At 35.1% G+C, this 72,089-nt stretch overlaps 4 protein-coding genes across 5 annotated transcripts in view; all 4 read right to left on the bottom strand.

Moving 5' to 3' along the window:
• LOC117317070 (sialin-like) overlaps positions 1 to 3,950 on the bottom strand; it is an 8,638-nt gene extending 4,688 nt beyond the window's left edge. Inside the window, exons 1-5 of the mRNA XM_033871857.1 lie at positions 3,862 to 3,950; positions 3,175 to 3,270; positions 2,889 to 3,016; positions 2,218 to 2,367; positions 1,462 to 1,594 (exon numbers count right to left, since the gene is read on the bottom strand). Of these exons, the coding sequence (XP_033727748.1) occupies positions 1,462 to 1,594; positions 2,218 to 2,367; positions 2,889 to 3,016; positions 3,175 to 3,244 (481 nt within the window). The 5' untranslated portion in view covers positions 3,245 to 3,270; positions 3,862 to 3,950. The remainder of the gene's footprint in view (positions 1 to 1,461; positions 1,595 to 2,217; positions 2,368 to 2,888; positions 3,017 to 3,174; positions 3,271 to 3,861) is intronic.
• A 209-nt stretch (positions 3,951 to 4,159) lies between these two features.
• Positions 4,160 to 6,941, bottom strand: LOC117316297 (sialin-like). The gene is made up of 3 exons (XM_033870836.1): positions 6,678 to 6,941; positions 4,958 to 5,191; positions 4,160 to 4,258 (listed from the first exon to the last, which is right to left on the bottom strand). The coding sequence occupies exons 1-3, from the start codon at positions 6,771 to 6,773 to the stop codon at positions 4,160 to 4,162; spliced, it is 429 nt and encodes a 142-aa protein (XP_033726727.1). The 5' UTR covers positions 6,774 to 6,941.
• Positions 6,942 to 13,877: 6,936 nt separating this feature from the next.
• Positions 13,878 to 30,093, bottom strand: LOC117317134 (sialin-like). Its single transcript, XM_033871931.1, has 11 exons — positions 29,819 to 30,093; positions 27,561 to 27,742; positions 26,771 to 27,004; positions 25,565 to 25,652; positions 24,942 to 25,037; positions 24,548 to 24,690; positions 23,660 to 23,809; positions 22,568 to 22,700; positions 17,362 to 17,517; positions 14,778 to 14,863; positions 13,878 to 14,222 (listed from the first exon to the last, which is right to left on the bottom strand). Exons 1-11 carry the CDS (start codon positions 29,946 to 29,948, stop codon positions 14,064 to 14,066), a joined length of 1,557 nt encoding a protein of 518 aa, XP_033727822.1. The 5' UTR covers positions 29,949 to 30,093; the 3' UTR covers positions 13,878 to 14,063.
• Positions 30,094 to 36,197: 6,104 nt separating this feature from the next.
• LOC117316807 (calmodulin-like) lies at positions 36,198 to 65,891 on the bottom strand. 2 transcript variants are annotated; one of them, XM_033871582.1, is made up of 5 exons: positions 65,347 to 65,891; positions 52,888 to 52,942; positions 39,358 to 39,501; positions 38,338 to 38,592; positions 36,198 to 37,718 (listed from the first exon to the last, which is right to left on the bottom strand). In XM_033871582.1, the coding sequence occupies exons 1-5, from the start codon at positions 65,437 to 65,439 to the stop codon at positions 37,687 to 37,689; spliced, it is 579 nt and encodes a 192-aa protein (XP_033727473.1). In that variant the 5' UTR covers positions 65,440 to 65,891; the 3' UTR covers positions 36,198 to 37,686. The 2 variants fall into 2 exon arrangements, with proteins under 2 accessions (XP_033727473.1, XP_033727474.1); XM_033871583.1 differs by lacking the exon at positions 65,347 to 65,891 and adding an exon at positions 53,311 to 53,447.
• Between the last annotated feature and the right edge of the window lie 6,198 nt (positions 65,892 to 72,089).

The raw sequence follows: 72,089 nt of genomic DNA, 5'->3' as shown, positions 1-72,089 counted from the left end.
TAACAACACGTCACAATAAACCAAACCTATTAATACATAACAACACGTCACAATAAACCAAACATATTAACACATCAACACGTCACAATAAACCAAACCTATTAATACATAACAACACGTCACAATAAACCAAACCCATCAACACATAACAACACGTCACAATAAACCAAACCTATTAATACATAACAACACGTCACAATAAACCAAATATATTAACACATAACAACACGTGACAATAAACCAAACCTATTAACACATAACAACACGTCACAATAAACCAAACCTATTAACACATAACAACACGTCACAATAAACCAAACCTATTAACACATAACAACACGTCACAATAAACCAAACCTATTAACACACCAACACGTCACAATAAACCAAACCTATTAACACACCAACACGTCACAATAAACCAAACCTATTAACACATAACACGTCACAATAAACCAAACCTATTAACACATCAACACGTCACAATAAACCAGACCTATTAACACATAACAACACGTCACAATAAACCAAACCTATTAACTAATAACAACACGTCACAATAAACCAAATATATTAACACATAACAACACGTCACAATAAACCAAACCCATCAACACATAACAACACGTCACAATAAACCAAACCTATTAACACATAACAACACGTCACAATAAACCAAACCTATTAACACATAACAACACGTCACAATAAACCAGTCATATTAACACATAACAACACGTCACAATAAACCAAACCTATTAACACATAACAACACGTCACAATAAACCAAACCTATTAACACATAACAACACGTCACAATAAACCAAACCTATTAACACATAACAACACGTCACAATAAACCAAACCTATTAATACATAACAACACGTCACAATAAACCAAACCTATTAACACATCAACACGTCACAATAAACCAAACTTATTAATACATAACAACACGTCACAATAAACCAAACTTATCAACTCATAACGACACGCCACAATAAACCAAATCTATTAACTTATCACAACACGCCACAATAAACCAAATCTATTAACTAATAACAACACGTCACAATAAAATAGACCTATTAACTCGCATCAACAAATCACAATAAACTAGACCTATTAACTCATAACACTTCATCACAATTAAAAATCAAATAGGGAATATGTGGAAAGGGAAACATCTAAATCAGGCAAGCACGATCTGATAACATAACACCTGAACTCGCCATAAATTCCATAGCTAGTGAAAAGTTAATAAACGGAAATAACTAGTAATATGTTTATAAACGAATTAGCGAGTACATGTATGATGTTTATGAACGACATAGCTATTAAGATTTTTAAGCGACATAGATTGTAAGATGTTATAAAAATTACGTATGCATCAAATGTATCTGTTGATCCGATATATATGAAGTGTTTTGAATGCCGCAATGCTGGCTAGTTTTGCCTACCTAATGCAGTGAAAAGTTTACGCACGGTAGCAGTCGACAGATATCGTCTACTTCTGAGCATGTCCGCTATAATTCCTCCAAACAGTCTGGTTAGCAACGACACTAGCGTGGGTAAAGCCATATAAAACCCATCCTAGAAAAAGAACATCGCAAACAGAAAATACAAGGCGTATGGAAAAGATAGATATATACTATATTAGAGGCAAAATGTGGCAGACAGAAACAATGATACCTATATACATGATAACATAACATTGTTGGGGGTTTAAGTAACACCAAGGTCCAACGTGCATATTGTTTGTCGGACATTTGTTAAATTCAAACAAAACTTCGAACTAAATCCAAGAAATCATAACGTTTCCCAAGCGATGTAAGCTAGGAAAGAAAGATGATATTATCCTGAAATAGAGAATGCGCAACAGCATCATTAAAATAATTGCGTTGATAATAAATAAAATGTCACGGTGAGCTCTCCGTCTGCGGCTGATGTTATAAAGTAAAGTCCTGTATTAAGTTCACTAGGCTATATGCGACATTTATTGTGATTCAGTTTCGTATCATTTGCAATACATGTATAAAAACATGTGAAAATGAAGAAAATCGTAAAATGGTACCAATTGTTTAGCCTGCGTTTTATATTAAAACCAAGTCGAGGGACACAAGATACTTTTAGATCAATTATTATTTATGAGGTCTTGTTGTTCTTATATGCATTGTTTGTTTTTTATCGTCATATATATATACATACGTACGTACTTGTGTTATATCAAACTTCTGTATTTTATTCATGTAGGTAGGTAGTGTAGTGTATGTAATGTAACCTCCCCAGGCCTCTAAGAAGTTGGTAAGATTTATCGCCCACATTGCTGATGATGTCAGAACTGCCCTCCAAGGAGTAGGATAATTCTACAAATGGAGTTAACAAAAATTTCAGTAAAAATTCAAAATATAAATCTCCCACGAAAGAGAGAACGATTAGTTTACATAATGTATTCAGATTTAATAAGGATGATATGGATTCTGCTAACATTTGAGAGTTTTGTTGTCATTGCAATATCATTAATATTGTGATAATTCACAATAAGAATATATGAATATATAGACTTAGTCTATGATATGCCGTGAACGGCAAGGTGAGTCTACGGTCAAACTGACACAGAGTGAAACCCGTCCGTATTGTAACAGCTTGAAATTGGCATTGTAGACTGGCGAGTGCCGTGACGCACCGCTGCACATCGCTTTCGGGGCGAGTTGACATGAGCCAACTGTGTCCTGCCAACTCGTTACATATATTCACAACAGTATTATTCAATATTTGACTTGTGATGTGACTTTGATTCAACTTAAAGGTTCTCCCCACGTGTGCATTTTGTATGTACATTATAGCTTCATTAATGGAGGAATATTTATAACGATACTGACGTTACCTTTGCTTTCTTCAATGACGCAGTACTCTCAATGTACAGTCTCTCGGCTGCCGAGATCCTTGTGTGATCAGAAGGTGTTTCAAATATAAGAAATTGCCAAAATACGAACCATACCACTGCCGCTCCGCCTAATGAAAATGACAATTTACGTTATTTCAGCATATGCAGTGATGAATAAGTCTAGAAATGTCCATAACAACGTTTTTATATAATGATGTAATCGAACATAAAAATATAAAATACAAAATGAGTTTTCAATTGTTTTGCACATACGAAAGCATATTACCAAATATATAGAAAACGGAAGGCCAGCCGCCTAGGAAATCCGAATCGCACAAGTACCCGGCAACAGGCATTATAACAACATTGCCAAGAACAGCACCTAAAACACCAGAACATTGAAAATGATCAAAACAAAACAAAAAAACACATAACCAGTTGATATAAACAAAAAAAATCGTAACACAAATTCTTAAGATGAGCAAAATAAAAACCTCGCACGTTCCAGAATGGTAAGCATATCAAAACCTAATAACGTTTATCATATAACCACCGTGGTATAGACAACAGATTATAATGTATACTACCTAGCATCCACGACGTTTTTTAAGGAAGTAAAAATGGAATATCAATAACAGTCATCAACCTGGCTCTCCCAAAGCAATCGTACGTATAATGGACATATAAATACCGCATGTCCGCCATATAAATACCGCACGCCTGGAAAGAGAGATGATACTATCCAGAAATGGATAATTCGCACGGCGTCATTGAAATAATCCAATAAATTACAATAAAATACCATGGTTTTGCTGTCTTTTATATTGTTAATATATAGGGGTAAGCGGCTGATGCCATAAATACTGTAATGTATTTAAATACATTAGGCTGTATAAGATGACAATTGTCATTAGGTTTCGTGTTATTCAAAACACAAGTCTGAACCATTTCAAAAATGGAGGCGATTGCATACCTTTGGTACCAACTTGTATAGGCTCTGTTTGATATTAAAACCAGATCGACCATGACGGACAAAGGCTGTGCCCCTTGGTAATGATAAACTGTCAATCTTCTCAAGAAAAAAAAACCAGAAGTACGTTACCCTTCCTCCAGAATTACATGGAATGTTTTGTATTGGGTATTAAGATAGGAGATATAATGTATACGGTAAACTGATGGAAACTGGTTTAATAAATCAATGACACATCTTCCTGATTTTCTTTTATTTTCATTTTATTTTGAGTGTGGTATATTTATATACATGTATATATTTACTGTATACCTGAGCTTGAAATTATCGGTAGAATGGTTCGTTCCATCTCTGGTGTCCATTTCCCTTGCATTTCAGCAATAGCTGGGAATGTCATTCCCTTTAAATGTAAAATAATTCTTTATAAGAATAAGAAGATACTTTCTAAGGTAGTTTATTCTTATATTTCAAGGATTCAATAACTTGTACTGAATCGCATAATGGTATATTTAACAAAAGGTACCTCCAAATATCCTCATAGCGGTACCTTCGGATGTGGGGACTACATGATTCGATTCAGATTAACATATCACTGAAATAATCTAAAAAAAATAGATATATTCATTTCCCCCCACATATGCTATGCATAAAGAAAAACTTGGTTTCATTAATATGCCTTTTATATTTCCTGACAGTTTTTTTTCTTTTAAGAATGTTTGTTATACATTAATTATAATTGATATGTAGTCAAACAAATAATAGTGTCATTGTGGAAGAAAATATAATGAAAAAGTAAAAACCGACGCTGACACAAATTAGCGCATTCACTCCATCATGTGAGCTCTTTAGACTGTTTATGTTTTGAAAAATGTTGTTTTACAATTCGTGTTTCATTTATGTGCCTTTTACATATCCTAACATTTTTTTATTTTTTTTAAGAATTTTTATTATTTATATTATCAGTCAAAACACAAACAGTCTGTAAAACTCCCATGATGGAACCAAAGCGCTAATAGTGTCGGTTCTTATGTCGGTTTTTACTATTTTCAATATATGTATTTACTTTATTTTATCATGTTTCCACAAATGCTATACGAACCCCAGCTAATCCTTCAGCAGCCCTGACGATAATCAGTGCCCATGTTCCGACCCTAGCAACCACAGGGGTTACCAAGGACAGAATGGCTGTTATCAACACTCCGTATCCAAAAACACGTTTCCCTCCGAATGTTCTGGCCAAGAACCCTCCTGGAATTTGGGTTACAATGTATCCGTAGAAAAAGGAGCTGAGAAGAATCCCTTGTGTACTCTCGTCCCAGTCAAATTCTGCAGCCTGGGCACATTAACATTGAACAACTTAACAAAGTAATGAGATATTGCGAGTTGACTTTGGATGAGCTTCTATTCTATTACTGACACAGTCATTTAAACAGTCAGTAGTGAAATTTAAATAACCAGATCGTAAAGTTACATATGAAATATTATCAGATATTTTAACTATCAATTCTTATACGTTAATGTCTCAAAAATCGTGACAATATGATGGCATGCAGGATTAATCAACCAATCCCCCTCTACATCGTATACGAAACATTGATGTCATTGAGAGAGATTTTTCGTAAATTAACTGCCTTGGCGTATGTTTATGCCCTCCAGTGTCGCTTACATGTATTATGTGCATAGTTTGGTTTGGTTTGTGTTTGTTTGACGTCCTATTAACAGCCAGGGTCATTTAAGGACGTGCCAGGTTTGGAGGTGGAGGAAAACCGGAGTACCCAGAGAAAACCACCAGCGTACGTTCAGTACCTGGCAACTGCCCAACCTAGGTTTCGAACTCGCAACCCAGAGGTGGAGGGCTAGTGTTAAAGTGTCGGGACACCTTAACCACCGCGGCCCATTCATTGCGAAGCCACACGGGTGCGATTTTAGAATATCTTGATGGTTAGGCATGGCTATAAAAGCAGCACTGCTATACATGTACCAGTTTGTTTTAGTCTTTTGCACCGGACTTCAGCTGATTGAAGGGTGCTAATTGTACAAAAGAAGCACTGACCCAAGACGGAACCTAATAATAAGGTTGCTGAGAAAAAGGTCAAGAATAAGAAGGGAGTGCTCACCATCCATTTGAATTACAGAGTATCTAAAAATGTATGGCTATTACAACGTACCAGTCATTCATTTCCCAATTTAAATCCCAAAATCTAACTTCATCACTTGGAAGAGTTATTCCTGAAGAGTTTGCCGTACTGTAAATATGATGTCCACATGATCTTTATGACGTTAAATGTACAGACATGATACTAACAACAATTCATAGTTGTTTACCTGCAAAGCTTCATATTAAGTATCAATGTTAACTCAACACATAACAAATGTGAAATGCAGGCCTTTATCCAAAGTATCATTCTTATTTAAAGTCATAGGATCTACGATATTCACATGAAAAATATATGCCCAGTTTTCAGAAAAACGCCTCTAAAGTGGAGCAAATAAATTACAAGCCTTAATTTGTTTTCGCTCTCATAAAAGTAATTAAAAATATAATGATAACGGTTTTAAGTCAACTTATTATCATGGTTCATAACTACCTACCGACAGATTGTCAACAAACAAAAAAATTATCCGAATGATATTATAGGTACTAGTAAATGAAACTGTTTTTCGCTTAAAGAAAATTAATCAATCAGAATTAATGCAAAATCTATTGTTATTGTTAACTTGTCATTTTCAATGATATTGGGGTATTTTACCTAGATTCGTTTGTCCTGTAATCCACTTCTATAAACATAGTTTGTAATGAATTGTAGAAAAGGAGGTACCTGATTGGTTGTTGTCTTTGTATTGTTTATACTCGTCCCAGGACACACATCGTTATAGGTGTTATTAACGGATTTAGAATCTGTGTAGTTTGTCATGGCAACTATGGCAACGCTAAGGTTAAAGCGAAGGGTATACAGGTGGAATTTTCCGATAAATGTTAAAATTGTGAAGGTATGCCTTGCACCATAACCTGAAAGAAAAGTCAAATTTATTATATATTACACTCTTTTTGATAAGTTTGGCACAGACACACATAACGGTCGAACTTGACTTAATACCGAACAAAAACGATATAAGATTACAAATAATGATATATTTATATATAGCTTCCTCTACGATTAAAAAGAGTTTTTTTTAAACATCTAAAATAATCAAATATAGAAACTTGTTTAAACCCACATACTCCCAAAGAAATTTACATACATGTTTCCATTTTGACCTCTTCACATATTTCAGACTTGATATATACCTCACAAATTATCGCGAATCAAAAACTGAAGGAAAATGTCTTGACACCTGCCATTCTTTAATTTAACGATACATGCCATTCTTTAATTTGACGACACACGCCATTCTTTAATTTGACGACACCTGCCGTTCTTACCTTTGACGACACATGCCATTCTTTAATTTGACGATATTTCTCGTTCTTACATTTGACGATACCTGCCGTTCTTACATTTGACGACACCTGCCTTTCTTGAATTTGACGACACCTTTCGTTCTTATCTTTGACGACACATGTCGTACTTAAACTTGACGACACCTGCCATTCGTACATTTGACGACACATGCCTAGTTGTGAAAGTAAAACTATTTCTGTATGAACAATCAAAGGGGAACATGATCTGGGTTAGAAACATGTTGTTGATAATTCCTTTTTTCTCATTTTATCACAAACAGAGAAATTACAACTAATTTGATATTTTGTGACTTGATATTTTACCTGTGTACTAGAGTAATCGATGTCTCTTTAATATCAAGGTGACGTATCTATAAATAGAATTAATCTTTATAACATTGGTCTCTAGGGTATGTCTGATTCTAGATTAAACTAGCGAAGATAAACTAGTGTGAGTTGGGGAATTCTTTACAAAAGTAGGAAGTGGTAGTCAGTCTACCTATGTGTACACTGTGCCTGTAAGTATGCGCTCTGATATATTGATATTATCTAGGAAATATTAAAACTTTACAAGCCATGCAAGATGATGTGAACGATAACCCTATATACACACACACATACTTATATATATATATATATAGTGACAGGGGCGATTGTATCATAGAGATTTCATATCAATATATATATTTGTATGTCAACATAATATTGAAAGAGGCTCACAGAAGGAAATTAGTTTATATTATACAAACGTTATTCTAATCATAATAAAGTGAATAATTAAGTTAGCAATATGTTAGTATATGTATATCAATATGGACATTATAATTGTATTGACTCGTGCCGCCAGGAAAACTGCATTACGTAAAGAAGTGACCTGTGTATAAACAAGTATAGAAACACAAAAACATAATCCTTTTATGGTAAATCGATACATACCTTTGTGCACCTGGACATTTTCCTTCCTGTTTGTTGTCCCGCTACCTAATAAACGACTTTTCTCATCCTCTTTATTAATAGAGTGCATTGCTGTTTAGTCTTGGTCCGTTTCAACGACAAAACACGCATATCTAATATGAGTAAGTAATCGAATCAAATACACGCTATTATCTAACTAGTATCGTTTACTTAAAGACACATGGTCGATTAAAGATATTGTAAATAGCAAGGTTATGTATAATAGACTACTAGGTGAAATGGTAAAATGGAAGACTGACTTAACGCATATCAAATATACTTAGCAATATCAGACAATAAAAACGATGTATATAACGAAGCGGAGAGTGGATTTGATACGGTGTTACCCGTACCCAAAGTAAACATAAGTATGTTTCTGTGGGCACATTTGTCAAAGTGGCGAGGTTTCTTATATCATGTTCATCGACGCATTGTAATGGGATGAATAATACTTAATCTCAATATTGATAAAAGGCAAACTAAAGTCGACCACAATCTAAGAGAAAAATGAACACCTGAATACTGACATGAAACCGCAAATCTAACTCAAATACAGTAGTTCAGAACGAAAAAGCTTCGTAATTTAACTACAGTTTTGCATTACAAGATGTAAATATGAACATAATTTAATTTATTCCTTTAAACATTGTACTATTAACTAGAATATTAATGTTAAATCATTAAAAAATCGATTCAGTTTTCCCAATAACAGTCGTCAATTAGTTTTTTTTATAATTTTTATGAACTGATTGCAATATGCCAATTTTTGTTTAAAGATTTTCAGTAATTTATTAAGAAAATATTAATGCATTAATTTGCGTTTGAAAAGCTATGATAGCTACCGTTTCCTTCACTAAAGGTGCTGTTGCATGAATGCTCTAAAACCGCCCACAAAGGAAATCGATCCTTTACCTAATGCCCGGATAGACATATCCATGGGGCATCTGATAGTACATATGAAAACCTTGTTCCGTTCCGGACATGCCAGAACGAGGCTATTTTGTACCAAAGTCGTAAATACCTACAAGCACACTTTATCAAGTATTTATAAGGTCAAAATGTTATTTGTTTGTAAGGAAAATTGTACTAAAATTACATTTATATATCGGGCAACGTAATCGGATATCGATTGTATGAATCTTTTCGTTAGTTTCTTTGAAATTTGACATCAAACATAAAAAAATGTCAATTTTTTCATCAAGTTGAATGCACGTTTAAACGGCATTTTGTCTAATTCAAAGCCCGAGTACTATCGAATTTTGTCGATAGAAAATATCTCCATTCATTTGTGTAATCCATGAAAAAAAATTGCGCTTCAGAATAACTGGATATGCCTCGTCTTTTGCAACTTCTATTAGTCAACCCCCTCCATAAATCTTCATATAGATCAAAGTGCTGAAAGCAATGCATGCTAGTGAAGACATCTCGTCCGGACAAGAAATACGTTGAAATATTATGGGAAACACGATTGGACGAATTCGCCTTCAAGGAAACTATTTGTTTCAAGATTTTTGTCAGGATAATGTTAGTCCCTTTACCAATTTTCCTATCTCCATGACTTTGTTGTACAACTAATGTGCTTTGTTCTTGATCATTCAGCTCATCATGTATTATTTATGTATTTAGAACTTAATATCATATATATGAGTATTATATTCCTTCACAGTTACATTCTAGACACTGTCGATCATTTTTGAAGAGTGACAATGACGCTATGTTGTGTATATCAGAAACATTCAATGTAGTATCTTCCCTACATTCTGGATTATATGTATTAGCGGGCTATTTACTTCGTCAGTGGCATAAACTTGGTTGGTCGAAGTGGTTTTCGAGACTGACTATGGACATAGACCCCAAGGTGGAAGAGAACACAGGCGATATGAGCACACATTCCAACAGTCCTCTGAACGGTTGGACGCATACAGTAGTAATTCTGTATTGGTGGTTGTTCGGTCACTGAGTACTGGATCCATATGTTGTATTTCGTTTGCGATTAATGACGAGATCGGATTTGACATCAAATCAGGTCAGAAGAGTGTTGGTATGCCATGACTTCATAATCTCCATCTGCTGTCAAATGTTCCGATATGTATCCGGGGGCCAACTTCACCTGGTACGTCCCACATGCCAGAGTTTCTAGATATTCTTGGTCAAGACGTGGGAACTCGAGCTGGGCTGCCTCTAGCTTCTGCCATTGGGATTTGGCTCTCCGTGATAGGTCTGACTCTTTCTCAATACGCTCTGCTAGGATGTTGGACTTGTTTGGAAGTGACTTCATCTCCAGAGCAACTTTTTCATTTTCGGCTGCTTTTGTTGATGAAGGCTGATATATGGGTCCACGTAGCCAATTCAGACATGCCGTGACACTTTTCAGAAGACTTTCGAGATTTTTGATGAAGTAGTTTGATGTGAGTTCAGTTTAAAAAAATCTGAATTGCTTGAAACGAGAGTGATAACTTTCGACCACCCATCTTGTTTTAGTGATACACCTGTCTGTGTTTGCCTCTATACCAGCATGTTGACTCTGTCCAGGTTTGAGAAATGTCGGCATGTGAGCATGTGAGCGTTTTATTTGACCGCAGTAATTTTCCGCTGAAACCCATGTTCTTCACTTTTGCCGATATATATATATGTAGCATCCAATATTACAGTGACTTTGTTGCCGAAGAATGTTTTTGTGAAAACTGTATTGTGATCCAACGCTTGCGCCCTAGACACGTGATCCGGACCAAGAAGTGTGGGAACTACGGCTTGATTTAGAGCATCTGTAACGATCTGGAAAATTCTGCTGACGCTCGATTTGTGAATGCGGAAAAGAGAAGCCAACTGAGTGAAAGATATGTCTGTTTTGAGTTTAACCCAAAACAGCAGAAGGGCATTCTTAGATGACAATGCTTTTGTACCAGTCATATGTTCGGAACATGCATCGTGTATTTGATTGAAATGATTACAATCCCAGCCTGTTCAAGCTTGGCAATCTTCATCATCCATGTTGTCGAAGTTTAATACAAGCGGTGACAAGTTATTGGACATGTTCTGTATGATTTTGAGTAAATCGTTGATAACAGCTGGTGACTTGGTGGCTAAGTGATTAACAAGTTTATCCCTCCCTGTCAAAACCGGCTCAATGTCAGGACTGATATCCTTACCAAGAAGATGACTTGAACACACCCTAGAATTCTCAGGCATGTACAGTTTATGTCTGATAAGCAGCTGGTGTATTGCTTTCTTACTGATGCAGCTAGAACTCTTCATGTTGTAAGTTCGACAAATGCTACATTTTCTGTTCGAAGAAGGGGCATAGTATAAATCATCTACAGAACGATACCCGTCCAGAGTGTCAGATTCGTCAACAGAATCATCATTGTCTACGGAAGCTTTTTCCGTTCCGGTTCATTGGCATTCTCGGATGCAAGACGTTTCTTGAGGTATCTGAGAAAGCATTTTGGACACATCTTTGCTTCTGTTGATTCAGAAAGTATGACACCTTCAGAAAGGTGAACATCTTTCATCCAGTCCTGTTTTTTACCATCGCCAACCTGGTTGTACTTGAACTTAACTTTACATCCCAACCCAACGCAGGAGTTCGCCATTTTCCTATTTGAGACAAAGACAACTTTACTACAGAATAACTGAACTAAATAGAATTGTAAAACGTAACAGCAATTATAACAACACGCCGAGCACCATTCGCGGTGAGTAGTCAAAAGACCAAGTGGCAAAGGGAACTTTTGTGTGGCACACCCCAACGGAGGAGAAGATTTGAAGAAGTACTGAAGACGAAGATGGTCAAGTGAGAAAAATGATGAATCATACGTAATACGGAACTACTATAAATATGTTAAACATAGTAGAATATAATACATTGTCATGGACATTGTATCAAATCATTTTCATAATAAATCAATACTTTGTTATTGTGTACGACAAGGACCACTTGTATTGTCCGTGCATTTTTTCCACATACATTTTTCAACATTGAATTACTGCCCTTATCCAGTGACTCGGCACGACTTTCTTTTGCTGGTATACAAAGGGATAGTCAAATATGTTTTTAAAATACTAACATCGATAGTACTCGCATATTATCGTGCCGAATTTGCCGCTTGATTTTAAAAATGGTATTTTGAATTTGATGAAAATTTTCGAATTTTGGTTTTCTACGTCATTTTGTACTAAACTCGTTTGTTTTTTCATGGTCAACTGTTTATCATTTTAAACTACAATGTATGTACAATACCTAGTCGTGAGAAAACCTCTCAGTGACAAACAGAAATACCACTTATGGGTCTGTGAAAAACACAGGTATGCTTGTAAACGAAAAAGTTAAGTAGATGGCGCTATGGGCGCGCTTATGAGTCAAGTGGAAAATAACATCTTGTTCCATATGTATTTTTCATAGCTTTACTGGAAAATATAGTCGATTTCAAGAAATCGCTGTGGGCGGTTCTGCAACAGCACCTTTTATCTTGATCGTCCTTGTATTATCGAAAAAAATCTATGAAACATTGTCGACATTGTCGAGCATAGTCTTTGCCAAATCATAAACTTCCTATTTACTGGATACTGTATGTATACATTTAAATTTCTCCTTTCTGCAGCTTAGTAAACTCTAATTGCGAATAAATTAGCATACACGCAGCGAAAAAAAGGCTCAGCGAATTAATAAACGAAGGAATCAGTAACTAAATTATGACATCGTCTATTTTTGACGTTATCGGAATGTCAACTAGACGGCGCCACTATGAAAGGAACTGATCAAGGCAACTTTAGCGTTTTCTCCTGTTTCCCGATGATCTATGCACAAAAAAGCTAACGTCAAGTGAGTATTTTGTCAATAACTAAACTAAATATTGCGAAATTGTGTGCATATTTAACTTCTCCAGAAAGTGAGCTAACAACAAATGGCTGAAGGGTACAGTTCTTAGAGAAGATTTGACCACGTCACTACTAATTCTGTGTCAATACACGCTGTGCTTGACAACCATAATTAATATGAGACGGACATTGTGGACTGTGAATATATCAATCATTTAAAACCGTAAACGGTATAAACAACAGTGCTGAGTTGTTTCTTTTATCTCTGTTAACAATACTGGTGTCTTTACGTAGATAACTTGGAAATATACTATCTTAGCAACCACAGCTGCCGTAGTTACCGACTTCGCAACACACCCTGCATTTTATTTTCTGATTACTGTATTTGATGTCAATATAAGGATTGTACCTTATTATGACTGCGTATACGGTAGTATGCTTGCAGTTGGCAACGAACATATCCTATGGAGCGCTAACCATAGACAATATTCGGTGCCAACTGCGAGCATACTACCGTATACGCAGTCAAAATGATGTACAATCCTTAAGTATATACTGTATTACATGATATTTATGTGTGCTTCCTAAATAAGCGTCTTACCAAACTCTAATAAATGCACCTAGCTTATACACATAAAATAATGTAATGTATGAATGGATGTTAAGGTAATACGTTAGTGTAAGTACAATAATATAATGTTTGATGATTGATATTATTTCTTATAAATCGTGTTTGAATGTTCATTACGAATTTACATAATTCTAGTAAGTGATAAATAAATAAATAAAAACAACAACAAAAAAATAAAATCCTTATTAAGGTTTAATAACAAATCATTATAACAACAATAATTTAATGAGAAGTTACATCAGTTCCACTGTAATAGATGCAAGCTGTTTAGCACTCCCGATAATTATAGTAACAGCTACATGTACCTATGTACCCGTTTGCATACTTATCCAGTGCGTCAGGATTTCGAGATTTCATTGTCTAAGAGTTACTTTTCCGTTCCTGTATGGTGGTCATTTCACTGGAAGCCTTGTTCCAAGACTGTTCTGTTCCTTTGCCAAATATGAGAAAGGTGATTAGCCCAAACAGATACATGGCCATGGAAATGTAGAACACTATCTCCCATCGTGCCATTGTCTCCTATCAACAAATAGTTAGGCAAACATTTTGATATACATTATAGCACTACAATGTTGTATGCTTACCACAGTTATATCGATACATTCAGCGGTGCTCTTTATTTGCACGGTTCTTTTAAGCCAAATGATACTTGAAAAGTAGTAAAGAGTTCTTAATGTTTCTTCTAAAGGTTTTTTTCTGAACCATCTAAAATGAGAAGTGACATCAGCGAACTGTGACACGATTTCCTTTTACCTGATAAGTATTCCTTTCTTATTTTTATTGTTTCTTAAAATTATCGATATAATTTCAGCTGATAAAATGAAAATATATAACGATACAGGACAGGACTTATTCCTATGACACAGGAATCGTGCCTTGGTATTAGTTCATTTATTACATAATTCCAGTGAAATATGTCCTCAATTATCGCTATTTGAAGAATAGCATATACACAAATGTATTTACCTAAGAAGTCACTAATCAACTATTTTTGCAATGATAATTTCATTTACTATGACTTTATTCACACACTGAAACATTAACTATTTAACGTAATAAATCGAGAAAGCAAACCTGATTATTTGTAATGAGGCCAATTGCGAAAGGCGCAATTATCCCTGGCATATTTCCGATAAAATTAGAGATTCCAGAAAGTGTGCCTGTGAATAAAAAGAATACAAAGATGAATTTGATTACGTCCATTGGAAAACTGTCCCTATATACGTTCAATGTATTAAAAGGGATTCCAGACTGTTATGTTACACAATGTACATTTTGATTATTTTTCTTTATTACATTGTAATATTATTTAATATTTTTAGATGTAATATTTTAAGCAGTATTCTTATCTGTAATGTATATCATAATCAATTTGAAAATATGTTGACTGTATATCTGTGTTTCTGTACGTAGTTCTCTTTTGAGAATGTTAGTTAACCGCATCTGACCTTAATTCGTATTGAGTTGTGTCGTCAATGAAGCAAATGACGCTTACACATCTGGAACAAATGGTCTAATTTTCCTTTTACGATTTCAAACGTCACCATTCAAATCTATATCTTTTGTTGTATTCGATTCATAAGTTTTCATTTGGAATTATGGTATCGTTTAAATGTCGGTATTCACTGTTGTTTTAATAACCTATCATAGGCAGAGTTAGATGAAACCTCTTTGATAGTCGTATCATACTTCATTATAAAACAGTATAATAATTTTCTTGCAGGATATGGAATTCAATTATCATCAATATGTCTGGCCGATTCATTGACTTCTAGCCAGGCTCTTATCGTATTTCAAGAAATGCTATTTAGATGTGCAAGGTTGATATCGTTTTGGAAACAGCAGATGTTGACGCTACCGCCTAGAAGACCAGTTTATTCGTCATATACTTTATCGGGGACTTTGTACAGTCTAAACCTTTCTTTTTTATACTTTAATCTCGTGTTACTCAATTCTATTGATAGAATATATATTGATATTTGCTATATAAGACACCCGATTGTATCCGCTCAAAGAATCCGCTGACTTGATTTAAGCATATTTTATTTGCAAATTTACAAATGGGATTAGACATAAGTTCAAAACTTTTAATCCGTCTTCTCCCGTAACACAACAATGATTAAATATAGATATGACTTCATACAAAGCAGTTCATTAAATGTATGTCCAACATATTTTTCGATTTTGTACAAATGTCCTCCTGATTTCAAGGAGAAACAAAGAAAGAAACCTGTAAATATGAAACCCGTCCCTGTAAATACGAAACCCGTCGATGTTAATTAGAAACCCGTCCCTGTAAATACGAAACATGTCGCTGTAATTACAAAATCCGTCCCTGTAAATAAGAAACCCGTCCTTGTAAATACGAAACCGGTCGATGTAAATACGAAACCCGTTCCTGTAAATATGAAATCCGTCATTGTAAATACAAAACAGCCCATCTAAATACGAAGCCCGTAAATGTAAAAACGAAACCTGTCCCTGTAAATATGAAACCCGTCCCTGAAAATAAGAAACCTGTCCCTGTTAATAAGAAACTCGTCCATGTAAATACGAAACCCGTCCATGTACATTGTATATACGAAAAGCGTCCCTATAAATATGAAACCCGTCCCTATAAATAGGAAACCCGTCCCTATAAATAGGAAACCCGTCCATTTTAATACGAAACTGACCCTGTAAATAAGTAACCCGTCCCTGTAAATAGGAAGCCCGTCCATGTAAATTACGAAACGCGTCAATGTAAATACGAAAATCGTCCCTATAAATATGAAACCTGTTCCTGTAAATATGAAACCCGTTCTTGTTAATAAGAAACCCGTCGATGTAAATATAAAACCGTCCCTGTAAATACTAAACCCGCCCATGTTAATACGAAACCTTCACTGCAAATATGAATCCGTCCCTATAAATATGAAACCCGTCTTTGTAAATACGAAACCTGTCCTTGTAAATACGAAACCCGTCCATGCAAATATGAAACCCGTCCCTGTGAGTATGAAACCCGTCCATGTAAATACTAAACCCGTCCTTGTAAATACGAAACCTGTCCTTGTAGATACGAAACCCGTCCATGCAAATATGAAACCCGTCCTTGTAAATACGAAACTTGTCCATGCAAATATGAAATCCGCCATGTAAATACTAAACCCGTCCTTGTAAATACGAAACCTGTCCATGTAAATACGAAACCCGTCCATGCAAATATGAAACCCGTCCATGAAAATATGAAACCCGTCCATGTAGATACGAAACCGTCCATGCAAATATGAAACCCGTCCTTGTAAATTCGAAACGCGTCCATGCAAATATGAAACCCGTCCTTGTAAATACGAAACGCGTCCATGCAAATATGAAACCCGCCATGTAAATACTTAACCCGTCCTTGTAAATGCGAAACCTGTCCATGTAAATACGAAACCCGTCCATGCAAATATGAAACCCGCCCATGCAAATATGAAACCCGTCCATGTAAATACGAAACGCATCCATGCAAATATGAAACCCGCCATGTAAATACTAAACCCGTCCTTGTAAATACGAAACCCGTCCATGCAAATATGAAACCCGTCCATGTAAATACGAAACCCGTCCATGTAAATACGAAACCCGTCCCTGTAAATACGAAACCCGTCCCAGTAAAAACGTTATGGACGACCTGCATAGTTATGTCCGATGTCGTAAATGTTTGCTGCCAGAGCTGTCCAGGAAACTCCCAGCATTCCGTTACCCACCACGATAAGAGACACGACCACTACATGGTTACATCCGGCCAGGGTTATAAACGGTAGAAGTGCTGCGGCTGACGCCAGTCCTGTAATACGAATAAAAAAAATATTTCGCACCGAATTAATCCCTTCCTCCTGATTCGCTAAACATTGAAATCAAATGACTATTGCACGGCTATATTTTAACGGGAGGTAAATCATATTAAGGTGCAAGATTATTTGTGCCGTTTTTTAGAACTGTAAACGTAAAATTAGGTACGAACGAGTCGCTAGAATGTATCTGTAGCGTTTACGGGGTGTCGTACCCGGTTGATTCCGGGATAAGGCGTGTTAACAAATAACCAAATAGAGCACGAGCTACTTTCCTAGTAGCTGACAACACTCTCTCAATTTACAATACTTGGTAATATATACAGTGATTATAGGATTCGTTTATTTACAACGCATGCGTCTAGCCTGACGCATGAGCCCTAACGACATATATACGGTTTATTTATTGCCGATGCGTTATTTCCCGCACAGTAATGTGTACCCTAACAGTAACGCTACCAGAGTTCTGAGTAAGAGCTGAAAGACCCAAGGATCGCTTCCTACCAACGCGCTGCGTTCTGTCTACGCTTGGACTGTTAAACCAGCCAGGACCGCGTGCGCTCATACGCCCTTCGCCAAACCCTGCACAGGTTGAAAAGAGCGCCGCACGAGCCCACAGGCGCTTGCATAGAAAATGAGAATTAAAAAAATGATATCAGTGGTATGTGTACTGTGTAATACGGAAGGCCGGAAACTCCGCCACAAGCGAAACGGCACCCCATCTCACTTCAATTGACTAAAAAACACATTTTTTTCAAACTGACACGGCGCATACTATATACTACATGTACCTTCATCTAGAAACATTCATCTTTAACCCTACCGTGTCACTCAATACGAATTGTTACATCCAAAACACGATAATCCGTGAAAACATCGCCGAATTCCTCCAACAAAACACCATTTTTAAAACTGCTCCCTCAGCCTGTCCAGATTCTTCATTTACATACGGGGTTGAAAGGTCATGCGATTATAAAATCGACTGTCACCAGGTGCACTTTTTGGGGTCATCTCGGCATACTTTATTTTACAGGTGCATGTACAGGACGTCGTTTGGGAGATCACGGACTAATAAGATAGCATGTTTTAATGCCAGTGATGAGATCGTCCTTTCCTTTCCTTCAGCTGCATCATTTCAGTAGTTGTTGAACTTCGTTTTGAAATCGAAAGATTGCATGTAACGGTGTTCAATAACTTGTTCAAGACAGGGCCGGGGCATTATACGTATACCATGAACTAGCAGTATCAGTTGATTTTTTTTACTACTACCCCTCAAGTATTCTCTTTTCTTTCTCATTTCAATTCAGTTTCTTTATTCTGTAAGCCCTTCAGCCAGCTTGATTATAATTAGAGTAGCGTTGGATGCTCTCTGACATTTGACACGGGCAGATTTACCCCCCCCCCCCCCCCCCTAGTTTCAGAGAAGATCTTGTTTAGACCAATTGACCCCTTTTGACCCTGCCCTCTGCCCCCTGGGGGGTCAGCTCCTTCCTTTATACAATTTTGAATCCCTACCCCAATAGGATGCTAATAGTCAAATATGAGCTGTTTCAGAGAAGTTGTTCATATCAATTTAGCCAAATTGACCCGTTTTGGCCCAGCCCCTCAGCCTCCAAGGGGTCGGCCCCATCATTTGTACAATTTTGAATCCTTAACCCAAGTGAATGCTACCAGTCACATATTAAAGATATCCATTGCTTAGTTTCAGAGAAAAAGTTGTTTATATCAATTCTGCCAAAATAACCCCTTTTGGCCCCGCCTCTTAGGTCCCCTGGGGTCAGCCCTGTCATTTGTACAATTTTGAATCCCTACCCTAGGGGGTTGCTACCAGGCAAATATGATTGATATCCATTGCTTAGTTTCAGAGAAGAAGTTGTTTATATCAATTTAGCCGAATTGACCCCTTTCGGTCCCGCCCCTCAGCCCCCAGGGAGGTAGACCCACCGTTTGTACAATTTTGAATCCCTACCCCAAAGCGATTCTCACAGTCAAAATTGAGCAATATATATTGCTTAGTTTCAGAGGAGAAGTTGTTCATATCAATTTAGCCAAATTGACCCCTCTTGGCCCCGCCCCTCAGGCCCCCCAGGGGTCAGCCACACCATTTGTACAATTTTGAATCCCCACCCCATATTATTGCTACCAGGCAAATATGAGCAATATCCTTTGCTCAGTTTCAGAGAAGAAGTTGTTTATATCAATATAGCCTAATTGAACACATTTGGCCCCGTCCCTCAGGCCCCTAGGGGGTCAGTCCCATCATTTGTACAATTTTGAATCCCCACCCCATATTGTTGCTATCAGGCAAATAGGAGCAATATCCTTTGCTCGGTTTCAGAGAAGAAGTTGTTTATATCAATATAGCCAAATTGAACACATTTGACCCCGCCCTTCAGGCCCCTGGGGGTCAGCCCCATCATTTGTACAATTTTGAATCCCAACCCTAAAGTAATGCTACCATGCAAATATGAGTGATATCCATTGCTCGGTTCCAGAGAAGAAGTTGTTTATATCAATATAGCCTAATTGAACACATTTGGCCCCGCCCTTCAGGCCCCTGGGGGTCAGCCCCATCATTTGTACAATTTTGAATCCCAATCCCAAAGTGATGCTACCAGGCAAATATGAGTGATATCCATTGCTCGGTTCCAGAGAAGAAGTTGTTTATATCAATATAGCCTAATTGAACACATTTGGCCCCGCCCCTCAGGCCCCTAGGGGGTCAGTCGCACCATTTGTACAATTTTGAATCCCAACCCCAAAGTGATGCTACCAGGCAAATATGAGTGATATCCATTGCTCGGTTCCAGAGAAGAAGTCGTTAATATCAATATAGCTATATTGACCGATTTAAGCCCCGCCCCTCAGGCCCCTAGGGGGTCAGCACCATCATTTGTACAATTTTGAATCCCCACCTCATAGTGATGCTTCCAGGCAAATAGGAGCAATATCCTTTGCTCGGTTTTAAAGAAGAAGTTGTTTATATCAATATAGCTATATTGACCCATTTATGCCCCGCCCCTCAGGCCCCTGGGGGGTCAGCTCCATCATTTGTACAATTTTTAGTCCCCTACCCATAGGGATGCTTCTGACCAAATTTGGTCAAATTCTGATCAGTGGTTATGAAGAAGAAGTCAATTGTTGACGGACGGACGGACGACAGACGACAGACGACGGACGACGGACGACGGACGCCACGGTATGGCATAAGCTCACCTTGGTCCTTCGGACCCGTATCAATCAGCGAAATAATAGTATAAAATCATTAAAAAATATCTCTCGTATAATTGTTTTTATAAAACACACAAAATACACTAGAATGCAGGATTTTGCATTTACCTGCTAAAAAATGTTCAGGGGGAGTACCCCCGGACCCCCCCCCCCCCCCCTCTATAATTTTGCACGCCCCCTAATTGAAAATCCTGTGTCCGCCCCTGATTGTTGACACTAAGCGGCAAAATGATATCAAGTTTATTAAAATCGAAATCAAGTAAGCAAGTAATACTGTTTCGAAAATTTAAATTAAAAGGGGTTTAAGGTAAAATGAAACTCCTCCTCAATATTTCGATAACCATACAGTGATAGTCTGATAGATCTATAGGCAAGTTCCGAGTCTTGTATATACTCATACAATTTTGATTGAACTCGAAGAATTTCTGGCAAACATTAAATCTCACATTGTGGGAAATGAAAATAAATTGATGATGGATCATCGATCATAACGTACAAATCGTTTGGCAGGTCTGAAGTATGATCTTCGTATTTGACGACATGATATTTGTAAAATGTGTAGAAATAAAGGTCTGAAGTAAGTAAATGTTGGTACACATGTATACGTTCCAGTAACCTGATGACAGTCTTATTCGTGATTCACTTTTCTTTTTGTTCGTCCAGATTTCAGTAAACTAATTAAAGTTAATCAATAAATAAGCATTTTGTTTTATCTTTGTGACAAACGTATGCAAATCCATTTCCCTTTGATCTTTTCTTTTTAATTTTCAAGTATAAAATACCTAGGCCTACGTGTCATATACGGTGCATTGTACTCTCACGTTCAAAATAATAAATAATTTATGATTATAAATCATCGTTCACCGACAAAACTCTTCAACTAATCGTAAATGAGACGAAACTCTTCAACGAGCCGAAGCGTTTTCCGGACAAAATGCATGCGGAGATGACCCTGAAGTGCACCTGACTACAGACGATTATATAATCGCATGACCTTTCAATCCCGTATGTTAATGAAGAATCTGGACAGTCCGAGGGAGCAGTTTGAAAAATGGCGTTCTGAGCGAGGAGTTCGGCGATGTTTTCACGGATTATTGTGTTTTGGATGTAACAATTCGTATTGAGTGGCACGGTAGGTTAAAGATGAATGTTTCCTGATGACGGTCGCATATAGTATGCACCGTGTCAGTTTGAATAAATGTGTTTTTTAGTCAATTGTAGTGAGATGGGGTGCCGTTTCGCTCATGACAGAGTTTCCGGCCTTGTACTTTACAGAGTACACATACCACTGTCATATAAACAAAAATGAAAATCACATTTTCTATGCAAGCGCTTGTGCACGAGCCAAGACAACAATACCAATGGGTATTACCCGTACTTTGTTGTATCAGTCTTCTCCAATCGCTCGAACTCGCTAATACTTCTTTCAGAACTGGGGTTGAACACTGACGTTCTCGGCTTTATATACCCGGCCAGAACAGGAAGTATCGCTCTGAACGAGAAGCCTCGTTATAATTAAACATAATCCTGGCAGAGTAAGCGTTTATAACAGTAGGACATATAAATCACAGTTCTTCGAGCTCCAAATTGACATTGACAAACACGGAAGTATTCGCACTAAAGGTAAGGCTATCGTAGCCTTCTACTTTGTACTTCTTTGAATCGCTACACGTTGGCGGTCGTTAGAACGAAATGTTATTTTTGAACACATTACCTGCTTTATTAGACCATCACCACATGATGACGTCAATATATCGTTTTAATGATAGTTCAATATCTGTTTCACTTAGTAGGACATGATTTATGTGTACATACCAATTATACTACACAGTTTCCGGACAGCAACCGTTGACATATATCCTCTTTGACGCATTAAGTCTGACACCCAGCTTGTGATGAGTCCTAGTGTCAGATTAATGAGATCTGGGAGTGCCACTAATAGTCCATCCTGTACAATATAATCGTTAAACCAACAGAATTAATGTTTCATTTCAAAAATATTTTATCAAATTAAATCAATAGGCATTAGGTAACAGACAAAAACATGTATAAGCTCTTTACCTTTGGTGGTATAATGGACTGCATCCATAAATAACATAGTATTATCAATAATATTGTAATAATAATGATAGTAATGATGCTAAACAAGAAAACACTTAACTACATGTAACAATGCAGCATGGACCAAGAGGATAGTAAATATTGTTTGGTTATCTCCCTTACATCATGTTTACGAAAAAACAGAAGTTAGCAGAACTAATTTCATTAATGAGACTAAAGTAAACCTTTAAATTATTGGTTATCGCTATACTTTTAGAAATAACCAAGTCACAGGACACACACGTTAATACAAAAGATGTACCACTTGTAAACGTGGGTTATACAAATGAATTATCACAATAGTTAAAAGGCGCACAAAGAAATACCACATGTACATAATTGTATAGGCAATATGAATAATTGTTACAATATGCCAAAAGCTGTACAGAAAATACCATTGTAGATATAGATTATACGAATACTTATCAAAACTGTATATATATATATATCAAATATTACTTTTAGAGATGAGATTAGTATAAGATAAGCTTGTGAAATATTGAAAACAATACCCTTATATGACTTGTCAGTTACGCTAGAGACGCTAAACTGCGGGAGTTCAGAAGGGATATCATGAAAACAAGTATTGGTCTTATCAAGTATACAACGGGAGGGACATTAACCCACAATCTATTTATATGTACTTCAATGACAGCTCGAAATGTTTGTCTAAGGGATATATAATAAAGTGATTCATGTACAATAGTATATCTACGGGTAACCCGACATCGCTCCCTAAAGAACAATGAAACTGACATAAAAAAACAAATCAATGTTCTGATTGTGACTCAGAGTTAAAGAGCGCACCTGTGCAATATCATAATTCTGTATTTTGTTCATATAGGTAGGAACAGACGTCAGCGTCACGAAATATCCCCATGACGTCGTGAAATTGAGGACCACTATTGACCATACAGCTGATGAGGTCAGTATGGCTTTCCACGGGACGATATAAGTCTGCAGGATTATAAAACACATATTGTATCTACATATCTATAGAAAATCTGTTTACTCATATATTACTGTGTAAAACGCTAAAGATCAATGATCTCGATATTCTCTATAGAACATTATTCGGGTTTTAGTTGGACGCCAATGTGAAAGAAAAGGGAAAATACAGTCCTGCTTGGTGCCGGACAGGAATCGAGTTCGACTCTCTGGCGTGATGACCTCACTCCTGACCCAAAGAAACATGCTTCGTCAGCAAAGTGACAGAGCACTATTTAGCACTATGCACAGGCAACGCCGATCCGTTCCTTTCACAACTATATTGTTTAAGTACATATATTTTGAGCTACATGAAGCAAAATAAATGAAGTAGTAAATTATACAATTGTAAATTTATGTATCAAACTATATCTGATTTTATAGTTGTAAGTACATGTACATATTATTGTCAATGAGCTGTAATAAGCATGTGATAGCATTAGGTATAAACGTTAATGAAATCAATATAAAATAAACTGCAGATGTTTTATTGGCAAAAACTACTCTGATTCAAGTTTCTAGAAGACGTTATAAATGTTGCGTTCAGCTAGTTATACATACAATAAACTGTGAATCATATGGTAAGTGACCATTTAGAAATTTACATATATGCTTGCATACTGAATCTGCATGTTAGTACACTTGTATGGAAATTATCTTATTTTAATTTCGTCACCTCCGGTACTTTTTGAATAGATGTGTTCATACTTTGTCAGATTTTGTTCCAGCTTCCATTACCCCTGTTGTACTTTGTATGTAATCTCGCTCCACTTTGGATATGGTAGGATGCTTCGCCGGGGTATCATACACCAAAAACTGCCAGAATAGATACCACACGCATCCAAGTCCACCTTCCGACATGGAAAAACACATGTATTCAAATTTACCAATGGTGAAACGCACAAATCTATTTATTTAAACTGTACTTTCTCTTATTCATTTAAGTACTTTTATACCCTGACTTACACGCATGCAGTAGATACAGTATATATATATATATGCATGGATATAGGAACGGAAATATGAGTAAAATATATACCAGCAATAAAAGATATCAATAAACTTAAATTGTCGAACATATCATTAATGGAAACTAGCTCACCAAATATATAGAAGCTGGAAGGCCATCCACCCAATGCTTTGGAGGTAGACAGATACCCGACTAGCGGTAGGCATACGACATTCCCTAGGCTGCACCCTGTGTAGTAACGGTACGAAAAAGGTTTAAGAAAACGTTGCTTTATAAAATTAACTTGGACGAATTACAGCCTATTATCCTGCCATCTTAATGATATATAATGTTTTGTTTCCTTATCCCTTCCATACGAAAACTTATCGATTTGCACCTGAGTGTTCAGTATGCTGTTAACGTACCCGACATACACCAGCGTAATTGCCAGATTGTCCATACATCGGGAAATGCCAGCTTCATCGTCAAAGTGACAGCGAACTATTGTTCGGCCAAACCAGCGAATTTATCTTATCTCATTAAAACACTAGTACGCCTACGATTAATCTGCTTTGAGTTCCACAATGTTAAATTCAAGCATTTTCATAAAATAATTGAGACTAATCTAAATTCTATGAGTACACGGCTCATGCCTCGCATGTAGATTTATCACTGTTGTACGCCGAAATTCTTTTATAAAATACCCTTGCGAAGTTAATCGTGTGAATGGTTTATTAATTAAATGATGTGTCATTCTCTCTCTTCCTATTTATTACCTGAAAATATAAACGTTGGAATGATTGTCCTCTCCATTTCCGGTACCCAGATTCCCAGCATGGAGGCGAGTGATGGGAATGTCAAGCCCTAATATAGAGATGGGACAACCTATTTAACTTTTAATACCAAGACAAAGATAATTGGCATGTATAGATGATTAAGCAAACAGCAGTCATTACTACATCAAAACGTACATAAATTTAATAAAAATGATATATCTTATATATATATTTACTTATGTGGAAATATCATAATATGCCGAATATTTATAAAATACCTGCGGGGCTTGTAAATAAAAAGTGCAAAAAGGATTACGTAAAACACGGGATTGGAATTGTTACAGACAGCAAATCCTTCAAGGATTTTACAAAAGAAACACAACTTATTAATGCATTACAAATAAACGAGTTATCTTCAGTAAAACCAAGGTGAATTAAACTGCGTAATGCAACATCTACTGAAGGCAAACAACGACGGGTTCATTTTGGAAATTCGTAAGTTTCTTGTCATTTTATGTTGACTAGTCTTTTTTTCAGTCCAGAATGGACGGAATTATGCAATAGGCGTAGCCTACACAAGCCGTTCCCCTGATACTAATCGTCTAGATTGAACCAAGCTTCATTTTCATAAACGAGGCACATGTAGTTTGAGGTAGCACATATCACTGATGTGTGTTTGTCTAACGTTTTCAAAATTCCTAACTTTTAAATTATGTAATTTTCTAAACCTGTAATCAGTTATCAGTGATTTACCATTAATTACAAATGGATGTATCTTTAGTGATTCTATTGAAATAATTGACAATTCTCATATTGATACCGGTTATGACAGTAATAAAGCAGCACCAAAGCCATTCACAAATAGTTATACGTGTTTTGGCGTATAAAGCAGCCGGGCTTTCATTCTGATCTAACGCCTTTAAGATAATATTTCTGGGGAAAAAACCCCATTATTTTCAGAGCTTTTTCCAGCACTTTTCTTTTTTTCTAATTTGTATCATATTCAAATTCATCCATACAAATATGTTACGTTTTTATTTATTTCTTGGATACCTTGATATATCTCTGTACAAAATAATCGATATATGTCGTATAAACCATGCTGAGCACTATCAGCATTTACCAAGTTTATAATTATTTATCATTTGACTACTATTAAGTCTCATTTTTTTCTTTATTCAAGAATTATTGATTCCATCTACTTACCTCGGCCAGTCCCTCTATAACCCGTGTTACAATTAGTGCACCAGCTCCTAGTTTGGTAACTAGCGGTGTTAGAATGGTCAGAATCCCAGGAATAAGGACACTAACACCAAAAAGTTGTTTCCCGCCAACTTTTCCAGCTAACCACCCCCCGGGCATCTGGGTAGCGACATATCCGTAGAAAAACGCGCTTAAAATGAACCCCTGTGTAGCCTCATCCCAATCGAACTCTACAGCCTGTGTGTGAATAAAAATAATACAATATTAGGTTGCATTTATGAATATGGATTGATTTGACATCAAAACATACATCTATAATACGCAAACAGTTTATTCGAGATTTTCGTCTCATTGTTAATACAAATGTATTGCGTTATTAACATAGCAACACAGTTATTCCAATAATTCATTCCCTGCTCGACTATCAGCACCTCGAGTCAAATCTTAAGATAAATTTAATAACTTTAAGATACTGCACAGTTCTGATTTCTCGAACTTTGATTGACTAGTACATTGTACGTGGTAATATTTTTAAAGCATGGACATCTTACTGTCAAAATGGTTGACGGCTATTGACAATTGATATGGCAGGCGAACATATAATATATTGCGCTCTCAAGCCATATGATGTTTGTCGCCTTCAAACTTATGAAAAGAGTAGCATGAAAGTTCAATGTATTAAAAACTTAATCAACCAAATGCAAGTCAATAAATCTGTTCTCAGGTATGGAAGTAAAACACTTCTTCTTTATTCTCTCATAAACACCATCACGCTTGGTAGGTAAAATCTCACCTGATCAATTGGTTTTGTTTGATTCATGATAGGACATCCCATGTCAGTTGTCATATTTTTTGATCGAATGTCTGTATGGTTTGCCATAGCAACCATTGCAACACTAAGATTGAATCGCATGGCGTAGGTGTTGAAACATCCTAAGAATGCAAGGATCGCCAGGGTGTGTCGAGCACCGTATCCTAGTAACAAATAATTGCATTTAAATATATATGGCGATGCTACCTGTGACATCAACATAAAGCAGCCAAGACGATTGCTATATTAGTAGGTATTGTGTCTTGTTTCCAGGTTCAATATCACCAGGGATGTTATTCTAATAACGCGTATTAAATCAATGATTTTGACTGTATAATATTTCAATTCCCCATGTATGATAGTGTCATCGGAATTGACTAATCACACCCTATCTATATTTTTGACAAAATATTAACAGTTAAGGTGATGGGGTCTATTTATTTATCTATATATCTATTTATCAATTTATTTTTCTAAACTATCCTTTACATGTGTATATTATACGTGTGTATATTTTTTTAACAGCAGCATTACATGGATGTATTAACAAGTTAAAGACATCAATTAGGAACATTAGCGATTTGGAAAATGAACTGCATTGAAATCACATAATGTTATTTGAATGTCTTTTTCCATTTAAGAAATATCTTAACTAATTTCAATTGAGAGGTCACGTTTTAGATAATCATACAAGTAAGTAATGATTATATTGTTTTAGAAACTGTTTTCTTTTCTATTTCACTTCGTGTGTCGCACGGAATGGAAATCTTACAATTTCAGGAAAATACTGTCAGAGACTAACAAATCTAATAGGAATCTTACGAAACTGTTATGGTCTATATACTGAACAGCTACCATTGCCGGATAGGAAGGTGTTCTCTGAAAAAAAAAATCCTGAAAAGATCTCATATCGTATAACGTACGCTAAACTGAACGATAAATAACGTCATTGTTGTAATAATAGTAAAAAAGCTATTCAACAAAATTATACAACTTGATAATAGCTAATACTAGTATTATATTTTACACTCATTTATTGATAAACTTTATCTAAAATCTCATTTCTTTTATAGATATGACCAATGTACGTGGAACATTCGAATAAATGATGCAGTTCAAATTAAAATATCAATACTTTGGTAGAGTTACATAATAAATACCCCGTCGATGTTCTATGTTGTACAGTACATTGATTATCATATACCAAAGGGGGATTAACAAAGTACTTTATGACTAAATAAAAATATGCTCGTATTTCACAAGCCGACAATGTTTACAGGTAAGTCAAAAGGGCATACATATGATAGCCATTATCATATTTCCTGTAGTCATATGAACACTGAAGTGTCATGTTTGCTCGTTATCGTTATCTCCAATATATCAACGTAGCCTCCGCTGATAATACCGTTAAGATTATTACATTCAACATACTGCTTTATTTCGGTACATATAACTTAATCAGGATCAGTTGGATATATGATAACTTTTCAGATAAAACTGACGTTGAAGGCATGCAATTTCCCGCTAAATTTCATGTACAAGTTTTCAATGTAAACGCGAGCAAATTGATAACTTACGGTGAGACCAAAATACATAGATAGGAATAATTATGTCGAGGCTCTATCTTAAAAGTATAGTCATCTTCATCGTTTTAAAGAAGTAGATATTTTGGAACAAATCGATTGTTACCGTACAGAAAAAAACAATCATACGATCTGATTTAAATAACAGTTGTTTAAAAAGGTGTACTAAAAGGCAGTTTCTCCTAACAGCTACATAACTGCATTCAATATACTGTGTCATTTTGTTACATATAACTTTATCAAAACTAGTTCAATAGCTTTAACTTTCCAAATTAAAATGAAGGCATCTAATTTTTCTCTCAATTACATGTACAAGTTACCAAAGTATACGCAAGGAAGTTTACACCTTGCGGACAAATACTTGAACCCGGTAACCTCTAATCTAAGTCAGATAGCAATAAATCGCTCGAGGCTCTATCTTTAAAGTGTTGTCATCTTCAACATTGTCTAGTTTCCAAACATACAAAGTATAGGTTTTAGGAAATTTTAACATGTACATATTTTTTTCAGAAAGGTACATTAGACATATTTGTATGAACGTAACCTTCATTTTGATAAGAAATATTTTCATCAATCCAAAACTTGTTCATGCAGTAAAGAGTGAGATATGCCATTTGACCCACACCTACAAATGTTATATGTAAATATATAATGTACCTTTGTGAGGAGGGACGTTTCTAGTACTCCAGCTTTCCTCATTTTCAGAAGCTCCATATTGAAGGAGTTTCCTCGTTTCGTCGTCCACATTTATCGACATTTTTCTTTTGCATATGCCATCATCTGACATGTATCTGCTGACCGATCGCACGTGACGGAATACAATCTAATTATGGAATGTGAGGCGGATGAAAAACATCTGATCACTGAGTTAAGCCAACAAAATTTGTTGTCCGGAAACTAGGACTGATGCAATATCCCCCTACCTTGAAGGTTTGATAGAAAACTTTCCACCCGGTGTGTCATATTCTGGGATGTCGAACTCGATGTTCCGCCGAAGATTAGAAAATCAAGAATATCGCCCCTATGGATGAAGATTTCCCTGTCATGTCCTCTACGTAGGGAATTGATATTTTTTCTGCTATCGTATTATCTTACTTACGCAGCGGCAAGTGCTCTTAAATTATTTTTTAAAGAGGCAAAGCCATTGTTTTTTTGACATCAAATATAATTATTGCTAGAAAGTGCTGCCTTTCATACCGAAGTCATAGATACATAGTCGACAGAAAAATCACAGCCAGAGGGGGGAGGGAGGGGGGGGGGGGGGGGGGGGGTGGCCTATAGAGTAACAGAGAAACAAGGAAATCACATCCTAAGGGATAAATGACACCCTATAGGGTAACAGAGAAATCACAAAGTTCAGATTATGAATAACAAGGTTCATGCTATTACGAAAGATGTATATACATGTAGCTTTTATTAAAATAAACAGGAGAAACGAGTCCAATATATCTCTCAAGGTAGACAAGCATTACTTTGTTATCTCCCTTTAGCAACTTCCATGTCACATATTACGATAAGTCATATTGGATCCGTCCTGGTAAAATGTCTTCCATTCATTCATTTTCTTTATTTTTTTAGTTTATCTATTTGGGTTATTTGATATTCTCAAATAAATAGTCCGTTTTCAGCAAACTGAAACTTTATACACAGATTTTAGTCCTTTAATCGTACAGCACTGAAAAAATATATATGATTTTAACTTCTAATTAATTAAACTTTGCGTAATCAGATATACATTGCATGTACAACATATGTGAAGAAAAGGGAGGAAAAACCGGTGACTTTGTTTTTGCGATTTCACATATTTCAAAATGCGATTTCACATATTTTAATTTGCGATTTCCCATTTGAAGCTATTCCAAGAAACTCGTTGATGGAATGATATTGTTACGTCACTGTATGACGTCACGACTGTCATTGGAATTTCATGAATAGTTCGAGATGTTCGCTCTCACTGTTTCGCTCTTTTGGAAGAGTGCACGTGACAGTTTACATTGTTACAGTCATATCAAAACGCTAAAAAATATATACGTAATGTGTTATAATTGAAAGATTTTTTTTCGTCAGATACCGGTTTTGCTTGCGTGGACGACATGTTAGAAATGATTATGTCACTCGATGTACTATAATAGTGTATATTATATATTATATATTATATTTTTTATATCTTTTACCGGGTAAGCCAGTCGGTCTATTGCTGGAAACATGTAGCATTTTTCAGTAAAGTTCATTTTTTTCTAAACTGGGAATAATGGTTGTTTATTGACACGATGATGATAGAGCTCTGACAAGCAAGCCACGTTATAAGGGTTGCACCCATTCCTGATCGCAAGTTTCAGATTTCAGCGCTCGTGCAATACTACGTGAAATACTATGTTTGAGAGTTTTCTTTCCCAAAGGAGCTTAAACAGCATATTCTTTCCGTAATAAAGATCTCATTGTTATTTAATGTATCAAATGTTAAGACACCAGGAATCCCTGTCACATTAAAACAGGACGACACGGCCTTATTTTCCGACATGATCAAAACATTTTGGAGTAAAACTATGGTTCAATTCGATATCAAATTGTTCAACATATACCCCTTGCACATTATGTTAATTTTGGTATGTTTTGCGAATGAAAGGGATTGTGTAATTATCCAGTCTACCGCCAGATTCCTATAAAATGTTGATTTAATGAAATATTTTGAAATGAAAATAGATATATAAATAAATGAAATTGAAAGGATATAAGGCACTGAATTTTGTTTTATTTTTTGTCTATTGAACTAGGTCATTTGATTTATTTATTTATTTATATTACACTATCGGTTAAATCTACTGTCGGCGCCACATCTCAAACAGAACAGGTTTTTCCAGGTAAAGTTTCATTTAAAAAATCGTTATGATAGCTGACAAAAAAAGTAAAAAGATGAAATATAATTTGACATCTGAAGTTGTACATAAAGAAGAAAAAATCGATATCAAAACAATAGTTACGTCAACGAAACCAGGCAGAAGGCAATTTACATGATTTATCAAAGTCGTCAAAGTCGGGGCATTGATTAAAACATTGTTTTAGCTATTTCTTCTTATTTGAGACCAAAAGCTGAAACTGTTACTATGATGAACACGACCAGATTGTAGACACCTGGCGATTAAAAACCTCTTTGTCGCCTAAACAATTTATACTCGCCCGTAACCTTATGTAAATCTACTTAACTCGGATTGTATAAATCTTATATATATATATATATATATCTTTGTCGTGATGAATGTGTAAGCTGGGGATAGTTTCTGTGTTCTCATTTGATTAGGCTTGGAATGGGTCCTGTATTCTCGTTTGATACGCTGGGGATAATCTTTGCATTCTCGTTAGATAAGCTTTTCTTTTGCAGATATGATTCATTGATTTGCATTATATATCTGATTTGGCAGAATGATAAATCGAAACGACATTGTTATCTTACAGTTACACACTACTGCTGTAATTAGAAGATTATATTTGTCACGGAAAAATATATATTGCAAAATATTGATTTTGGTATTTACCAAATATCTGCTTAAGTCTGATAGTATCGGTGTCAATATCAGAATGTAACAGATCCAAGGCTACCTACAAGTTTAATTGGTTATCCCAAACAATAGTGTGACAAGTATATCACTGTCATTTACCATATCGATCAGATTCCAGAAAGACATATACATCCAGACACTGCAGACATCAGCCGCTTACCACGATATTTATTTACAACGTAACCTAGCTAAACACTTCACAATATGATATGCTTTATAATCGTCATTTTCTTTTTCTTGATAGTAACATACCTGCTTCTATTACCTCATGTTACTGCGTGTCCTAGTTGATTCGATCTTTAGGGATATTTCCCATGAACACAATTTCCATGAAAGATGTTCAGGTTGATTGAGACCAATGGAAAGTTTCATTGTCGATATCGTGATTTTATTGGGAAATATTTTAGTTCCTTGTGCAATATGAAGGTAGACGTGCTAGATGTTCGTTGAAATACTTCATGGGACCGCTATCATCACTCTGGTTCCCGTTTTAGGATGTGACCTAGATTGGCATGGCCAGTATCGCCGATGCAATAGAAGGTACTTAACTTTTCGTGTTCTTATTACACAGGCAAAACGTCTTGAGGTAAATTAGGCGATGAAAAGATTCACCTGCAATTGACCTGAAATTGATCTGAAAATGATCTGAAATCGGTCAGAATTATATACAAAGAAGGTTCGAAGGAAATTGGCCTGCATTTAATCTGAAAACATTTTGTCTGTTTATCCTCGTACCTTTTTGTGTGCCTAAATACAAATACATATTTTGTTCCTATTTCCCCATTGTTTTATCATTTGATGAGTTGGGATCACAGCATCTGTTTCTTACTAGTAGCAATTTCCTTTAATTTTGTTCGTAAATACTGATACATGATGATTATTCCATATATTAGATACATACGTCATGCAAATCAAAATGAAAAAAAGATAATATCAAAAGAAATTTATTGTGTCAAATGTGTATAAAAATCAATTATATTCACTTAAAAGTGCAAGTTAGTGATCTACTACCATACGTATATACAACATCAGTGATTCAAACTATCTATTTCATATCATTGACTACTTCAGTAACATATTCTAGAAACGCAACGCAAATTGGCTATTTCTAAGTATTTCCAAAGTTTGTTCTTGACATCTATATGAAATCGTAACTGTTGTTCGATTTGCTTTGGGTTAGTCAAATATGATATATACTGACATACATATTTTCAGTAAATGTCCTGCCTTGCATTGAGTTGTTTACATAATTATGCTCATGCCGTTGATACGAGGAACAATGAATGTGTTTTCATATAAACAAATATAACAATTAAAATAAAACTTAACTGAACAGTTTTTAAAGTCTAACTTGGAATTACAAATTATACTATAATTCATATGATATGAACAGAAGACGTGAAAGTCTTTGCGAATGATAATTATAAATAATGCCTTCCAAGTCATGTTTGGCTGAATATCACATATCACATTTTCTATTTATAAATTTGTTAAATATTATAATAGGGTAAATGAGAATTTGTTAAGTAATACTCTATTAAATTCTAGCTACTGGATAGAATGGGTGAAGCAGACCACGCTAGAAAGGCTCTCCTGAATCCTGAATCCTGAATACTTTGTACCGAAACTTAAATTTGTGTATATTTATACATAAGTTTATTAAGTGTATCTTATTATGTTTTAATTTCTTCGTATAATACTATTGTTATTATCTTTAAAAGAGAATATTTTAATGCAATAATTGTAAAATAAGAGAGTTAATTGGGTATGGGTGGTCCCAAACACCTGCTCTATGGATTTGAATGTGTGATTCTGTTATTGTTTTTTTTTTTTTTTTATAAATAACTTATTGTTGTTTTTAGGGTGTCATTAGTTCATACTTCATCATAGTTAAGATTACTGATCCCTCTATTCAATAATGTTTTAAACTTTTTATCATCAATTTTATTATTATACTTGTTTAATGTAATTGTGCTATTTGACACCTTATTAAACAAATTGATTGATTGATTGGTTTATTGATTGATTGATTGATTGATTGATTGATTGATTGATTGATTGATTGATTGATTGATTGATGGTATTGTCATGTTGTTTGCTTTATACAAACACATTCACCATTAAACAAGTAAGTATGTTTCAGTGAAATGCAACTATGCAATATCATCTTGCGAAGCAGGTTTATGGTTATTCCATATATAAATTTAAAAAAGTATATATACAACGTATATATTCTTTACCAATAATGATTTCTAGCAAGATTTACAGAACAAATGATACAGGAAAATATCATACATAAAATAATTGCAGTGGATCTCTATTTCACTTCTGATGAAATAACCTTAGTGAAAACTTACAGGGAATCTTGAATATATAGGGAAACGTAGTGTAGTGTAGCGAATGGTCAAATCAAATGTAGTGATAAAAGAGGTCCATTTTAATTAGCAGCAGTTCAGGATTGGTAAAGCAATCCTCTTCATTCAAGTTCAGTTGATTCCAGTTCTGTAGAATACAGTACACAATACTTAATAGCAGTAGGGAAAGAAAAAAGATGTTTGGAAAACAATGTATTAGTTAACCAACGATTCGAACCAGCAATAAAATGTTTATAATAATAAAGTTATGAAGTATAGTGTTCCAATAATTGGAAGAACCAGCCAGTGTTTTGAAAGATGTATTACTTGAACATGATGAAGGTTCCCTAAAAGTTCAAGAAGTCTACTCCCAATGACTCCCTACATACAGGGTCGGTTTTTGGAAGGACATACCCTGTACTTCATACATATCATTATGTATTGATGACATCGTTAAAACTTAATTTGCATTTATCTATGTTTATCTTTGATAAAGTAGCAAAAAGGCATCAAAGTGGCCTCAATTATGAAGAATCAAGAATGAAAAATGATGATAAAATGTTACTATCCATTTTTTGTTACAAAGAGTATATACACAGAGAATACTAAGAATGCATGAAAATGCTGAATAAATTTCCACAACAGATTGCACTCTTTACTAAATCGATAAACATACATATGTACCGATTTGAATCTGTTCGCGTCATCGACGTTTTGGGTTGTAAGGGAGGTAACTGTGATAACAAAACGACAATGTGCCATTTATTATAACATATTTACTTATTAGATGGCAATGAAGTATGCTTCTTTGGCGTTGATTTCAATACAAAATATCTTCGTTCATGAATTAAATATACCTATTATCTTTCTTATTTGAAATCTGTAATGTGTATCACTGGTTTATTTATTTGTTTGTGTGTATTTAAGCATTTGTTTCATACCCCGATGAAACTAAAAAATAATTGACATCAACGCTTATAATTAATTTTTGAAAATGATTTTCTAATTTAAAACATGTTTTATGTACAATTTTACAGGTTTTAAATGGGATTCTTTTTCTCAAATCAATACGCAACGTCAATTGTCGTATTGTGACGTCACATTTTTCGCGCCATTCTCGGAATTTCTTTCATAGAAGAATGAAAAGAATTTTTCGACCAATCACATTTGAGTATTTACCATGAAAACAAAGAAAAATTAATTATATATGTTTCAAAACATGCCGAACTTTTGTTTACCTATATAAATATATTGGAAATTTCATTCGGTATGAAAGAATCTCGGTAAAAAGGGCAAATGATCATTTCCGTATTGTACCAAAAATATATGGGTGTATTTTACAATATAGCCAATAATGTTATACATGTATTTATGATTGTACCGATATGTTATATAATGATATGTATATATATACATATATAACGCGATGATATATTATATCATTACACTTCTATTTTTACAATACACAGTACAATTCGTTGATCGCTACTTATAAATTCATTAATTGACTTCGGAAAAACGATTTTGAATGACATTTTACAACATTGTCTAGGAAGAATTCTCAATAGTAATACACTTTAAACTATTTTTGTTTTCTTTAGTAACGTATTTATTGATTGCAATTGATATTTTTTTACTGTAGAAAAAGTGAGCGATATTGTTCCCCTTTACAAAATCTCGGGGTTCACAGAGGTAAAATGCCCTGTGACAGACTAACAAAAAGAACGGTTGAAAAAGGTTAGTTCTTTTAATCATGTTCTTATAAACATCGCTTCCGTTCGACATTTTAAAAGTTCTCTTTAAAAATTAAATGGTTACATTTACACCGACAAAAACGTTGTATTACTTTGCAAGTGTTTTATATGTTAATTATCAAGGTTAAACAAAGACTAAAAGAGTAAAAATACTTAACATTTGATAAACAATCCTGAAACTGGAAATATAAATATTTAAATAGTATTATATAATATTATATATTGTATAGACATTATTTAACATTTTTTGTATAAACAGTTATGCTCAGTGTCTTAATAAAATACTCAGTCATCACAGAAAAAACTTTGACAGATTAAGGAAACATTACCAAATACACATATGTTCATTATTTAATTAGGCAATTAAGGTAATTTAACTAGCTCATTTTCTTTTTTTCATATTCTTCATATTTACTATTTACAACATATGTACATCTAAACATCATGTTTCGGCAGTTAACATCAGTGAAGTTTCAATCGTAACCAGATTCATTTCAGCATATATTATTGATATGCAATTGGATTGAATTGGATTGGATCTCGTATAGTTGTCAAAAGTGATATTCGCCATCCATATACTGTAGAAAATAATTTGTATTAATATATTAATTCATAATATATGTTAGACATTTCACAGATACAGAGTTTGCGTTACAAATACAGGTTTCTCGGCAATAGACAACCTCACAACTGCAGGCATACTGCTTTCACCGCAGTGTCGTCTTTTCACATGCGAGTCCACTTTCGACGACTTTCATAGACTACTAAATGGAAGTGCTTTAGGGCATGCGCAGGAACCGACATCATATACCGGAAAAGTATCGGAAATGAATGGGGGTCACATCTAGACATCATCAACATCAGGGATCGGAATGGAGATCTTTAATGAGATCTGAAATGTATAAACAAATTAATCTATTGCAATATTTTTATGTATAACCGATAAACACACTCAATTAAACACACAATTAGCAATCAGATATGAATAGTTGTAAACATTATCTTTTCTTTTCTTAGAGCCTTAGTCACAAAACATAGCTGTTAAAATGACGGTGACTGTTGCCTCACTCAAGATATAACATAACGTTTTATAAAAGCTGATTTCCATTATTAGGCCGTTATACTGCAAACACGTTTAATGAACCGCTAACCATGTTGGAAATATTGTAATCTATCTTAAATTTCTTAACAAAGCGTGCCTTTTGCTGAACTATTTCCAAATATCATAAGCTAATTTCAGTATTTCATGGATAATGTAATTGCTAATGACGTCATGGCCATTGCTTATGTCGGCAAGTAAATATCACGGACAGTTTGTTGTCAAGTATTGAACTGAAATATAAGTGGAGGGGGGAGAGGGGGAGACTTGGCCATGCTATGTCACTGATATCCGTTGATACATTTTATCTTTTTAGTTGTTCCATATTTTCAGAATCATATTTTGTATTGATCGATTGTCGATATGACCTATGTGACTTTGATTCATTTTAAGGCACGATTTCATCACATACCTCGATATTCGATATATCCTCTGCTGTCCTTCTTTGCAAATCGAATTATTTCTTCAACTTCGTCCGGCGCCATCTTGTCTCCCATAGTCGTGAGATACCTCCGGAAGTCCTTGACTGGGATTTTACCAGTTCCGAGTTTATCAAGGACCTTAAATGCCCCTAATACATCCTCCTCTTCTTCCTCTGTCCGATGACAAATTCCCCCATGACGAGAGACATATTTCTCTACATCAGCATATGTAATTCGCCCGCTAGCTGCGATGAAAATTGGTATATTTTTCATTATTATTATTTGTATTCATTTGTTATTTTTATAAGAACAAAATATCTCGCCCTTTGATTAGTTTTTATATATAACTAACAATTGCAGCAAACTGTAGTCAATGTATGATCAAAGCTCTCTATCTTAAACTTTGTACAATAGGATTGGGGTTTAAACTAATTGTAGCTTTAAAACTACGTTTGTAGTAGATTAATAGATAACTGATTACATGGACAATAAGCATCAATTAACACTATTGAACGTTTTGCAAAAACAAATTGCCAAGCTAAATTATCGCATCCAGAGAGCCCAAATTATATATCTATATTGTGTTGATCACTCAAATATTCTAGAGACAGGGGTCGGTCTACTGAAACTCTAACGCCTGAGATAGTGCTCAGGTCTATATTATATTTGTTAGAGATGCAATGCAATTAGGCGAATGCATACTATAGTTCCAATGGCACCAACACTTGTTGTGGTTTCTTCACACTACAGTGCGACTATCACAAGTAAAGTGTTAACTACTACGCTGTATAAACGGTCCGTGCTTTTGTATATATGACTTATGGTTGTTATATATGGTATTTGTTTCACTCTCGTTAATCATTTTTCCAAAGTTACAAAAACGCTTAAGCTCGTGTTTTTATAACTTTTGAAAAATAGCTAGTTCTAATTCGAGTGAAAGAAATACCATATACAACAACCACGAGTCATATATACAAAAGCATGGACCGAGTTGCTCTTGTGTATCTTACCACTGACATCAAGTTCTTGTCTTGCCTCCTCAAGATCTCGTTCTGATGGATTCCATCCCAAACAACGTAACATGGGACCCAAGTCTCGTGCAGATATTTTACCCTTTCGTGACGTCTTAAACATTCCAAAGGCTTGTTGTAAGTCTGCAACACATAATGGTACATGGTTTAGTTTACCCTTCTTCTACCGTAACAAATACTCGATGACGCCAGGCTAGATTCCATGGTGTCTCCAATCCCGCTTAAATAAATGACTTCATTGATGAAATATATAAAGAAAACATGGATGGCAGGAAGATTTCAACTTCTCTTTATGCGTGTTTGCCTATTTACATATACAACGTGGTCCACATTATCTACACCATTGCGTTTTGTTTTCAAAATTAGATATTCTATGGAAAGTTATAAAATTTCTTTTGCGCGTCTCCATCCAGATTTAGACATTTCTTACGACCTTATGACCTTATGATCTTATGACTTTCGCAATTCCGATCGCCCCATGTCATATTTCGGTTCTTAGCATCACTGAGAGGTCCTAGAAGGACAAAACAGCTGCATGGTGTAGTTTAAAATCTGTTTGGCTCTATTGTATCTGACTCTCAACTTGTTTGAATGGTGCTAATATCTCGTGTGCCTTTTGTTCAGTCCTTAAAGGGGCCGCGATGGCCGAGTGGTTAAGGTGTCCCGACACATTAACACTAGCCCTCCATCACTGGGTTGCGAGTTCGAAACCTACGTGGGGCAGTTGCCAGGTACTGACCGTAGGCCGGTGGTTTTCCGGCTTTCCTCCACCTCCAAAACCTGGCACGTCCTTTAATGACCCTGGCTGTTAATAGGACGTTAAACAAAAACAAACCAAACAAAATTCAACCCTTAAAACTGGTGTGATGTTCGACATAATCTATTCACTGTTTCATGTATATATATACATATAGACCAGCGGCGACCAATGTGCTCTCTGTGCGTTGATGACAAAAAGAATAACAACATATTTGGAAACAGTATAAGTTCTCGACAGAAAGTAAGGAAAGAAAATATTGTCTGAATTTACATAGATGGGGGTTAAAACAGAAGGGGATTGTGTGTGTATTAGGATCCGGTGTCACTGTTATGTAAAAACATTGAAGATACCAATAGGGTATTGTCCACTTTTAAATCTAGCTTAACGAAACCATGAACATTTTATAGTTCTGAAGATTGCATCCTTTTGGAAATGACTCTGGTAAAATATTCACTTTTCTAATAGAACATATCATGGCGACTAGGCAATTATCGCCATCAACTTTCCATCCCAATACACCAATTTCTAATAAATATATCCATCATTGCTGTTGTACTGTGCCGAACTCGTATTAACTAAAATCAAATAAGAATAAAGCCTTGTAGTATGTTTGCAATTTGCTTGTTCGATCACGTGTGTGATTATGGATGTGACAAAGCTAAGATAGTACGTCTGTGCATTAACGACAGACGTAATTATCATCTATATACATCCAACAGTATGCCTTTTATACAGTGTAACCCTTCTAAATTCACAATTACTTGGTCGGTGACATCATCGTGATCATTTCCTTCATAGCCTGTCGACACAATGCCAATGCTATAGGATTACTTTGCTACCACTGTCCAGACCCTTATTGACATTATATCCAAACTAGGATACTTTTCAAAACATATTCCTTTAAAGGTTATGTTTTCAGATGAGACAATTCGAAACAGGTGTAAAGTTGTGCTCCTACGCATATTTCCAAGTTACATTCTGCTATGATAACCCTTATAAAAAACTTTGAGTTTTATCTACAGCTACGATGTCTTTCGTACCTCCTTAGCTGACATACAACCGGAGCTGCCATTTCAGCGCTCACAGCTTACACATTTTTGCACTGCCCTGCCAGCTGAGTCGACTGGATCACAACGGGGTAATATAACCCAGAGCCCTCGGTCACTTAGCCCTTCGTCCTACCAGTACTCATATCAGTTATATGACATTAAACCTGGAAGTTATTCAACAAAATAAACATAGTTTACGGGTGTCGACGTCGTAGATAAACAGAAGACGCTGAACCTTTCGGAATACCTAATTTACTAGTTATACTATTTATTTACAGTGATATTGTGTTCGTATTTGCAATCGTTTTATTGATTTAAGAAGTAAATTATGGTTTTATTTGGATGTTGGTATACTTTTGTTTGTATGTCATACCATACAAGATATTGGTAGATATTGCATTAATACTACTGCTTAAATGTGCCGTTACGTTTCAAGACCAACATTATATCATACATCGGGTTTCAAAATTCTTACAAAGTGGGAATTATGTATAATATATATATTTATTGGTAGTAATAACTACAGACGACAAAAAGATATCGGATAGAAAATGCGATATTGCTAAGCTGACATTGTGAATACAGATAAGAAAAATATGAACACAACTTTGAGGAGCTAACATTTTAACTTGAAGTCCCCTGTTTGTTTTATAGGGGTTTAAAGTCCTCGCAAGAGCCATGGTGATATGATGCATTTCCATCTAGTTAGTTAGCGACATTGCAGACAGATTTTGTAAAACAGCACACTATTATTGACACATGGAAATCATATAACAGTACAGAGATACTCATATAAATTGTTAGATTTATATCACAGTAAATAGACATTCCGCTATATCATATAAAATATTAAAATATATCACAGTATAGAGGTATTCTGCTGTATGATACAAAATATTAAAAGTATATCACAGAACAGAAACATTCCGTTATATCATATAAAATATTAAAATATATCACAGTATAGAGGTATTCCGTTGTATCATATAAACTATTAAAAGTATATCACAGTACAGAAACATGCCGTTATATCATATAAAATATTAACATTATATCACAGTATAGAGGTATTCCGTTGCATGATATAAACTATTAAAAGTATATCACAGTACAGAAACATGCCGTTATATCATATAAAATATTAACATTATATCACAGTATAGAGGTATTCCGTTGTATGATATAAAATATTAAAATTATATCACAGTACAGAAGGATGAATGTTAGGCATTTAAATATCAAAATCTGTCAAACAGAAAAATGATTCATACTGCAAATGTATCACTGTAAATCAAGAAACTTGAGAATTGAATGTTAAGTTTCTAAAAGAGTGTATAAGATACATGATACTAATCCCTTAGAAAGTAATTTGAGAGTGATGTATATACAGTAGAGCAAAAATGAATTTAACTGCGCCATACAGCGTATCGTCGTTCTAGGACTTGACAGTGATGCTAAGGGAGAAAAGTACCATAATCCAACATTTTTTTTAATGTTTGCATTATTTTTCAAGATTGAAAATAGGAATCAAAATAGCGTTAAGAGCATGTGTTCAAATAAATCAAAACGTGACCAGCAGGTAACGATAAGCCTTTGTGGGTGGGTAGACGTTATTAACATCTGAAGTTCATTTCAAATTTAAATTATCTAATGAATGATAACAGCACAAGCTATTTACACAGGACATGATCAACTTAGTTTAGCTATAAATAACCCAATGACGGATAACTGCACAAGCTTTAAACGCAAGAAATTATCACATGAACTTCATTTCATATTTAAATAAACCAAAAACTGATCATAGCACAAGCTATTAACACAAGATATTTGAAAGTGTCGTTCATTTCACCTTTAAATCAAACTGATATCATTAGTAACCTACCAATATTTTAAATATTTCTACACGATAGTATGATACAATGAAACATTCAGTTATGTATTATTTACCTCAAAGGTTGTTGGTAAATATGACATTGTTGTAATGTAGATATGTAAATATCAATATAATTACACTTTAAGCATGAAGGTTAATGTTCGCTTTCTAATAGTACTTACTTGTAAACAATAGAAGACCATTACAAAACAAACTATGTACATCATTATGCTATAGCTTATAAAAAAAATCAGACCTCTCGACCTTATGGGTTTGCCTGCGGTAATGTCAATGCCGCCCTTCTCTGCCATATTGGACGACGAATGTTCTCATTAATTTCAAGTATGTAATCTGTTTATATAAAACCAATGCATTTGGCAGCAATTTGGCAATCGTGGAGCATTCAAGTGAGTAATAACGAGTACAAAAACATTGAAACAAGTTCACCTTCTTATACACTGACATGGTTACAACAGCAAGAAGCCAACTCACGGTTTTAAATGACAGGAGGACGACATGTAAAGACGATAAAAGTGCAGTGTATAGAACAGGGTTGTTTTTAATGAAGACACACGGTGTAGAATATTCCGTGGAGTGCAATAAACACAAACTGTACTGCAGGGATAATACATGTTTTGGTCTTGTAGTTTTATTTATGTTGACGATGTTATAAGATTGAATAAACAAGGTTTTACATTGATATTTGCTATGTTTTCAAGAGTTTCACTCTAGGAACATGTTTGTATTAAGTAGCTAAGCAGACGAAAGGTTCTCGATTTACACTAACATGTTGCAAAATACGACAAAATAACACTAAATAAGATAAAAAGAATATTCGACTTAATTACAGAATGACAGCAACGCCATTTGCATTACTCTTAATTGATAAAACTATCGTTGTACTATGTTCCCCATTATTCGTTTTCATTCCATCTAAACATTAATTGATATACAATTAGCATGTCGATTATGGATATTAGAGAGTTTTGGCGAAACCGTAGTACTTATGATTCTGTTTGAAATGAAGCGTATCAAATTATCTTTATATCTCATATTGGACATAAATAAATAAAACAAAAATCCATAAAAACAATAAATAAGCACAACACTCGACCTTGTATACCATGCCGTGTGAGTACGATTCGTTCTGTATCCACTCAATCAATAGACATTATGAAACATTATTATGAGAGAAATTAATCGATAACCTGTCGAATTAAGATATTTCCGATTTTTTTTTTTCATTAAGCGATTGTGACACATTGGCCTCTGGGGGACAATGTAATTGTCAATGTTATTCATTTCGTTCTTCATTGCTGTCACAAATATCACTGATCCCATAAATACGCTTGTTTCATAATTGATATGGCACGTGATAAAATTTGTTACAGTGTGTTATTGTTTTTGTTTTGCGCACTGTCATGCATAACCACTTTCAAAGCCTTCGATTGGTCATTTCTGGCGCCAGACAATTCTGATAAGTTAACCTCTGGCCTTTGACCACGTTTTGAGGATTTACCGGGGGTCAACTTGGGCATGACTGGGTTAGAGGGCTGTCCTCGTGAATATAAGATTCTTTCTGTATGTAGGATAGGGATATTTCACCCGAGGGGTCACAAAACGTTGGGAAGTCGAGGGTTTTATCTTAATTCGTAATCCCGATGGTGGAATATCCCTTTTCTATTTCTCTCATATCACCTACCAAATTTCTGGCACAAATGGCACTCGGCCATTCATTTTGTTCATTTTGTTAATACTCTTGTTGGGGTTTTTACCAAAAATACTTATGATATACTTAAAGAACACACACAGTTTTGGCAAACTGTCAGTTTGCACGCTTTCGTATCTTTCATGGTTCAATGATAAACGAATAAATAATTCGTCGGTATAAATTGCTGTAACATGATCGACTTTTGACCAAATTGTCATCATCCGAGAAAAAGAAGTTTTATCAACGATACTTTGAAAAATCAACGAGAGAACGAATTTTACGGAACACACCATACTTTTTATTTCCCAGTCACACATTTTATAAAATACTACGTCACTGCATGACGTCACGACTGTCTTTGGAATTTCATTCATAGCTCAGGGATATTGGGAATGATGTTGATCTTGATCGCCTTGACGCGGCGATGTTTCGTGGATGTTAATATTCACGGTTATTTTGAGAACATATGACTATATGTGTTAAACGGTTTTCTTGATTTGATGACAAAGGTAGGTCCGTCGATTACGTGGATCATCGGATGGCTAGGGTTGCTGTTAGTTTTCCCGGTTGCTGTACGCCGATATATATTTTGTAAGAACATCAAAGGGGAGGGGGTGTCATTTTTACCAATTGTTCGTTGATCTTAGGGCAAAAACATTTTAAAATGTGCTACATTTATACACTAGGATAAGTCCAAATATACTTAATGAAAAAACCAACAAAATTCCAGTTCCCTCTGCTGAGGTAGACGAAACCATTTCGTCAGTTGTGGTTTTTGACATTTCTTTATATGATTAATCTTGTGTTTGAGTCGTATTAAATAGAATAAACATGTTCCCTAAATAGTGACGGTTGCTCATCATGAATTTCTAGCTCTCGTTTGGTAATTTTGAAATTTCGAAAAGACACTCGCTAAAGCTCTTGTCATCCTTTAAAAAACTGCAAATAAGCTAACTCGAGTTTGATGAACATGAAAAACTTGCTAAAGAACTTCAATACATGTAAATTATTTGCAGGATTCGAGCCTCTTTCACCTAGGTGAAAAGCCAATATTTACGCTATTACTGCGCCACCCGACCACCAATATGTAGCACATGACATGTGAACGCGTCAATAATACCAAGCCTTAGACATTGTCTGTAGTACCTGTATCCCTCAATGAAACACACATGTACTGTTCGTATGAGTAACCTCGGATTGACAACATGATAAGTAACGGCTTATAGATTGTATACGATTTATACGATTATTGATTGGAAGTGCCTTTTTTGGTTAACACACTGACTTTAAAGTTGTCTTGCTGTTTCCTTTAAGTACAGTTATTGGTAGTCGGGTGGCATGAAACAACTGTATACTACAATCAGGGTTTGTTTTCCTTTATGTACAATGTAATCTAAATTTACATGGCAAAAGATTCGATACTTTTGTACAATTTATTTCATTTGTTCTTGATACTTTTATTATAAATAAGATAACAGAATGCAGTTTGTCCGTGCCTTATTAGTCAAAAGTCATATCGGCATGATCCCAACACCGAGAGGAAAGAGTTTTTATTGTTACCTGACTCTCGATTTAAATGTAAATTAAGTATTTTCGACTGTTGACCGGTCAATGTTTTTGACTGTTAACTGGCGAGGAACATCATTACGATAAAGCGTCTTTCTGATCGTGATTTGTAAACAGTATCTCTAGCAACGCTCTCTAGATTCGAAGTCAGAGAGGTTTGAAGCAATCTCCAAGCAGGGTTTGTTGTATCTAATTTAAAACAGGGATGCGGCTACCACATGAAATGTCATAAAAGGGTTTATATGAATTCTTACAGCGTACTGCGAGGCCAAAGGAACGTCAACTTTGGAGTAAGAGTTTACTGAAGACTTTTTACGCGTTCCTCAGCCTAATAAAATAGCATATGAGTGAAATCTTGTGGATTATTCAGGTAACACAACAGTTGTTTCATGTGTTATCAGTCAACAGTCAAAACTCTCCCCCTCGGTGTTGGGACCAACCCGACGAACTGTTTCCCTCGGTCTGCGGCCTCGGGAAACAGTTCATCGGGTTGGTCCGTACACCTCGGGGAAGAAGAGTTTAGCTGTTGATTGATAAGGCATGAAACAACTGTATAATGTAGACCTTGTTACGATTATGTAGCTATTTTCATAGGAAATGTTTGAAAATACTTAATTTACATAGAGTCAGGTAACAAAGTCTTATCTATGGAGAAAAATCGCACTCGGCATAAAACAATACCTTTTACAATATCTTAATCTATTACCCACTAAAGGTAACAGACGGGATCAAATGTACAAATAGTTCGTAATATTTGCAGGTTATTTCAATTCACAATATTCTCTGTCGTTGAATAAAGCAAGAAAATATATACATGCCAAATATATTTAACGTGAGATAATATCTCTGTCGATGAACATAAAGCCGTTTAATACACCGCCAACACATCTTTACCTGTGGTGCCAAATTCAATGTACCTGCGAGGTAGACTATAAAAATGCAACAGCTAAGTATTGACATCGCGAAATTAGGTATATGTATAGTACAGCGTCTACACCATAGCGAATTAGCTTTTCGACACAAGCTCACACAACTTCCTCAACTTTCCATGACTGAGACCTAACCGTGACCCCAAAGGATTTAATCAATCAAAACCCCCCTTACAGAATAACATTTCCCCAACATCAATCAGATTCTCTTATTAATCAATGACACATTCCTGTAGCAATCAGATATTATTATCTGTAACAGAATTTGACAAGCACTCTCATTTCCAATGAGCTTTAGTTATCAAAGGAATTCCTACAGTAATATTAGGACCATATCAATTTCATATACAATCTTTTTATAATCTACAACACTTCGGTGTATGTGTAATTAGTGTTATCAGCCTGTCGAACACATGTACACCATAAGATATTGTCTGCCTATCACACCGTATGTTAAGAGTATACTTATACAGCCGACTTAGTAGATATATGTACTTTAGCTATTGATGTTCGTGCAAGGATATATAGTTTTACTTATTTTAATTAAAATTCAATATTTTAGTAAAATTTTAATTTATTCTATACAGCGGAAGAATTTTGCTCTTAGTAAAAATCCCGATTAAACTTCATCTTTGCAGTAACCTCGGAAGGTCTTATGTATCAGCTATAACAGTTATATTTATATTAGTATCAACATACAAACTTATTAAAGGGTTTATCCTGTGTGTCATTTGTAGAGGCGTAAATTGGCCCCCTGTCTCTAGAATATCAAAACTATAAATAGAATATAGCTTTATAATTTAGGTCCCTGAGATATGTCTGATATTAAGTTTCAAACTAGAGGCAGATAATCTAGTATTACAATTTAACTTGGCAATTCTTTACAAAATAACTAGAGGTCTTGTGGCCAGTATAGTAGAGGCATCGTAGGTGGTCTGTCGTTACATACATGTAACGTTTTAATGCATATGAAAAGTTCCAAGTCTAGGGATATACAAATGTACGTCACATTCATTTGAAATCGCATTTTGAAACCAATTTAATAATCTATAGGGCTATTTGACATTAGTAACCATTTTAGCTTGGTTGTTTTTTTTTAAATCTTCCGTCGTCTCACGTGTATATACACTTTAGATCCAAACAACGCCGTCGATTTCTAGACGAACAAAAAGTTATTTTGTTCAGATTTATTCATTTTGGATTTAATTTATTTAACTTTCAATGTATCCTGGAAGACTTTTGTACAATTGTATGAAGGCGTTGAGCAATCTAATTAAACTCTAGATGGTCATTCTCACTACGTTACATGAACATCTAGCAACATCTCATAAGGGATCACGTTCTGATGACCTTTGACATGTGTGTATTTCACTTTCAGGGCGAATTATCAATTTGTCGATGTCCTCGAAGCAAACCATTTCGTCACAGCAAGCATCTGAAGCAAACTATTTCGGTACAGCATGTACATAAAACTATATGCTTTGTAGGACCAAATGACTTGAAACAAATTGACAGATTATGCAAGCTACGCACTCTATTCATGCTAATTTGGTCATATAAAATTCACTTCCAAGGTTCTGGAAGTAGTCATATGAATGGCTTATCAAAAAGGTCATCCCGACGTGACCCCTTATGGATGATGTAACATAGTGATAATGACCATCTAGGTTTTAATTAGATTGGGCATTGAGTAACCTAAAGCAAATAATAGTACCTTGATAACAATGCTTTTGAACAGTTATTTGTTTTCTCCAGAACAGTTACTTATCACGTTGATCATAAATATGAAAAACAAAACATATCGATACATGTAGTTGTTTTCAAGCTTTTCATACACATTGTGCTAAAACAATTCATTTTATATTAATCTTTTAGATGTTGCAAAACCTTTTCAAAGAGTTCATCCTAGAACATAATCATATCTATCAAAGAACATTTCTTGGGTTTCAATTAAATCTTGTGAAAAGCAAAAACGTGTTCCTCACTGCTGGAATCAGTCAAACGTTTAAGAAAACGTGTGGTCATCTGTCAGTAAAGATCCCTTTCCGGGTGGCGATCTTTGTTAGTATGTGCTGCTCTTACATCATTATTTAATTCAATTTGTCTTAATTAAATGACAGATACAGTTCCATACAAATATATACCGACTATCAATAAACAGGATGTGTGTTCCTAGAGGTATGGCTATCTTTTCTTTTGAGAATATATATCAATGATGTTAGGGAAATGTTTGCGCTGTGAATCAAAATTAAACAGATACCAAAAAGATGTTGTAAGATCAACAGTTTTGAGCAGAGATTCGCTAATCTGTGACTTGTGGATCTTTTATTCGTTGATCAGAGATTATCTCCTTATGTTTCTTTACAAGTTTGTGAAAAGCAAACATTTTTATCGATGTAGAGATGGATCCAACGCTGTCTAAATATGACAATAATCGTCAAGTAGAAAAATAAGGACTATTCGCGCTTTTTTGTTTATACTTTCAATGTATACATCTGTCAGTGAAGGTTTACGTTTTGGGTAGCTACCTTACTTAATGCTTGCTGCCATTGGAATACCCTATAACATCAAGTATTCTTGGAGACACAAAATCAATTTATCTTGATTAATGGACAGATACAGTTCCATACAAATATATACCGACTATCAATAAACAGATTGTGGATTCGTAGATGTATGGTTATCTTCTTATTCAGGAATTTGTATCAGGCGATACCAGAGAAATGTGTGCGCTGTCGATCAAATTCAACGGATGGTAACACCGTAAGCTTTGCAGATTTAAGTGGGCAATTAGTTAACTTTGATTTGCTAAACTGTGATTTGCTTGTTAACCTCTGATTTTCTGACCTGTGATTTATTTGTATCTGATTTGCTGATCAGTTCTTGCAGGTTATTTGCAGATCTCAAATTAGCTGTTCTGTGATTTGCGAATCTCAGATTTGCAGATTAGTAAGTTGGGGATCTTTCATTTGTCCTATAGGTGATTTGCGAGTCTGATTTGTTGAGCAGTGATTGGAAGTTCTCTGTTTTGCTGATCAGTGATTTGTGGGTCTCTGGTCAACTGATTAGTGATTTGCTTGTCTCTGATTTGCTTATTTGTGATTTGCGGGTCTATGATTTGCTGATCAATACTATGCAGGCCTTTTATTTTCTGGGTCTGTACTTATATTTCTTTGAAACACTGTTTTCCCGTATTAAATCTGAGGAATACTACTACTACTACTACTACTACTACTAATTTACATTCTAACTTCTTTATCTCAAATACAATGGAGCAATGAAATGGCCTTGAGATTTCCGAGTTTCGGGGTAACAAAGTCTGTTTTACATATAATTTTACCCGTCAGAGCTGAAATTTTACGCAGAGTGGTAGAGAGGTATGAGAGTTCAAAATAATGATGTTTGATTACACAAGATATTACAAAACTCTAATAACTGATTTACAGAATGCTCTTGTCCATTGACGTACTTTATGTAGTGTAAGCCAGTATATAAAGGGCCGTAACGTGTGTTGTTATTGCTAAAGCACAATGAAACTTTGAAGTGAGACAAGAGTTTTACCAGGTTCTGAGATAGCTGCGGAAAACTATATATATAAGTATCAGGTTATTTAACAGACAGCAAACTGTCGTTAGGTCAAAGGTAAATGACGTTGGTAATAACACTCTTAGATATAAACAATCACAAAATGACATTTTCATTCCATAGCTTAAGTCATGATTTGAATGTACAAAAAACACTGACTGAACCACGTTTAGTTTGAAATTTCTGCAAAGCACAATGTGTTTATGTTTGGCGTGGTTATATCAGAAGTGAAAAAAGGACTGCGTAAGTTCGTAATCCTCTTCTGGTGTTGGACATCCGTAGGTACATATGACAGGGAGAATCGTACTTTAACGTTGATGAACACGTAAGAGGAAATCGCTCCCCCATCGACCTACTCATGCCTTGAGTATTGGGTTCCAGATTTATAATGTATAATGTCATGCCAGAGTTTTTGTAGAACTATTCCATTGGTTAATGGTTGGACTTGTACGTGCTCGTGTACAGACATACATACTGCAGAATATCAAGTCCAGTTCTTTATCAAGAACTAGGGTTGGGAATGCGATAGCTCCGTATATGTGTAATGCCATCGTACTATTAAGGGAGTTCGTTAAGGTCCATCTCATAAAATCTGTTATAACGCTCCCGTGATGTGTATGGAATGCAATCATGACCTAGTAATAATCAATATCAACGTCAATCAGTATCAACGTCATTAACTTTAAACTCTCATTGGAAGATAATAAGGAAATTTCCTTAACTAAGAATTTCCTAAAATCTAATAATATTTCCCGATGGAAAACTATTTGATAACGAAACTGGGGCCAGGTCGAATCCATCTTACGAGCCGTACATCACATGACAGAAAATTGACTTTCAATTGACTGCACATGGAGTGAATTAGTATAGTTTTTTGTAAACCACTCTTACACTTAATTTGATTTTTAACTGAATGTTTCATTTTCGAAGATCCTGCAGTGAAAGCCTGTTTCCTGCTGTATATACAAACAAGGATAAGAGAACTACCATGTATGAAAAAAAGGATAACGGAACTACCATGTATATAAACAAGGATATCGGAATTACCATGTATACAAACAAGTTAACGGAATTACCATGTATACAAACAAGTTAACGGAACTACCATGTATACAAACACAGATAACGGAAATACCGTGTATACAAACAAGGATAACGGAACAACCATGTATCAAACAAGGATATCGGAATTATCATGTAGACAAACAAGTTAACGGAACTACCATGTATGAAAAAAAGGATAACGGAACAACCATGTATACAAACAAGGATAACGGAACTACCATGTATACAAACAAGGATAACGGAACTACCATGTATACAAACAAGGATAACGGAACAACCATGTATCAAACAAGGATATCGGAATTATCATGTAGACAAACAAGTTAACGGAACTACCATGTATGAAAAAAAGGATAACGGAACAACCATGTATACAAACAAGTATAACGGAACTACCATGTATACAAACAAGTTAACGGAACTACCATGTAGACAAACAAGTTAACGGCACTATCATGTAGACAAACAAGCATAACGGAACTACCATGTATACAAACAAGTATAACGGAACTGCCATGTATATAAACAAGGATATCGGAATTACCATGTATACAAACAAAAACAAGGGAACTACCATGTAGACAAACAAGCATAACGGAACTGCCATGTATATAAACAAGGATATCGGAACTACCGTGTATACAAACAAAAACAAGGGAACTACCTTGTAGACAAACAGGGATAACGGAACTACCATGTATACAAACACGGATAACGGAACTACCATGTATACAAACAAGGATAACGGAACTACCATGTAGACAAACACGGATAACGGAACTACCATGTATACAAACAAGGATAATGGAACTGCCATCCATACAATGAAGGATAACAGAACTACAATGTAAAAAAAACAGGGACAACGGAACTACTATGCAAACAAAAACGGATAACAAAACTACAAAGCATAGAAACATGGTTTAAATACGCCGGACAATGGAAAGATAAACAATAAAATTATTTATTACCTTGTCTTTGATCCTCTGTCAGTTCTATGTCATTAACACTGTAAGATCTCTGCACCTGTAAGTAAACGAGGATGATGAATAAGACGTGCACTATATTAGTACGCTACTATACTAACAAAGAATATAATACCATGACAATGATGAGATCTTAAGTAGAACAACGCAACTAGGGGCACTACGAAAACGGTTTATCCTAATACATAAGATTCCCTCTAGCCTGTGTACTGTGATCCCGTTCGCTATGCTATCTTGGGTATTTCATTTCCATGTCTACTCCCATTACGTTTTCTTACATTTGTAGATTGGCTTGCAAATGCCAGAATATTTTTCACAATAAGTGGCCCCGCATTCAATTCAACCGGTCCCTCTTATTTCAAATTGTTCTAAGTACAACTCGCTCCTTATGTACATAATTGGACTTACACCACGTTGACGAGTGATATGTGACAGCATATTAGTATCCAGGGGATAGAAATAACATATTTCCAATAAATAACGTCGTGTCCTAAGTCAGAAAATGTGATTGACTATTTGTCTTCCACAGTTTAACTGTAGGTGCACAGTCCATAACTAATGTCCCGGTATTAGTAAACTCATATTGTACTAGGACTATTATTTCTATCGTACATACCCAGCTCAACATATGGCCGTCTCTTCCTTTAACAAAGTACTTCCTGAGTTAAAGACGATTTAATTAAATTATAGGTCGTTATTTACGCTCCCTGAAAACTGGGCTTACACAATTATGCCATTTCTCTGTCCCCGAGGGTATGTTCACACTCACTGAGGAATTTTGAATTAGTTTGCGTGGAAGCTAGAGTTATCGATCACGTGAAAGTACCTAGGTGTGAGAGACAATGATTAATAAATGCCGTTAATGAACACATTATTGGGGCCCCATCTAGAGATCTTGTAACGTTTATAAACTGGTATGTTGACAAACAAGAAAAATGAACCAAGTTTTTTTCAGCGTTTTCACATAAACTTAAACTCCAATAAGTGGGAATTGGTTGAGCTATACTTGTAATGAAGATATAGACTGTATGTGTATTTGGTATCTTAATAAGGAAATTCATATAATTGATAATAGGTACAATACGAGTATGGCAGACGGAATATATATCATTTTTCAATTTCAATATCCTGTATGGTATTTAAAATTCTTTGTATTCTTCTCCTCCGTCCAGACCCCCATACACAATGTTATAGAAACGTGCACGTGGTTATCGATATCGAGTAAAAAAAACGCTAACTGGATACATGTATCGTTGTAGCCAACTGTTTTAGCTACATTTCTTTTTGCCGTGGTAAAATTCTAACGGATGGCAAAATAAAGTGATTTTTTAAATAATGATTGTTGATGTAAGTACGTAATCGTAATTGTGACTTAAGCTCGATAAATCGAAGGCAAAATATCAGCAACTTTCTGAGACATTGAAAAGGTATGAGAAAAAAACGTTTTCGGTCTCATTGAAGCCATCCGCTTTATCAATAAGGGCGAAAGTCTCGACTTAGTCAGGCTTATAGAACGAGAACTCAGCTGGTGAAAACGAAGCCAACGAATATCGAGCACGTCTGACATAAAGGCGCATAATACAATATATAATACTCGGCCATCGCGGCCCCATACAATATTCATGGGGCCGCGTTGGCTGAGTGGTTAAGGTGTCCCGACACTTTACCACTAGCCCTCCACCTCTGGGTTGCGAGTTCGAAACCTACGTGGGGCAGTTGCCAGGTACTGACTGTAGGCCGGTGTTTTTTCTCCGGGTACTCCGGCTTTCCTCTACCTCCAAAACCTGGCACGTCCTTAATTGACCCTGGCTGTTAATAGGACGTTAAACAAAAACAAACCAAACCAAATACAATATTTCCCAATGAGATTATGATACTGACTTAGTAAACTGCTGCGGCAGAATATCAGAAAATTGGTCTAGTGTAATTATCATGATTCATCTTTCGTCAGTAAAATCGGTTTAAAGTTGGTGTGCACAACGTTATTGACACACAGGTGATAGTTTCTAAATTATAAAAGCATGTCGGGGTCTAACTGTGGAAGGAAACCCGACCACCCGGAGTGACCCCGGTGACCTTAGTGAAAGATAAGTATGTTACCATTATGCTATCCGATCATCCAAGAGGAGATGTCCATACTATAGAAGCTGAAAGATTGGCCCTTAGAAGTGTCTCGTCGATGACATTTATATCAACATAATGTTAATGTGACTGGTCCTTCGAAGTGGACAAAGTATACCAAATGGATGATTTGTTATCTTACTCTGATGTCATAAAAATGTTCCAATTATCATTTGGAAAATAAAAATCAGTCTCCACAAAAGGAAATTTTCAAGACACTCGACTTTTGTTCGAGATACTCGACTTTACCGTAATGATGAAATTTGACTGCGTAATTAAGAATGTGGTTTTCATTAATACTTTTAATACTGATTGTCTATTCTAACAATACCATAAAGGAATAGGTTTGCGAGGAAAAACCTGTCACAGAGACGCTGGTAGATGGTTACCCTAGGGGAAACAAATTAGTCTCCGCAACACTTCGATAGGGTGTTACACGCTATAACAGTTCTCGGAAGTGATGGCTTTGCTATGACGTGCAAATCCACGCGGTACGTAATTTTCTTAAACTTGGTATTAATTTCTTTAAAAGGAAACAATTACATTTCCTTGGTGGTTTCACTATATTATTCCATTATGCTCTAGCTGCAGTTTGCTTTCCTCGTTGGTCATTGATTTTTGTCCTGGCCTGGCCAACAAGTCTAACAAATTGGACTTTCGGAGCTATGCTTATCTCTGTTGCTTCTGAGACGTCGGGTTTACTGTTGAAGATTTTGGAACACAAATGGCATTATATTGACACAGCAATTCTCTTTAATTTTCGCCTTCACTCAGTCAGGAGCACAAGATGAGCAGTTCGTCGATGAAACTTTTCGACGCCAATCCCGAATTGGATTACCCTAAATCGCAATATTGAGCAAATGGATCTTCGGAGTTATATTAAGGAATTCTGTACGTTCGACCACCGTTCAATACTTGACCTAGCAATTATCATTTGGGTTAATGATTGGACCTTCTATACCCAGTCTAAGGCTCTCTGTCCACTTGACCAATTACTCTCCCCGGAAATAAACGGTGATCTCAACCATAAAATTCTGCTTTGAGACAACCAATAGTAGAGTCTTAGTAAAAAAGACATCGACTTATCCGTTTTCCTTGTCAGGCATTTCTCACTAGTTGTAATATACAAGGATAGCTTCAAACTCCAATAAATTGCAGGCCATGTGCAGAGGATCTGTTTTCATTCAGACTTCAACTGTGTGTTTATCATGAGTTGATCTCTAGGTTTTGTGAAGATGTGTTGGTTGTTCGGTACTGTTAAATGGTCTAATGTAGGTCATATAAGAGTTGGTCATAATGAGTACAATGCATTAAAGGGTAATTGTTAAGGTGACAAAATGGTATCTCTGGTCTATGTTTGGTCATCTACGAGTCATTGAGGTTCCTTGCCCAAGGCATAGGTAATATTATCTCAATTAACCGCATTAAAATCACATACTAACAAAACGGTCACCTTCGCTAGCCAAGGGTAAAGGTCAACTCCTCTAGCCAAGGGTAAAGGAGAGTATCGTATTGAACACCCGTGGCTAGCGAAGTTGTGAAGCCGTACGTCTAAATAGAAAATGTTAACTCGGGGTAAAATGTACAAAACATGAAAAAAAAAAATTACAGACACCCTATTGAACAAACATATTTTCAAAAAGAACAATTTCCGGTTTCCGTTTAGGAATGAAACACTGAATATGTTTAATCAATAACAAGTACCGTGTTAATTTGTTAAATCCAAGTAATGTTACCTTTTTATTATGAGAACCATGGCAATGACAGCATAACTACCAGGTACAGTGGTATTAAACACGATCAATTCTATATCGAACACGGTAATTCGCCAAATTGATTCTATATTTCTACACATTTTACTGCTAACATCACCAGTTTTAAAGGTGAACCAATTTTATGATGTCCCTAACATTACTGACTTAAAGGGAGAAACAGCTGTATCGTGTCATTAACATCACCGATGAGTCCTAAATGGCGAAACAGCTGTATGGTGTGCCTAACATCACTGATGAGTCCTAAAGGGTGAAACAGATGTATGGTATCCCTAATAATGAGTCCTAAAGGGCGAAACAGCTGTATTGTATCATCAACATCAATAACGAGTCATGAATGACGAAACAGCTATATGATTTCATTAACATCACTGACGAGTCCTAAAGGGCGAAACAGCTATAAGTTGTCATTAACATCACTGACTAGTCCTAAATAATGAAACAGCTGTAAGGTGTCATTAACATCACTGGCGAATTCTTACGGGTGAAACAGCTGTTTGGTGTCCCTAACATCTTCGACGAGTCTTAAATGGCGACACACCTGTATGGCGCAGTGTTTTCACAATTAAATAAAATAAATTCAAATCAATATTTGATTTGTGTGTCTTTCATATAATCCCAATAAAAGAATAAAATTACTCATTGGTCTGTATAGGGAACAACCAACTAATTGAAAAAATATATTTTTGAAACAGCCCCTGTGTATAGAAAGTTGAGCCAAGGATAAAATGTCGGGCAGCCACTGATTGGCCAGTATGTTATGAAGCGAGAAAATAGATATGTAGCCTGATAGGTAACTATCAATAAGAAATGTTGATATAAATTTCGTAAGTCCGATTGATTTTTTTCCCAAAAGTTCAGGTAATTATAATAAACAGGTAAACATTTAAGATTTTTGAGAATTTTTACTGCGAAATTCACCTATTTTCAAAATGGCTACCCTGGAGAAAATTTGAGCTGAAGGACCCAACTTTTTTTTATTGATTAGGTGTTATATCAGACCCTAAACTTTTGTTATAAACCATAATTGTCAGATTGAATTCAAGAATTTGAATGAAATACTCCAAAACGTTAACACTAAAGTCTATGGGAAACAATTGGTTGGTTGGTCTCTATAAAGGTTCATTCTACCAACGTCTGCTTCGTTTTGATATTAATAGAAAAAATAGACTGTACTCATACTTTATCAACAAGGTGTAACACTCGAAGATTTGACGATGCATCGACTGTGGAACGGAAGTAGGCTTGATTGGTCGACAATTATAGTTACAAATGTAGTATATTGTTCAAAGAGTTGTCGACTAATCGGATTTCCTCCTGCATACCATTCTAAAATATACAGACTACTTTCGTTCCACAGTCGATGTATCGTCGGCTATCACGATAGCTTTTGATCCATCTTCTCGTCTTCAGATCATTGCCATACGACAAAATAATAAAATGCATTGATATTTACGGAATCTAAAGTAAGATACGTTACTTCAGTTTACGTAAATTCGATATTTTAACCGGATCGAACTTCAAATCGAATCGAAGCTTACCCCGCTTCCCGTTTTTGAGTATTATTATTACCGTGTTTATATAGTATGAGAACGGTCTGGGTTTTTCTATCAATACTAACCAGAATCAGACGCCTGTGATCCTATGTACTAATTTCAACTGATACAGATCAGTAGCATAGTAATAATTAACTTGCACAACCTATTGGTAATACAAATATGCACTCAATAGAAATTATATACTTGTACCAAATACGAAGGAGTTATCAAAAACAAGCCGAGACAAATATTGTCTTTTTCAGCTGTCATCTGCTATAATCTATATTTCGAAAACAAATAAATCTGTTAGAGATTCCAGGTAGATTTCTTAAGTGATACTAGTATGAATATGTTGAATCTTATTGATTTTTACGTTAACGTACAAATTGGTTTTAAAATGCAATAATACATACTAGTCTAATTACCAGTAAGTCGGCCACACGAAAAACGTGTTGTACGGGATATAAGGTGCTTCTACAATAGAACTACAGTGTATTAAGGCCGTTCAAAAAAGTTATGACCAGGCACCAGTGCACTAAAAACCAACCGACAATCCTAAAAGTAACAGGTAGATGAGGTCCATATGTGTGCTATAACATCCCATGGCTGGCTTGATGTATGCCTTTGTTATATAACAATAAGCCTTAAGTCTTTCAATAGGAACGATATGACACACATAGAATAAGCAAAGAAATGAGCTTTGTCATATTAGCAAAACTATTGTGACGACCTATATATAGTTGAGGGTCCTAACTTCGTAGAAGGCAAACATTCGTAAACTTCTGGTCATGCGCAATACCGCATAACATAAATATATGTCACGACTGACATCACTAACGAAGACTACATAGGATAGGAAGATTAAGGTGAAATGGACATCTAAAATACGGAAAATGGGCAAAATGATGGCGTTTATAATACTTTAATTTATAAATGTCTATTTTTGAATTATTTCCCAAAGTGTTGTAACAGAGCTTAATAGGCGCTGACATCGAAGCAAGTGTTCCCAGTCGGTTTGTTTACAACTGGTGTCAAGGTCGCCAGTTCCTTTAATAGTCTTTCTAGGCCAATGCTATTAATTTTAGTTATGTTCATGTTTATGAAGTGCTACAGCTGTGGCATCCCACAAAACAGAAAAAAACATTTTGTGCACAATTTGCGATTGAATCCCACATCTGTGTGATTTCGTTAGATAGGGCGATAAATAAAGCAAAGCGACAAAGTTAGGGAATAAGTCATATCAAGGACGTATAAATACGTGGCTGGTTTTCATAACGTCCATATTCAACGTCTAACGTTTCCACGCATTATTTAGTAAGACTAATGCAAAGTAATTATAGTCAGTTTCTTACATGCCACAAATAAAAACAAGTTAACATACAGGTTTATTCATTTGAAAAAGAGTCAACGAATATAGCGTTTCATTACCACTTATTTATCTATACAACATGGCACGGATTTGTTTTCTTCGTGTGTGCTTATGTTGATTATGTTAGTACTTGATAGTGCATATTCAAGGGAATATTCGGTCTGGTTTCTACATTACTTAATCAGTACAAACCCAACGATTTATGCCTCGATAGCGTTGATAATGATTAAGGTCAGGGACCGGAGTCCTGTTTAAAATGACAGCATTGAATTTTATTTTCTAAAATAGACTGCAATATGGATATATATAATTCCATGAAGGTCATCACAGAAACTATAATTATATATATTATCTTTTTAACAGAACCGTCTTGATATCATTTGTAACCAATTCCAAGATTTATATCACACATGATAGTTATCGCTCTCACTTCGTTTCGATCACGCATCGTGCGCACATTCGACTTCACGATACAATCGCACATTTATTCTATCGTTCGCATATCGTGCAGACATTATGATCAAATCATGTCACATTGTGAGATCCAATACTGCAGTTTCAAAGCGTTTTTTCAATCGGCAGGTTTTTCAGAGAAAATTAATCAATATAGGATTTGATTTTTTTTCCAATACATATCGTTTTTGTATTACTAAATTGTAATGGGTAAATGTTGAAGAAAACAAACAGATTGCTTAAACTGAATAAAATATTAATCTTTAAAATTGCAAATACATGTAACATTTTTTTAAATAATTGATATTGCCACTTTTAAAAAAAAATATGTATGAAAACTTAATTTAAAGTGTTGTGGTTGTTAACTGATGTCATATGTTACTCAAAATCCCAGAACCTACTGAGCAGCCGTGATCAACACAATATGAAATAAAGTAAAGCTAACACATTGAATATGAATGTTAAATTCATGTATGTCTGTTGTCGACGCTGCAGTTCATTTACATTTTACTTTGAATGATATAGAACAGTTTTACTCTTTTTTATCCAAGTGAAAATTTTGTATCTCAACATTGTTATCTTTGTACTAAATCCTTTATATCAAATATCCATTTAATGTTAATATATATAAAAAAAATAGATAGAGCTAAGAAACATGACAGAGTATAAAAACGTACATCTGGGTGATTCGGACTCCGAACATTCGAGTTGCTAAGCGGTGGTTCTACCATATGAGGTTTATGTTTTCAGTTATGGTCAGTCTAGTTAATGCTAAATACAAATATTTCATCAACTAATGTTTTCAATCTATCGATACTGGTGCATCGTACGACCACTTTTTAAGAATATGATTTTAGTTGTCTGTTCGTACAAAAAAAAAGAAAATAAGACATTGTAAAAGTAAGTCTTCCGATGAACTCAAAATAGATGTCACAAATGATTTGAATGCTGGGAGTTGCAAATAGCCCGATGATACAGCATTACGGCCATTTAATGAAATATCCATCGAAATTAACAAACACATGTTTTTTTTGTAAAAAAGAACATGTATATGTTATAGATTTATAGTTTGTTTTCAAAAACTCAGTTTTTAACATTAATATTTTGAAAACTGTCATCATTAAGTCGAAATAAGCAAATATGCGCCATACCTCTTATGTCAACTAGGCATAGAGTGTGACCTGTGTAGACACTGGGTGCACCTCTAGTATTACACTTCAATTAAAGCTGTGGGGATCGATGTGAAATTTCAATGTGAAATATCAATAATGCAAGTCCACTTTTTTTAAAAGCCTGTAGATATGGAAGAAAAAGAGTTTTTCAAATGTCAATCTTTTCAGTAATATTATTTAGATTAAGATGTATGCCGCCTGTCTGGGCTAATTGTGGAAATGATAAGTATTTCTAGAATTGAGTAATGTGTCCACTGTATAACACGATGGTTTAGTCATAAAACACAGACCAATTCTATTAGTGTGCCATATTACAGAGTATTGAGAATATCTTATATTTCAGTGAGGAAATATCCTACCATTGCATTGAGTGAATCCAATCACATCATATTACCTGAAAGACAGTATTCAGTCATATGACAAATATGGTATTGGTGATAATCAATAGTTACTATCAAGTACTGTAAATGTACAGTTATATGACGTGTTTAAAAGCTTTAATGTAATGTCTTTGTTCACTCATTACCAACTACGTTATTGAAGTCGTAGACTAAGACAATAAATCAGGTAAAACCGATGCGCAATTAAGCTTTAAAAGCTAACAGTGATTTCAGAAACCATTAAGATCATCATCGAATGACTTATATTTGTTGTATCGGTCAATGTCACAAACATAACAAGGGATTTTGCCTACTAAAACTGTTCCCGGTGACCTTTAGAAACTAGCTTGGAGACTGAATAAAATATGGATGCTGTAACGCAAATTAGACTGTTTAGTCTCTCCGTACGGATGCACATGACGTTCCAGAAACGCAGCACTGTAGAAAGTCAACTTTCCCAACAAGAGTGTAGATGTTATTGATATCAGTAATACTTTATAATGATTTATATTTTGCGCCATATATCTGTCAAAGCTTGAAAGCCTCCGTATTTCCGACACAGATGCTCCTCTGGTATTTCGCAGTCACTCTAAACCCATGACTTTCAATATTTGTAATAGTGTAGCGGTGGCATGGAAACTATGCAACAGATGAGTGATTTCTCCTTCCTGTTGAACTTTACCGTTAAATAATGGTCATGTAGGTCCCGTGTTGACTGGCGATCTGTGCACTATTAATCATGTTACGAGAAATGTTCATGGTGGGCTCGAAGGATCAAGAGATTCCTTCCTTTAGGGACACTTTCAGGATACCTATGATGTCCTAGTCGATAGCAGTAAGGAACTGCTAACTAAACAACATGCTGCTTTGGACTTTGAGACGGAACGTTAATCATCCACCCAATGTGTTTTTGGACACTAAATTTCACTACTATGCAGAGCAAGAAAGTTATATTTGTATGCATACTTATATATATATATTCAGTATGCATATTTATTCATTTTATTCAATACTACTTTAAAAGACACAATGTTTTAATGCAGTAATTGTAAAAGAAGTCTTTTAATCATTATGATTATGTTAGTACAATTTCAGAGAGTTTGGTAGATGGGGACTGTCCTAATCACCTGCTTGCTAGATTGCAATTTGTTTTTTTGTGATTTGTTTTATTTATCTAAAAATAATCATTGTAACAGTTCTTTTTAGAATATAAATTTCATATTTGATTGTCTTTATGATGACTGATTGTCGATATTAAACTATGTTTTGTACTTTGTAACTATATACTTGTACAATGCAATTGAGATGTATGACACTTAAAAATCAATCGATTGATTGATTGATTGATTGATTGATTGATTGATTGATTGAACCTCCTGCTTGACTTTCTTGAGAACAGTGAAAGCCACAGTATCCAGTCATACATGCGAATTAATTACTTTTAAACTATGTGGATTCATACAGTTTGCAAACAAATGTTTTATTTTCATACACCAAAGAAATTTTTAAGAAATGACATCAATGTTCAAAACCGCTTTGGAATGCGACTGCGTATATGCTAATACAGCTCTGTTCATTCCCTGGTGATAAATGAACGTCGATCACAAACTGCCATGTAAACACCAGGGGAAAATGCAAGAGAACGAAAAACAAATGTAATAAAAAAATATTTGAAGATAACACGACTGAAATTACCGAAATCTATCAAGATACGTATTTAATATGTGTCAGAAGCTAACCCAAACACGGCCAACACAACTATCCGCAGATGTGCAGACGAATGAAACATCGTGAAGATACCTTTTCACAAACAATAAACTATTTGCATTAGGACTTTTAAGTCAATATAATGTTATGTTACCTGACCCGTTTTCATCACGACGCAATCACACCACGTGTTACTGGCGATTTTGTATTGTCTGTATGCTAATGAAGAGTCTAAGCTATATACTTAATGTAATTCACTAGCGACAACATGTTTTATTCTACGTTCAATAGACAGGGATAACCTCAAATTGTATGCAATTAATGTGTAAATTATGTTTATTCAAATAAATCAACAGTATATATTGAGCCCGGAACAGTTTTCGTACTTATATCACTCTCAACCAGGCATGGTGTCTCTAGCCGAGAGGTACATCTCGTCTAGTATTTACAAGGGTGACATTTTGTTTATCAAATAATCCCTAATTGCAAACGATGTGATTTCAAATAAAACTGAGATTTTGAAAGCGCGTGCTTTTAATATAACTTTTAAGTTTTACAACAATCGCTTGCCATGCAATCTTGCTGACCCTTGTGATAGAGCACGAGGGATCCCGAAGAGGGGGAACAATGAGTGTGCTGGTGAATGAAAAGGATGTCACATTTCATATACATTTATTTATTTATTTTTGGTTCGTTTGTCAGTACTACCAAATAAAGCTCTATAAACGTTCTTAATGTCATTTCACTTCCTGGTAATGAGCACATACGTTTTTATTCAATTTATGTGAATTAAAAACAATTCAGTTACCAACTTATCACAACTAAGACAATATTCTGAAAGTTATTCCCTCCTTATATACGGCTAAAATATTGAGGTACACCACATATCTTTGGCAATTCAATTTACCCAGGAATGCCTTAAATGTATTACTAAGTCTCCTAATATGTATAACTTACCACAGTGGACATCGGCTAAATATTGTCGTAATAACTATATAAACGTAATGATTAATAAGTCAAATAAATCCTTCTTTAACGTAGCATTGTATCATTGTATTCTGTAACTTGAAAGAAAATCGTCTTGACTAATTGTTAATAGCTTTACTTCCCGAATTAGATAGATAAGCCTAACAAGAAATTTCGACATTTTAAACTCATGGATACGTCGACATACGTATTTCGTAAAAAGCATGTAGTTTTAGCAAATGAGGTTTCTTTACGAAAAGAGAGAAAGAAAAGGAAGGGGGGGGGGGGGGGGGGGGGGGGAGAGAGAGAGTTATGGTAAGTGAAAACATTACCAGTAAAGACGACTTATTTCTGAGATACATTTCACTGCAATGAATCAAAGGCTTACTTTCAAGATCGGCCTTTTTTGATTCAAGCACATTATCGAGGTTTTAGGGTTTATCATAAAACTAGTTTATATGTAATCCGTGGCAGTCTAGAACCATTGCCATTTAACTAATTCCTTAATCACAACCATTTATCACCTGAGGAAGAACTTGTTATTCCACACAGATTGATTGATCTTCACGTGCCCATTGCTTATTAATTGAACGAACTTTGGTGCCGTGACATTTAACTTGACTTCTGAGGAAAAAAAACACTCTTGTGTTGTGTAATCATACATAAAGTATGGGTTTGAGAGATGAAGCAAGGTTATGGTTTCCGGAGACATGATGGGCCGGTGTTCATGAAACCATTCTCATGCTCAAGCAGGAAATCTCTTCTCAGCCCAATTCAAGCTATTGAGAAAACATTACTTCAGATATCAGATTTATCATAAAAAATATGTGAGTCTGAAAACAAAACGGATATTTGAGCATGAATACTGTTTCATGAACACATGTCCCAGGTCCATTTCCCGAGGCGGAGTAAGTAAGTAGAGGTATATCAATACAGTCTAGCACACTTTCAAGCAATATCACTTACCCTCTGAGCCATCACATTTCGGTTCCTGATCGGTGAAGACGCCCGTCGTGTAGAAACGATCATGTGTTTCATGGTCCGGACTGCCCCTCGCATAACCACTAGAATCGATACAGTGATGTAAGTATATATATGCACCTGGTGATGAAACTTCTAGTCCTTTTCAATTTCTGTCAATGGAGAGTTTATATAATCTTCATAGTTCCTTTGTCAAATTTCTATGAACCATCAACACCCTCTTTTCGGTGAAAACTCGTATTTTATGATCAACCAAAAATAATGTGGTATAGATGTGTTTCCGTCAAGGTGTTGGACAGGATTCGTTTATGACGTAAGTGCTAATAGTCAAGAAAACTTAAGTTTCTGTTCATTTAATTATGTTTAGAATCGCCGTTCGCTGTTAAAGAAGTGCCACTCTTTCGCCAAGGTTAACAGATAGTCCACTTACACTGGAAATTGATTAATTTGATTTATCTCTCTGACGATTTTTTTCTTTTACACTGCTCCAAACCAGAACCGTTGTTTTTTAGTTGCGATGTAAGCACGTGTTTTCCCTTTGAATATCTTTGTGTGACTGTTTGACGGTGAAAGTTGTCTTTCACACTCCCCGTAGAACTGACTGACGAGTGAAGGCGACATCAGTAACGCCTTATACGCCAGTGTCCCCGCCGATCGATAAACACTACACTTGTATCCTAAGTGTAGTGTTGAGGCCTGGTAATACCGAAGCTGACATGCCCATCCCTAATATCCATACGTGTATATCACTTGTCTCAAATTAACATTTTAAGCCTCCGTTAACATTAAACTTTCCCCCGCAGTATCGTTTGAGCATGATCTGTTCATCCTATGACTTCATTTTGTCTTATAATTAACCTAGTTAAACCTTTTACGATTTATGATTTTGTTAATTAAAGAAAATATTTAATTATTTCAAGAAGATATTTTGATTTATTTGATTGTGTTAATGTATTTGAATTGGCGATAATTGCAGGCGTGTTAAAATGATGTTCCCAGCTGATGAGGCCAATCAATGTCTTCTCCAAAGTGTGATGTTGTTGGATGTCACCACCTAAATAGGTTAGCTTGACACTACTTTCGGTCACTATGACAACGGGCGCAATATAATGTCAAAGGAATCGGTACTGAAAGGAGAGGATGGGGTCTCATGACATGATAGACAGTATACATGTTTAACTAACGGTGTACATGTTAAACTGAAGCTCGAAGACGTTGGTCTTTTATCTGTCATCTTATTAAGGACATGATGAAAATGGATCACAGCATAGCTAACAGCATAGATACAGTAGGTCAATTGACATCCGACAGATCCTAATCTACCAACATGGAGTAGGTAGGCAGAATATCTCTTTATTCATAGTATTTTTTATTAGAATTCATCCATGAGATGTTATAAGCATTGCCAAGCAAAACTTAAAATTCCGATAAAACTTTTTTAAAGTTTTTAAAATATCATATATAATGATAACAAACTTAGGGTATGTTTATTAAATATATTCGTATATCATATAGAAATAACAAATATTAAGCAAACTAATATCATTGATTCCTTTTATACTTTATTTATATATTTCACAATTATTTACAATAACTGGTTATAGTTTTTTTTACACCAGTTCATGATACATGTATTTAAATTTGATAGTTTTTATAGGATTATGGATATGTAACCCTGGTAAATACAAGCCACAATATACAGCCTGGCTAGACAGCACTTTTCTGTAGCTTGATTGGTTGAGCATTAAATCAGTAATCAGGTGGTCCTAGGTTTGATCACTAGCAGAGGTGTTGAAATATACCAAATCGTCAGTGCAGCTTAAAGATTTTAAAGTGTCAGATACAATGAAAAGTGTGTAAATTGTTTCAATTCCTTCTACGAAAAAATTCTATTCATCAAACAATTAATACTTATAATGTACAAAATAAACCACATTATGTCAAACATATTATATTTTTAATTTTAAATATAGGTTCTCCTGTCAAAGCTGAAAATCTCAATAATAAGAGAAAGTCATCACTTACTACATGACCCACGTCCTGAGAAATACAGAAAAATGCAAGGCTATCAAGATAGGGTGCGGAATTTGTTGATCAACTATACAGCACAGACATCAGCAAACATTGCATTCCAGTATCTTTATAAGAGAGCTGATTTGAAGGTAACTAACTTGGCAAGTGTATCTCATATGAAAAGGATATTTTTTCAAATTTTTTTGCAGTTGCAGACAGTGTCCATGATTCCTAATAAAAAGCTCACATTGACCTGCTGTGCAAGAAAAAGCTAGTAAATAACTTATTGACTGAATAATTTTTAAAACAAAGTAAATCACCCATATGTTTTTTCATTTTTGCATAATATGGCAGTTAATACAATTTCATTCCATGAACTCTAGAACTTCATACTGGATTTAAACTATGCATTGACCTGTGGTTTCATTGACCTTATAAAAAAGCTATTGTATTTTTTAAAATATATGTAAACTTGGCAAGCTGATTCGAAAAAGGGTGGTTTTGTGCATCAATTAACATTCTGTATGTATCAGGTCAAAACATTTGTTGTAGTTTTCTTGTAATTAAAAGTACATGCATATCAATAGCAAAGAAAATGGCCTGATTATGTATTTAAAATAACACATGTATCTGATCAGTATCAAAACAGAAAAAAAACAGTTATACATTATGTAGACTAGTTAATAATCAAAATGAATTTTAATCTGATTGGTGAATGGTGATGACATAACAAAATTGAAGATTGCACAAAAGGACAGTCATCCAACAAAAAATGGTTTGGCGAAAGATCATGGAAACTCACAGCATCAAACTGTGGCCAAATGTGTCATATGTCAGACAGACGAAACAACAAAAACTTTGTGAACATTTAAGTAGGTCAAGGTCAATTAAATCTCCTGCCATGTTACATAGTTTACGCTATGCATGCAAGGCAGTCAGGAATGTTGAGAGCCAGCATAATATTCATGTCAACAAATTTGGATTTTTTGTATGCAAAAGCAACCATTTCTTGGAGCTACTCCAGGTGGTGTTATTGATGATGTGCATATCTTAGACGTCAAATGTCCCTACAGAGGTCGAGATCAAAAAAATAGAACTGAAAACACTGAATTATTTCAGATGTTTACAATCATGCAACGGCTCAGTTCAGCTATGCAGATCCTCAAACTACTATGACCAAATTCAGGGTCAACTTTTCATCACAGAAAGGCAATTTTGCTACTTTGTAGTTTACACTTTTAAGTCACTATTTGTTGAAAAGATTGAAATTGACAGTGATTATTTTAACCTGTGTTTGCTTCCTAAACTAGAATTTTTCTATACCAAGTACTACAGGCCCTTTATAGCATCTAACTAGTAAAAGTTTCCATTCTTCAATAGTAATCCTATTTATAGTCTGGTCATCTACTTTCACAAATTAATTATATACAGTGCCTATGTAATTCATCTTGCTAATATTGATGAAATTGATTCAGTATGATATCAGTATGGTACAATGCCTTGCACTGGTGAATAATGATTCATCTGGCAGTTGATGACTCCACAAAATGATAATAAGTGTATAATGTCACTTAATTTACAACAACAGTAACAATATTCTTAATTCATTTTAGAGCTGCAAAGATATGAAAATGCCATGAAATTCATGTAGGTGTACTACACCCTTATTTCCTACCTTCCCTTAATATCTTCTAAGAGCATTATTAGAGAAATTTCAATTGAAAAATGAAGTGGATTATTCTTAAAATATGTTTTCAGCAAAATAATGTAGAAATTGTAAAGATTTCTTGCGCTTCTGATTTTGTACGGAATACCTTCAACTTTCTTTTTAGTACAATTGTCACAAAGTGTGTGACTTATTTCATGCATATCTGTCAACAATTGAATTTCTGAAATTGCTCAGAACAAAGCATATAAAAAGTATGCGAGATCCAAGATGCAACATACTTTGGCAAAGTTCAAGCTTTAGAATTTTATATGTTTTAGCAAGGTCTATAACTCTTTCAACATGTATACGTTTTGAAGCCACACGCCGGTCATGCACTACTTCCTCTGCTTCAAGTTGAGATTTCCCTTTCAATGTTGGTGTATTTACATGGACATCATTATTTGCAAATAAATCTTGCAATAATCATGCGATCACTTGCTGAGCCCCCATTGGCATCAGATACATAGGAAACAGCTAATCTAGGAGCGATGCCAATCATTGATTTGATGGTATTCCTATGCTTGTAGTTAGACCATGTATGAGATTGAGAATTTACATTGGGTGTTTTTTAATGGGAATTTCTGTTGCATCCAGTATAACCCTGGTATTTGGAATTTTTTCCGCAAAATCATCTGGTATGAAATCTTGCACAACTTCAACAGAAGGGCATATGTTCAACTCTTTACGTTGAAAATACATGAAAAGTTGTTACAATTCTTAAAATAGTTGACTTTGATAAAGGAAAAATAAGGACAACTTGTTATCCTCCTTTGCTCGCCTCAATTTCATTAATGTAATAAAGAGCTGGTCCTTTGGTTCAAGGGCAGACAATTTATAATCTAGCTCTTCTACACAGGGACCAAGGCAATGAAAAAGGTTATAACTGATCATAATCATTGAAACTTGTATAAGATCTTATTGCCTCGGGAGCATTTCTGAAATTTTCTACAGAATATTTGTTTGGAAAAAGGATTTGGTACAAATACATCTTCATCAGGTATATTAGAATGTGGAGGAAGCTCTTCTTTCTCCATTGATTCTTCAACGATGACTTCCTGTTGAATGCCAATTTTCATCAGGTTTGGTTCCTTCACCTCTTGTTTTCTTCGGGACAGTCTTTGTTGTCTTAGACTTGGAGAATGGGTCTTCTCGCCAGGAATAAACACTGAAGGAACTGCGTCCTCTTTGAGAAGTAGCAGCTATTGTTAAAATAAAATTGTCAGAAATCTTACTGACAGTACAGTAAATAGCAGCTATGATTTATAATTCATGGAATGTTATAAATGTTTACTAATTAAAGAATGTGAATGTGTTATACTTTCTAAGATACATATATTTGTAAAGACATTGTTATGAGTTATATTGAAGAATCATTGATTTATATGCATTAAAATATATTTGTTATTTTTGAAATATATACTTTGTAGTTTTGAATGTTTAAGTATCTTGCATACATTGTGATAATATATTGACATACAAATTCATATACAACATACAACTGGATATTCTTGCAACATTTACCGTTATAAGCCTAGGAACCATCTCATCACTTTGAGAAAGATGCACCTGGAAAAATCACAAAGAAACACAAAGCAACACGAACCAAATTCAAAAAACGAAAAAGGCAACACATTTTATGCATGAAATTGGAGTGTAATTAAATATCATGTATCTGAGGATATATGTACATTTTATATAAATCTTCCGCATAAGTACCTACTGTTAATGTGCATTTTTTAAAAATGTTTATTAAAGGATTACATATTGTGATGCCATTTGATATGACGTCACTTCTATCCCGATGTTGATAAATATTCTTTTTTAGTGTAATAACAAACAAATAGTATTACTTGATGTGAAGACGAAAATCATTGTCAAAATAATAATAAAGTTTCGTTACAAGGCATATTCGAACAGCCGATAAAAAAAAGTCAGCTAAACTCAACAAAACAAAAAATACAATTGTTATCAATGTTCAACAACTAACCTGACGTGTCTCTATAGTCACTCGCAAGAAAATGGAGGTGGCACAACGTCTATTTTTGAAGGCTCCCACAACTTCTTCACAGTTGAATCATTCCGCTTGATGGCTACTCTCCATTTTAATCGCTGACCCTTGTCTTTTGGGAATGGATGCCCCCATAATTGGAGCAGAATGGAACTGCACAACGCTGAGGCATTTAAATTTGTATCGATTCTATTCGGAAGTTTATAATAGTTAATTCAAATTTCCAAGCGTCTCAAACGCACAGGCGACCACCGATAGGGATCGCGTATAACTTCCGGAGCAAAACCGGACGAATGAAAACCATTAATCAGATGCGTATAGGTCATATGTTGATATAGTATAAACATATAAAATAGGAAATATGATTGTGATACGACATTTGTAATTTACAATACACTGTGATATACTATATAAGTTCAATATAATACACTTTTGATATAATATATGTACATGTATATAATCCTAACCGTTTTAAAATCAACAAGAAACTACCAACGTGTATACCAAATATGCCCCAAAACGGAAATACATCAATTAAGAATCAGTCCGGTTAATTAATGAGAAGACTAAAATGATTGTTGAACGGGTTGGTGACGACGAAGATCGAACACGTCTATTTTCGTAATCAATAAGGAGTATGCCTAACAGAAAATTGTATAATTAGATCAATAACCGTTTTCATTATCTACATTAAACCTGCACCTATCAAACGATTGCGTTATCAGGTATTCTGTAATCAGACGATACCTATCAAAGACATCGTGATATTTATTAGGCCATGTAAACACAATAGGATGGGGAAGCAGGAGTGTCACTATATATATTGGAAAATTAACAGCAGGGAAATTTGGAAGCATCATTCCTACCATAGAGCTTAGTGGTAAGTTGTTCATGGTACTTGCATTATGAGCTGTAATCGAGGTAAGCTGCTAATGTACTTGTTTTCCAGTTGTCTATGTCACCAATAAATATGAAAGCACTGAAGCTTTAATTACATAT

This window comes from Pecten maximus, chromosome 18, assembly GCF_902652985.1.
Source record: "Pecten maximus chromosome 18, xPecMax1.1, whole genome shotgun sequence".
In the NCBI taxonomy this organism is placed as follows: domain Eukaryota; kingdom Metazoa; phylum Mollusca; class Bivalvia; order Pectinida; family Pectinidae; genus Pecten; species Pecten maximus.
Note: the sequence above shows the minus strand (reverse complement) of the source record. Positions and strands in the feature narration are given on the sequence as shown.

What these genes read in the sequence shown, in the direction of transcription:
- LOC117316807 (XM_033871582.1), bottom strand. Translation starts at nt 65,439, where the DNA reads ATGCGAGGGGCAGTCCGGACCATGAAACACATGATCGTTTCTACACGA. An exon ending in GAAATGTGATGGCTCAGAGG is followed by an intron (nt 52,943 to 65,346) that starts GTAAGTGATATT and finishes GTTTACTTACAG; the next exon opens with GTGCAGAGATCTTACAGTGT. An exon ending in ACAAGAACTTGATGTCAGTG is followed by an intron (nt 38,593 to 39,357) that starts GTAAGATACACA and finishes TTTTCATCGCAG; the next exon opens with CTAGCGGGCGAATTACATAT.
- LOC117317134 (XM_033871931.1), bottom strand. Translation starts at nt 29,948, where the DNA reads ATGTCAGATGATGGCATATGCAAAAGAAAAATGTCGATAAATGTGGAC. An exon ending in TCCAACGTTTATATTTTCAG is followed by an intron (nt 25,038 to 25,564) that starts GTAATAAATAGG and finishes GTTACTACACAG; the next exon opens with GGTGCAGCCTAGGGAATGTC. An exon ending in CATCGGACATAACTATGCAG is followed by an intron (nt 14,864 to 17,361) that starts GTCGTCCATAAC and finishes TTTTATTCACAG; the next exon opens with GCACACTTTCTGGAATCTCT.
- LOC117316297 (XM_033870836.1), bottom strand. Translation starts at nt 6,773, where the DNA reads ATGACAAACTACACAGATTCTAAATCCGTTAATAACACCTATAACGAT. An exon ending in CAAAGACAACAACCAATCAG is followed by an intron (nt 5,192 to 6,677) that starts GTACCTCCTTTT and finishes TAATGTGCCCAG; the next exon opens with GCTGCAGAATTTGACTGGGA. An exon ending in CTGCTGAAGGATTAGCTGGG is followed by an intron (nt 4,259 to 4,957) that starts GTTCGTATAGCA and finishes TTACATTTAAAG; the next exon opens with GGAATGACATTCCCAGCTAT.